Source organism: Ixodes scapularis, unplaced genomic scaffold (assembly GCF_016920785.2).
Source record: "Ixodes scapularis isolate PalLabHiFi unplaced genomic scaffold, ASM1692078v2 PGA_scaffold5__190_contigs__length_132052651, whole genome shotgun sequence".
Taxonomy (NCBI): Eukaryota; Metazoa; Arthropoda; class Arachnida; order Ixodida; family Ixodidae; genus Ixodes; species Ixodes scapularis.
This window is the reverse complement of record NW_024609880.1, coordinates 87341498-87413586: the sequence shown is the minus strand read 5'-3', so window position 1 is coordinate 87413586 and position 72089 is coordinate 87341498. Positions and strand designations below refer to the sequence as shown.

The 72089-nt window shown below is 47.4% G+C and overlaps 1 protein-coding gene across 1 annotated transcript; it reads left to right on the top strand.

Annotated features, from left to right (window-relative positions):
* Positions 1 to 16045: 16045 nt before the first annotated feature.
* Positions 16046 to 63328, top strand: LOC8029533 (mucin-5AC). The gene is made up of 2 exons (XM_029969025.4): positions 16046 to 16640; positions 59280 to 63328. Exons 1-2 carry the CDS (start codon positions 16630 to 16632, stop codon positions 61489 to 61491), a joined length of 2223 nt encoding a protein of 740 aa, XP_029824885.3. The 5' UTR covers positions 16046 to 16629; the 3' UTR covers positions 61492 to 63328.
* Positions 63329 to 72089: the final 8761 nt, after the last annotated feature.

The following is a 72089-nucleotide window of genomic DNA, read 5'->3' as shown; positions in this document are numbered from 1 at the left end:
GACTCGGGGCTAGAAGTGGTGCTGTACCGGATAAATTTCTCATCCATACAGCGTAAGCCAGCGCCGGCACCTCAAAGACGGACCGACCTATACGCTGTCTGAATCTTTATTGAATCCGTTTCTTGTTGTCGGACAAGATTAGAGCTGAGTCGAGTAGTACATTTACTTTTCTGGCAGAGTAACGGTTTCCGGTCGGTCCACGTCGTTGCCAAGCAGAGGCGCGATGCCTCTGGCCCGGAGTGGCAAACTTCGAGGAAGCAGCCGAGAAGACGCAACTCTGCGTGGGGCGCGACGTTGTCTTCCCGCCGCAGTTGCCGTCCCACGTGCACGCTGTCGCCCTTGGACGGAATCGTCCGTTGGGTCTCTTTATGGGACGACGCCAGGGTGTACCGTTAGGACGAACGACGCGTAGCGGGCGTCGGGCCGTAACCTTGCCTTCTCGAAGGCGTCCACTTGCATATGCATGTCGCGTGGGAGTCAGGAAGGTCTCACGATCGACTGCCTGCTTAACCTTTCCGGCTATGCGGGCTGTAACACTAGAGAAGAGCGTAAGATGATACAAATAGCGGGGCGTAGGAGGTGCCAACGTCGACGTCGGAGATGCGCAAAGGCGGGCAGATGGCCTCTCCTTGAACGATTTGAGGGGAGCTAATTGGTGTGCCTGGATATTCAGGATGATTGCTTTCTGTCGTTCTCTAGAACACCGCCCACGAACATATAGCAGTCTCAAATGTGTCCCGACTTTTATTACCCTAGGGGCATCGCAAAAGACATTTATACTGAAGGGTGAATGGCGAGTGAGCTCACGACTCCAAATCTGTGCGCGCTTCTCAACATTTGTTGAAGACTGTCCAGACCACTTGTTGTTGAACACTTGTTGAAGACTGTCCAGACCACTTGTTGTTGAACACTTGTTGAACGGATGTCCGCCGGTCGGCAAGCGGGGAATGCCACCCTCGGCGCTGTTGACGTCAAGGGGTTCAAAAGGTCCTAGACTGGCGGGGAATGTGGGCTTTGGCACCGGAGACACTGGAGCAGTCAACGAGCGTTCACGTCGGTGGGGAATGTGGGCTTCGGCACCGGGCACGTGGAGGCAAAGCCAAAGGTTCTCCACAATTGTATGCCCACAACATGTCTGCGACCTTTTCATACGACCAATCTGTCAGGACCGTCATATGTAAGGAAGAAACACGCAGGCAGTGTCTGGAGACTATATTTTCTATAATGTATTAGCAGTCTGACCGCGGTCAAAGGCTTTCGGTTCGAAGGCCTTTTGCATTTGCGTTAGACACGTCATTAAACGGGTGTCTGGTGTCGAGGTCATTTTGCCAGTGTAGTACGGCTGATACCATGGGCGCGCGTCTAACGTGCGTCAAGCAAGACTGATTACACGACCGTACTCTGGTACAAAGTTGGCTTCTGTGTATAGGTAGATTTGAACTAATTGTCGCTGATTAGAAACTTGGCAGGCGGTATGCGTTTTTTTTTTCTTACTTCACAAAGAAACAATTGTAAGGAATGCAAACACTACCCGTACACTTTCTCTTTCCAAGTCTCGATGGTAATTAGAAAACGAGGTCTGATTAGGCTGCGGGTGATCTAACTAGATAATACTGGTTTTCGATTCGTTACGCCACAGACTACTTTCCATAAGCTCACGAAGGCCGCCAACTTGCAGTGTTAGACACCCTGCCTCAAGACATAGCGCAAGGGTTGTTTAGCGCAGGTTTTCTACGGGAAATTGGTTCGCAATGATCGTTCGACAACCCTCGCTGATGTCACAGGGACATTCTTCTTGATGCCGAGATAAAAATGAGTAAAATGATAGTATTTCGTTTTCGCTGCAAATTCTGTGCCGTTCAAATTGCACACGCACACAAAAAAGAAAAATAACTTCAAACAGAATATTTGAGAATTTTCTATATTATTTTGAGTCTTAGAATCAACGGTTAATCTAGTGCCATTAAATATAAGCTACGCTTCAGAGCGACGACACTGAGCCATTTTGGCGCTTTAGGTCCTTGTTGCCAGTTATCTGATATTGCACAAAACACTATTCCGTCCTCCAGAAATGTTAAAACAGTTCGGGACAAAGCAAAACAATATCACCTGAGCTTTCTAGCAACGCATCTAAACCTGAGAAAGTATCATTTTTAAATTGTGACGATTGACAGTTGCGTCTGCTCTGCACTAATCACCAAGATGGCGGCGCCCATTGCAGATCGAGGAACGACGTGCCGGCCCGATACTTTAAGCGTAGCTCATTTGATGGCTCCAAATCAACCCAATAATCAAACGCGTTAATGAAATAATACTGCATAAAAAGAGCGTCAGAGGCGGCGCCCCCCCCAATCCCCCCGGAGAAATTTGGGTCACCCCGCCAGCCGGTACGAACGCACCATTTTTAAGACGTCACGCAAAGGGAGAAGCATCAGTCGACACCCTTTCATTCAAACTGGTCTACACACGAACAAAACTCCGTCTATGCCAAATGCGCTTCGCCGCATTAGGCATTGAGAGGAGCGATGTGTTTTACAAAGTGGAGCCTCTTGTCCAGTTCCTATCTCGAATGTCGTCACTTCCAGTATGGGCGAAAACAAAATCGTTTTGCTGTCGCCCTGAATAGAAGGCCTTCACGATATAAGCGCAATCTTAACCCAGCGAAAAAGGTGTGTTGGAGCCGTGAGCACCTAAAAGGCGTCGCCGTGGTCGGCCGTCCACGTCCGGTCAAACGCACTCTGTGAGGTCTTTAGTGAGATTAATTCCGCTTAAATCGGCGGAAATAAGAGTGACGTCAGACTGTCAATGGTGGTCTAAGAAGAAGGATTAAGTTTTTATTTCTCACGAACGATGTACTACTGCGGACAGTAGGAGTCGCAACACCCGATTAGACCCTTTTCTGCGTTTGCGTCTCGGTAAGCTGCATTATCTTTCGACTGGTCTAAAAAAAAAAAATGGTATCTAATTTTTGCAACGTTACCTTTCTGGACCAAAGATTTTTTTTTTTTTTTTTTTTTTCAGAAATCGTTATGCACGCCAAAGAAGAACAAAGGGCAATTGCAGCTCATATTGTGTGCACTGCGGACATGGCTCAATCATGTTCCAAGCATGTTTGCTTTACACACATGTTCATGTTTCGAACTTGCCGGCAGAGTGTATTTCGTACGGTGTATTTGCGGCGCGATTGCCGATAGAAGTCCTTCCGGCACCATTCCTGTCACGTGACACCCGTCCGCCAACCCTCAATTTAAACCCGCCTAGTAATTAGGAAACCTCGCGTCTAAGCCAAAGTACACGGGCGGGAGGACAATTTCGATCTCCGAACTTTTAATTAGCTCCTCTCGAGCGGCAGGCGCGCATAGAAGTTGGCGACATATCGAATTTTCTCTCGGTCCAAACTCCCTTCCCACCCCGCACGCGACGCGGTGGAAATTTGATCGGCCTCTTTCCTTCACGCCACATTCGCGGTCAGGGCCCTACTTTCGCTATAGAAAAGCCACATTGTTTGTTACCCAACATTTCAGCTCGTAAAGAAACGAAAAAAAAAAAAACCGCGATAAGAAACAAAATTTTCCCAGCAACTTTGTATAGGGCGAAAAGTCTATATTCTTTGTGCCGAATCGGAGCAATAGCCTCCCTCGCCGTCTAAAAGGCTCGGTTCTGCTTCGAAGCTCCCATTTAGAATGATAACGTATATGTTCCGCTTCAGCAAAAATGGAGTGCCGTCGCAAAAAAAGATAAAAAATACAAATAAAGAAGTAAAAAAAAAAAAGACTCGAGGAACGTCGTTTTGGGTGGCGTTGTGGGGCCACGGACTGTGGCGTGCAAACATGGACGCATTAGCGCTACAGTCGGAGAGCAAGTCGTCTGCTTCTTGCTCAGGAGTGGCGGTGACGTCAAAACAACGCCGAACTCTTATTGGCTGGTTGAAAAGAAAAAAGATATAGTGGGTAGACCTCAATGTTAGATCCCTTGAGGTCTACCCACTATTTTTTTTTCAATCAGCCAATAAGAGCTCGGCGTCGTTCTGACGTTACCGCCACTCCTGAGCAAGAAGCAGACGACTTGCTCTCCCCATTGGTCGGGAGATGCTACCGCCACGCGTGCTGCGGCGAAAAGCCGCGGTCCCACTGTTCACGCATCGTACAAAAACGACGCGGAGTTTTCTCTGCAGACACGATGGTAGAATTGTCTGCGCACACCCTTCGAGCGACTAGACGAAGCATATTTCCTTCTTACCTATACGTATGGTTGGAACACCTGACTGCAGACGGTGTTTGTACGATTAGCGTGACAGCTGGCCGCCTTCATGCGAGCAAGGAACACGCCTTGTCCGAAGCAGACGAACTTGTCCGCAAGTTGGTCTGCTTCTTCTGCAGGGGTTGTGGTGACGTCAGAAAGACGCCGAGCTCTGATAGGATAGTGGGTAGACCTCAAAGCTAGGCGTTCTGACGTCACCACAACCCCTGCGAAAGAAGCAGACGAACTTGCGCTTGGTATTAGCGCCGTGAACGCGGCTCAAATGTAAACACTTCTGCTCGGCGTGCTATTTTTTTATTTTTATTTTATTTTAGCTTTTTTGCTTTTTTTTTTTTTTGTTCTGGACGATCTGTACAGACCTGTAGGCTGTGCGGCACCCGTTACAAGTAATCAAATTACTTGAATTGAATACTTTCTGGAGTCATTTCGCAATGATTTGAATACATTTATTTAAAAAAAAAAGAAAAGTAATCACAATAGTATTTTGGTTTCCTGCGGAAATCCTAAAATTACTCGTTACCGTTGCTATTTTCTCTTCCCCCTTCTAATGACGCCCTCTATCTCTACCGAGATATTCCAGAACCCGAGTCTCTGACAGGAGAAGGCTTCACGAAAATTGGCGAGTGAAGAACTAAGTGGCTTACGCAGTTAGGCGATCCTGTAGTCCAATATTGAACCGCACAAAAACAACAACAAAAAAAAAAAAGAAAAAAAAAAACCACCAATTTTCAAACCGCTAAAAAAAAAAAAAAATCACGTCGTCTTGAAAATTTTAAGTAATCGGAAAAGAAAAGCGGTTGCTTTCTCAAATAGCGGCCAAATTACTTTTATTCTTCGCAAGTAATCGAGTAATCGAGTAATCTGATTTAATACTTTTTAACCGAGAGGAATTGTAATTGTAGTCGATAGCTTTTTTCGTGTAACACGTATCACCATACCTGTGGATGTTGGTGTTATTTCTATTGTGGCACGCCCTTTGAAATTACGGCGAGGCTGCTAATACGTCGTACAATGTGCGGACAATGTCCGAGACCTGTTTCGGTCTTGTATCCTGCCGCATTAGTCATCATTAAAAAATTGCCTGCAGAAACGTTTGGAGCATACATATGTATGAAGTGCTTCGAACATCCGTGTACTTTAGCAGTGTGAGAGCGGCTTCAAAGAATCGCAGGTTAGCAGTCGTACTGCGCCGGTTACGTTTTTCGTCTACAGCCGTGGACATACATGCGTATGCATACAAGAGCAGTACAGCAGTCACAACGTTGCCTGAGTAGCCAACGTTTCGTTTGCTTTGTTTTGGCTCGTTTTCTCCGTTGCTGTTGCAATCTCTTTCGTTAAAAAAATCGATACTGCAATGTTACACTCATGTTTCTTCGTTTGTCTTCTGGCGATCCCTGTTTACTTTGTAGAAGAGTATACCATTATACCCGCGCTAGAATCGGAGGAGAAACAAAGCGAACGCTTTGTTGCTTACAGGGTTTAAAAAAAAAAATGTATTTTGTGTTTCGTTTTTTTTTCTTTTCGCCTGTTCGCCAGCAAGGTTGCACGCACGCAGGGGCGCGTTGCCGAAGATAAAAATGACAGATGCTAAAAGTAGTGGTGTGAAAGTGTGGAGAGGACGACGACTGTTTTTCATTTGCTGTCGCGAGCTTGCGTATCCGATTCAGATTCGTATTTGCGTTCACAAGTCTGACGCACGGATATAAAATACCGGTGACAGAAGCCCCCAGAGAGTTTAGAAAAAAATATTTGAGACAATGAGTGATACATTTTGAGAAACGTTAAGCCGTAATTAAAATGCTAACACATCATTAAAAACAACAGTCTTCAGATACCGTATAAGGTGTGTCTTTCCCTTTTACGACAGTACTGTTTACATGTTTCGTACAAAGACTGCCCGTAGAAATGTTCAAAGTATACACATGCACAAAGCAAACATGATCGGAACATGAGGCGTGTTCCGCTGATAATTATGTCATCACGCTTGCAGTGGATGCCGTGTCTTTTATATGATGGACGAGAAGCACAACAGCGGCTTAAGTGTAAGATAGAGCACAAGGTGTTCTCGTTCAAATGTATCTTCGAGATCCCCAAATATAGAAACAAGTGTCTCAAACACACCGCATATTAAGAGGGGTATGGATTGACGATCCTTTATTGCCATTAAAATCCCTTAAAAACGAAAGAAATCGCCTCATTCATCGTCCACCGGAAATTCGAAACAGAAAAAAAGAAAACAAACATGAATATACATTGTAAAGCAACGCAACTAATGACAGCGGGGCGTCGATAATGACATATCATTAATTAGGTAGACAAGCTTCCGGAGAAACGTTTTTCTTTTTTATGCGTACACGGTTTTTTCTTAAGTTTTTTTTTTTTAGTTGTGTTTTTGGGGAGTACTAATCAAAATGCTCCGAAACAACAACGGCGAATTATCCCCGCTCGTTATTTTGCATCGGTTCTTTTTCTGACGTGGCGTCCTCGTCAACGGCTGGCCTCGCGCGCCTGTTCTGGCTGCGAGCGTTATACCTCGGTCTTACCGGAGGCCATGTCAAAGAGCGTATGATAGGAACGACACAAAACCAGGCGCCATATCTACAATACTCAACGAGGTAGGGGGCCTTAGAGCGATAAACTGGCGGCTGAAAGTATAACCCCTAATTGGCCGCCGCCATGTTGGAAATTTTTTAACCACTAGACACTTGAACTTATAATTTTACGTCTAGACTTCAACCAATACCACGCACAAATAATTGCTCATTGATCTTTAATAACAGTACCGACGAGATAAGTTATGTTTCGTTTGTTCTAAGGCCAAATTGTGCTTTTACGACAAAAACTCGGGCAGCTTCGCAATACCTCCGCTAGATGCTGTCAGCAGCGGTGCTGTATTTCGGGGTTTTATCGGAGCTAGACATTGATCTGTAAGGCTAACAGTATTGAAAAAAAAAAAAAATAGTTTATCGTGTTTTTTACAGCGATCGCAATACAAATTTTGGCTCAGTTTTCCGTAATAGCCTCAGGATTTGGTACGGTCACGTGTGTCCAGTGGTCAAAATTGCACATGGCGGCAGCCAAGAGGGGGTCACTTTTGTCTGGTGAACGGGATACCAGTGGATCGCTCTAAGCCACTCTACCTCGTCGATAATGCTATACAGAGCAAGCACGGCTTCCATTGCGCTTGAGCTATTATACATATATGTTCCGTTTTAGCGCAGCCGACCCTAAGATCCAATGGAGCTAATGAAGTAGCGCCAAAAGTGCGTCGTCATGGCGCTGGTCGTCTTTGTCCGTTCGGTATCACCGGCTACGCCGAACCCGCAAATAAATACGTCGTAATCCTGCTTTTTTTTCTTTTGTTTTGTAACATGAAATGTTTTTTTTTTAACGCACCTTGCAATCCCAAAGTTTTGTTCGTCCGCCCGTCTGTCCGTCCGTGTATTTCACGCTAAATTTAGAGGGGAAATCGATATCACGTGGGACCTATAGACAAATTCAGTTCCTCAACTAAATATAGCAACAAAAGAAATTTGATGTCACGTGGCATATACAGCACTTCAGTTTCCCCGCTAAATTTGGCGGGAAAGTGGCGTCATGTGACCTATACACCTCGTTGGGGAATTTCACGGCACGTCAACTCAGTTTCCCCGCTGAATTTAAAGGAAAAATTCGTGTCCTTTTGGTTCCCCTCCCCCCCTTAAAAAAAAAAAAAATCAATTCAGTTTTCTCGGCAAATTCAGTAGGAGAAAGCGACGTCACGTGACTTATACACCAATTCAGAATTTTTAACGGGTTAAAACTGTAGCGGGCAAAAATTGACGTCTTGTGACCCAGATATCGATCCCGTTTCCCCCTCTAAATTTCGCGGCCCGGGGGTGGTTGGGGAGGGGAACCAACTCATGTTTGCAAACAAACCGGAGCGCCCCTCGCGGACGCCACCGGCGCCGCGCATGCGCGATGGGGGTGTGGGCAAGAAGCTCACCGTCGCCCATAAACAAACCATTGAAACGCGATGTTGTCGGCGTCGGTGTGAGTCCCCCTGCCCTTTTTCGTGTTCGAATTGTTGATTCTACGTCTTCGTGGCAATGTCTGACTACTTGAGCGGCCTCAGCGAAATTACCGAGGCTCGTTACACCGCAAAACTTTGCGTGAATAATGCGACATATGCGGCGATTCATTCCGCGTGGACGCCGCAGAATGTACGCTAAAGCCTGATTCGCATTATGAGATTTCGCTCGCAATTTTCAGTCGCGACGTCACTCGGGCTGCAAAAGCATGAACCGTAGCTGAGATGATCGACGTCGATACTAAAAATCGCAAGCAGATTCGGGCCAAGTGATTTAGGCATAACAAGTCGGTGATGGTCGCTGGTTACAATGATCCACATCTCCTTGTATCTAATGTTTACGTCGAGCCTGCTTACCAACTTTCAAACTTTAGTCTTTTGAGGCCTGCACTTCCTTCTTGTCGGAAGTACCGGGCCAACATTTGGTCTACGGGCCTGTATCGTCTAAAAGAGCAGACGACAAGCGGAAACGTTTGAAAGAGCAGATGACAGTTCGAATGATCAGGTGGCGTTCGAACTTGAAGACGGACTGAACGTAGTCAACAGGTGGTCCGTACAACTTGACGGTTCTCCGGCGTTCATGATGGAACAAAACAAATAAATCTGATGACCACAAGTATCTTTGAATTCAACCCAAAGTGCTTCCCGCCCAAGCAATCGTGGTTCGACGGCGTCTGGTTTTCCCTTTTCACGGCACATATCGACGTTCTCGGACGAACCGAGCACGTGAATACTGACCTTCAAACCTTTCTCGAATCTTTTGGTGCAACCCCAGTCGCGGCGTTTCGACGAGAAGGCAGGTTTTTGTCTGGTTCCTTTCAAAACAACGCAGGAATACACGTCTCGCATGGCGGCTTCCGCCCACAGCCCCAGACCGGAAGTGCGCCCGACAGGCCACCACCGCGCCGTGACGTCACAGAGTTGAGTTCGTGTATACGTGTCCCGACGTCACGTGACCTATACGAGTATTCAGTTTCCCCGCTAAGCTTACCCGTCACGTCGGCGAGGGAATCGTGACCTCCACCGTCACGATTCCCTCACCGATTCCCTAATGTGCGCTTTATAGAGCAACTCAACTCACTGACATCACGCCACTGCGGTGGCGCTGCTGTCAATACTGCGCATGCGCAGACGCTTCAATACTTCTCGAATTCGGTTTCTACGCACGCGCACTGCCCACACCTGGCGTGGGCAATGCAGGTTTGTTTGTAAACACTGTGTTGGTGTATAGAACTTTAAAGGCAAAGGTCGCTGTCGATTCTTTATTTCTTTTCTTTTTTGTGCGCAATTGGTTAAGCCGGCGGCGGCAAAGCCACGAAGACGACGACTGCAGTGACGATGCGGTTTCGGCTTTGCTTGATTGGCTTCGTGGGATCGCAACGTGGGCTGCAGTCGGACTGAGTGAAATGGAGTATGATGCACCGCGCCAGTACGAAAAGGACCACCGAAGGAATTGTGTTATGTGTCTGTGTAGACGGCGAGGAACTGAGCCGGTCCCAATAGGCGTTTGATGTCTCAGACTGTAGATGAAAAACCTAGCCAGTCCCGTACCACTGCTGCTCTGGGGGGTCTTTAACGCGCGTCACGTAGTGTAGAGCAGTGCTGTACATGTTCCCCCAAAAAAGGAACGAAAGATCATTCTTCGTTCCTTCTGATTTTCGGAACGCATTCCCGTTACACGTTCCGTATGTGAAAAGGGAGCTCGTTCCCGTTAGAGTTTAAAAAAAGAATGCATCGTTACATATACGTTACATTTATATTTTGCTGATTACCAAAATTAACTAAATCGAGCAAAGTTTTTTTTTTCTATCCTATCAAATGGCAACATACGAATCTGAATGCCGTGATGGAAGGGCACCAGGAGTAGAAAACAAGCGGAAGTAGGGTTTCATTTGTTAAAATATTCTAGTTTTAAAACCTCAGCTTTTAACCACATTCACGTTTGTAGTGGACGATTCAGATGAGCCAAATTCACCGTTACCCAACATTGCACGAGCGTTGAACAACAACCTTCTACGTTTCAGTCTAACGAAGTCCCATGTTCGAACTTAACAAGAGTTGCTTCTCGATGTTGCTGTCCGCAAGACGAGCAAGTGAAGGAGAGGATCGGGCTTTTGGAAGGTCAGTCTTGAAAACAAGTGCTTCTTCGTGAAGGCTGGATTCGTTGTTCAGTTTGAAGGTGAGGGACAAGCAGAGAATGAATAAAGGCTAATTTTTGTGTATCGTTTAAGTGTCCAATGTTCAAGATACAAGGGTGAGTTCGATGTCTGGTAACCTGTTCTTTTGTTGTATCTGTAGGTATCTTTGTGTAAGTTCAGTGATGACTGTAGTCGGCCTTAGAATTCTGGGTGTATAAAAACTCGTGGAAGCAAAAAAAAAAAAAAAAAAAAAAAGTAGCCGAGTTTGAAACGTCTTTCTTTCCGTGTTTTTTCCTTCGACTAAAAGTTTTGCTTTTTGTAGTGCATTCTCGGGCATTGTAAAAAAGAATCGATGTCCACTAGCTCTCCTGCACCCGACTGTTATGAAACGAATACCAGACAAAATAAACCCCAAGATGAGTAACCAAAAAGTTAACGAGATCCAACTCTTCGTAAAGATATTGTTTTTATACATTTACAATTTCCCTCTTAGAAAGAAAATAAAAATTACCCCACTGAACGAGAAAAAGGAACGCCGTTCCTTTTTCCGTTCCCGTAAAAATGTAACGAGCTCCCGTTCCCGTTCCACAGATGCAAAAGGGAACGGCGGCGTTCCTTTGTTCCTCCTAAAAGGAGCGCGTTCAAGGAACGCCGTTCCGTACAACACTGGTATAGAGTGATACACACGAGCACACGCCGGTATACAGGGTGCTTTTTTTATATTTTTTTAAGCTTTACAGGTTTGTTAAAAAAAAGGCGTGAAAGCTACACTTATGCGGTTTGTGCAGGTGAGTTATACAGCCAAGAGGACATTATGAGGGTGGCTAATCTTTGTGATAAGTCGGCTAATTAATTATAATTCGTTAATTGACTTTTTATGAGTGAAAATAGAGATGGTTTCAATTATAAACTTACTGAGCGTCATCGAAAACCACTAACTCTTTTTAAAACTAATTTTTTTTAAAAGAAACGAAAAAAAAAACAGATATATATATATTTTTTAATTTGTAAAGATTACAAAAAAGAAAAGAAAAAAGAACTGCATACAGGAACTTAATTAGAGTGTTACGTCACGCCGCGATGGTGGCGTTCCGTGTGCACTTCCGGTCTGGGCTGTGGGCGGAAGTCACCGTGCGAGACATGCATTCTTGCGTTGTTTTGAAAGGAACCAGACAAAAACCTGCCTTCTCGTCAAAACGCCGCGACTGGGGCCGTAACAAAAAAGTCGAGAAAGGTTTGAAGGTCAGTTTTCACGTGCTCGGTTCGTCCGAAAACGTGGATATGCGCCGTGAAAAGGAAAAAGCAGACGCCGCCGCGACAACGACTGCTTGGGCGGGAAGCACTTTGGGTTGAATTCACAGATGCTTGTGGTCATCAGATTTATTTGGTTTGTTCCAACATGAACATGGGAAAACCGTCAAGTTGTACGTTTCTGCTTGTCTGCTCTTTCAGGTAGCACCGGCCCGTAGACCAAACGTTGGCGCGGTAATTGCGATAAGAAGTAAGTGCAGGCTTCAAAAGACTTCCAAGTTTGAAGGTTGGTTAATGTAAGCAGGCTCTGTGTAAACAGTAGATAGAAGGAGGTGTTGATTATCGTTGCCAGTGGCCATCACCGACTTGTAATGCCTGAATAACTTAGTCCAATTCTGCTGGCGATTTTCAGTGTCGACGTCGACAATCTCAGCTGCGGTTCACACTTTTGCAACCCAAGCGACGTTGCGACTGAAAATTCCGGGCGGAATCTCATCATGCGAATTAGGTTCTAGCGTCCATTCTGCGGCGTCTACGTGGAATGAATCGCCGCATGTCACATTATTCACGCGAAGTTTTGCGGTGTGACGAGCCTCGGTAATTTCGCTGAGGCCGCTTGGGTAGTCAGACATTGCCAGGAAAACATAGAATCATCAATTCAAACCCGAAAAAGAGCACGGGGACTCACACCGACGCCGACTACATCCCATTCCAATGGTAAGTTCACGGGCGACGGCGAGCTTTCTGCCCACACTCCACCACGCATGTGCGGCGCCGTTGCGCCCGCTAGGGGCGCTCCGGTTTGTTTGTAAACATGAGTTGGTCTATATACGATGCTCGTCACCATAAAAACGGGCAGCAGGGTAACGACACTGAACACGATTCCTATTGATTCTGCGGCGCGAGCTTTAAACTCCAGGGCCCTCCTCCGATCTGAGGCGCGTCAACATACTCGATCATCGATCCTGCAATCAGATCGCTAAGTATCAAAAACCAAAAGCATCTGTCAACAACTATACGTCCGGGAGCTTTCATTTCAGTGAGCTGGTGTTAAGAAGAACTGCACACTTCCGCGACAAATTGGAAGCGTAAGCGGCGACGAGGTTCTGGAACGGCAGTTGGGAAAGACACCGGCGTTTATGAAACAATGGGGTCCACCGACGACTATAGCTGGTTCGATACACTGTGAAATGAACGGAAGGGAAAATCCTAATTAGATAGTACAAAAAGTACCATAGATAAAGAAAGAAAAAGAGAAATATAGAGAAACCCCCCCCCCTTCCAAAAAAAAAATAAATATATATATATAAAACGGCTGTTGCTAAACAACCTGAGTAGTGGAAATGACAAAGAGAACAATTAAAACTTTAAAATTGCGCAGAAAATGTATGTATCTATTTATTTCAGAGGCTCGTGGTCAGCGGCACTACTGAGATATAATCTGACAAACAATCCAAATGAATATTTTTCTCTAGAGAATCGCGTCTGTGTTGGGATAAACCAATGTCCAAGCAGAACAACAGCGCCATTGTAGTTCGGAGAAACGTGAAGGTAAGTATGCAGGAATTGAGTTGATTTAGTAACTCTGCGTTAAAAACTAAAAAAAAAAAAAAAAGAAAAAGACGCCAGCGTATTGTTGGCATTTCGGTGGTTATAAAAATACGTTTAAAAGATTATATATCATTTTTTAGCAGTGAGTATACGTGCCTCGCGTGGCTCATTACTTCTAAAACAATCATTCTGTGTTGTGGAAGCAACGAGTGACCACACAGTTTGAGTAGCAGATATGTTTGCCTAATTGTAGAGTTTGTGTTTGTTTTTTCTTTAAATATTGAGTTACGCAGAAATGTCTTATAAGAGGCCATTTACAAGAACGATAAAACAGTTTCTTAACTTGGCCTAATTAGTGTTCAGAACAAGCTTTTAAAGTTCAGAACAAGATGTTTTCTTGTTTACACGGACTATCCTTGAGCACGAAATGGCACTAATGAGGTCCAACATTTTTTCTTTATTTCCTCTTAAATTATTGTTCCCTACCTCGAACGAGTTGGTACACGTACGAAACGCATTAATTACTCTTGAGAACGGTTTTTTTTTTTTTTAATATTAGCAACAGCATTATTTCTTTAAAGGGCTTAATCCAACCAATAAAACTCACTAATTGTAAAAAAAAAAAAAAAGCTAAAAGGTGTTTAGAAAGTATTTGGGTAAATCGTGCAGGGCAACAGACCTATAGGGAGTATTCGCTAGTGGCCATATGCGTGTGCGCGGTTGCTGAGCGCGTGCTGACGGCGAGCTTCCGCAGTCCTTTTGGAGCGTGCATTTAGCACCATCCAGGTTGCCGGTCTTAGGAGGCTATTAATGGGAGCTCATTCTGAGCATGCGCTCTAAACAGCACCCACAAATATGGCGTCCAGTGAATACCACATTGCCCAAGCATCAAGAAGCTTGCAGGGAACGTAGTTAGACGCCCTGCGCGTGCTGGCGTTGGCAGTGGCATTTTTTAAAGCAAAACTCTAAAACAAGTGGCACTTCGCTCGTGCGTCTGCAAACGCCTTTTTGTTCTGATCTTTAATACTAACAAGGCAAGCGAGCGCAGCGCGTGTGGCTACGTTCCCTGCATACTTCTTGTTACTTGAGTAATTTAGATATAGGCCTATTGACACACACACATACACAAGCGGGTGGCTCTTGTGCATGGGACAGAATAACCCCACCTAAAACCGCAAACGCTATGCTTAAAAAAAAAAAAAACCCTAAAAACCCGCGTGGTTCACGAAAAAAAAGAAATACTACAATCACTACCAGCGCACGAGAAACCCCGACGGTCAAACGGGTTTGTCACGCCAAAGTACGACAAACTCGTCTGAACCGTCATTCCGAATTCATTGCGTATTCGAGCCGTAACAAACCCCCTCCTGGACCAGTGAAGGCACCTCTTCATAAGCAGGAGATCTTAAAGAAAAGAAAAAATAAATAAATAAAGAAAAAAAGACCAGTGCAACCTGTTTTGCATGCAACTGACTCTTCTACACTCTCCCCCTATCCCCCTCTCTCCTCATCCCCGTCTATAAATTTTGCGTTTATTAATCATTTTCAGTTTTTCTAAAGAACAGGTATAACGACGCCTTATACCTCGTTTCACGTAACGCTGGACCGCAGCAGACGCTACGACCGATCCCAGCCAATCCAACGCTCTGGATGTATCACGTCACTGAGCGCCCCGCGCCCCCTCTCAAGGGTCACGTGACACTCACGCGGCATTGGATTGGCTCAGACGATTTGTAGCGTCCTCCGCGATCCGTTGTACACTCGAAAAAGCCCGACGGGTCTAGTTTCCCGCAAGGCAATGAGACCCTTTTCAAACTCCGTGCCAACTCCTGTCCGCCATAGCTCGCTCACATACCCTGAGCTCGAATTGGACACGAGGGCTGACGTCAGCGTTCGGCGCCGACTCGGATCCAATCAGGCGCTTCGCGTCCGAGCAATGGCGACTCTGCCAATGTTGCTCGACCGACTTTTAGAAAGGGTCTACTGGAAGAGCCAATCGCTGAAATCTAGCTCAGCGAATATGACTAGGCTGAAAATATGGTTAGTAGACACAGACAGAAGAAAATAACTGGCTGCACCGTGACTTCGACCATGATCTGTCGCCATGCTCAGTTGCGCGGTGCGTACTGATATATATATATATATATATATATATATATATATATATATATATATATATATATATATATTTTTTTTTTTTTTAAAGGTTTAAACATGATTTTAGTTTCTTCACTACCTCCCTCCGCAAATTTCAGCGATTGGATCTTCTTCGTGTTTTGTGAGAAAGTAGGCACTCATTATGTTCAAGCTTCAATCTTCGTGGTTTTTTCTTCGCTGTTCCTATCGGCTAAGGCCGTTGTCACATTGCCAATACATCATAAAAACAAAGATTTGCGATCACCGTTTTAGTTGTGTTTCTACTTGTATGACGGTCCCCATAATGATATGCTATTTTAACAAGCTTTTATCATAATAAGATGTTATCATAATGATGCTACCATAATCATACCATAACGAGACCCCTCACGCCCTGTAGAAACCCTTTGGCTTCGAAAATAGTAGTAAATATATATATTATTAAAAAACATTATTGAGAGAGAAAAAAGGGGAACCTGAAGAGGTAAAGAGAGAGAGACTGGGAGAGAGAGAGAGATAGAGCATCTCGATTAAGGAAAAAAAAAACTAAAAGCGAGAGGGACTTGACAGGAGAGCCGGCAGCCAAGTGGCAGCAGTCGCGAGAAGGCAAGTCGTCGCTTTCCTCGGCTACTTCCAAAACGAGGTCAGCGCGGCGAGAAGAAGAAAAACGCCACTGCTGCAAATCCCGAAAGACCAGTTCCCTTTCCCGGTGCCGTATAAAACGCAAGCCGGTTTCTACGGGCGTCTCTCTCATTTGCAGGGGTTGCCTCGCAGAACGAGAGCGGTGCTGTCCGCCAAAGGGACAGCGGACTTCGAAGCGAACACTCGCTCCTCGCTCCACGAGCGCGTCGTCGTCCAAACCGGCCGGACTGTCGGACAACATCTTCGTCGCCTCACGCGCAACAGCGGGCACCTCCGTTTCAAAGACAAAACAGTGGGCTGGAGCAATGTTTGCAGACGACCGCTTGTTGTGACTGCCGAATTTTTTTTCTTTTTTCCCCTTTTTCTTTGTGTGGAGTGATTCGTGATCGAGTGAGTGACAAGCCTCGGTGAAGTGAAACTTTCATTTGAAGGAGTCGTCGTCGTGAAACGGCCTCAAACGCAACAGCCGGGAAGAGAAACTCGCTCAATCTGCAGCAGCCAAATCGCAGTCGACATCATCCTAACGGATTGGTTCAGTTTCGGTTTGTGAACGTCCCCTCCCTGGCGGCCCCCTGCTGGATAATGTCGTTCAGGTAGGTCTGATGACGCAATGACGCAATTTTCTTTTTTCTTTCTCGCCGTCAGACAACGTCTCCCGTGATTACGTGGCCTTGCGACGTAAGATTTCATTGTACGATTGTACGCCGGCGGTCCAACGGCCTCCATCTGTTCGCACGTGACTCGTTGTCGGAGCGGGAACACGTGACCAATCTCCGTCCGGCCTCCCGCAGTCTTGTCAACATTGCGCGGCAGTGTAGCTGCGTTTAGCATGATTTCGTAAAGCTGGTTTTCCCGCATAGTGGCACTTTATGTGGGAAAGCATGACCACAACGCCTCGGGGCACCAGCGCGGAATCAGTAACCGTCTTGGCTATGGAATGGAGGGCATACCTCTCAAGCACGTCTCCGATAAAGAAAAAATAAATATTTCAAATACAAAAGAAGGCAAGAACAAAAACACGACTTGACAACAATAACATTTCTGTTTTCAGTAGAACACAAATTAACAACACAAAAAGAAAAAACAAAAAAAGTAATTTTGAGCTTCTTGCCGCACTATCACCTACACGAGTCGCGTATAATACTGGCAAAAAAAGAGCTGACAAGGCATCAACTAAAAATTTCATGAATGAGTTAGAATATAGTTTAAAATAAATCAAATAAAAGAAAACAATGGCACAGTTAAATAGAAATGCATATTACAACGATTCACGTGCGTTGAACGTGGAGCGAGTACACCGAACAAGATGTGCTTTATGGCCTGGTTTCATTAAAATGGCAAAAAAAGAAAACTATGTTTATTACCAAAACAAAATAGGCCCTTTTGTGACAGTAGCAGTGCTGTCCACTACCTATTTATCACAACCACGTCGTTTTGGTTCGAGCTGGTGACGCTGAAAGATAAGTAGTGGCATGTTGGGGAGCAGCGCTTTTTGCCTGTCCATTCGGTGAGATAAAGCCATTATCTAAACGACAGCTTCTATTCAGATCGTCTTCAGGGGATTCAGTATTTTATTTTTTTTTCCTCTTTTAAAAAACAAAAGTGTGAATGTAAAAAAAAAAAAAAACAAACATAATCTACAAATAACTAATCGCAGTAAGAAAAAAAAAAAAGCTACAAGAAAAAAGACAGTGATGTATGTTTACTAACTTGGGGTAAAAAGCACCGGTGTAACGGCCACTTCTCCTAAGCCGGGAGAGATGGGGTTGAAACTCAAAGTTCGGCAGCGTATTGTTAAAAAAATTGTCAACATTGATACGAAATAACAGTGGCAGATAGTGATGAAGAGACAACGGAATGACGACTATGACATTAAGTTTGGTTTTCAACCATTCTTCCCGCTACGCCATGTTGTAACAGCGTGAATGAGCGGGTACCAGGGCCGGCTTGCTATAAACAGCGCCTGAGCTAAGACTGGAGGAAAGAACGCACTGCCAAAGCCAGCCTTTGCAGTGCTCTCCTTCGCCCAGTCTCGGCTGAGACGCTGTTCTAGCAAGCCGGCCCAGAGTTTGCTCGATGCACATCCACAATTCGTTTGCCACTATCAACCGTACTGTGTTGTTACGAGTTCCGAGCGGGCGAACATGTTGGTAAAATATGTGTCTGATTTCCAACGAATGTCGTTCAACTGCTTGCGTGACCCGAGACTTCGACGTACTCGAATCCTAGGGCGAAAATTTTTGCGGACGTCTCACAGGCACATAGAAACTAATCGCAATGGTCATTATCTTGTCGCTCGCTATAATCATTGACCATTTAAGAAACGCTGAGCATAGCCAGTACCGATTATCTTTATAGCAATTCCCGGCCAATGGGATTTCTACGTTAACCAATAGGAACCCCGAAAAGCGACTAAAAAAAAAACGACAAAAACACGAAGGAAGGGTAATAAGCCCCGCCCTTAGTTGTTAAGTTCCGAGTGGCTATGCGGGGCGCAAGTGTCGTCTGCTTCTTTCACAGGGTTAGCAATGATGAAAGAACGACGAGCTCTTATTGGCTGATTGAAAAAAAAAAATAGTGGGTAGACCTCGAGGCAAACAGAATGAGGTCAACTCAGTATCCTTTCAATCCAAGCCAATCAGAGCTCGGCGTCCCTCTGACGTCACCGCCACTCCTGCGCAAAAAGCAGACGACTTGCTCTCTGCATACGATGCGAGTTCCGATGACTCGTCCTCCCCAAAAACAATGTGCACTGTGGAATATGTTAATGCGCGGAGAAAGTGAGAGGGAGGAGGATGGCGAGAGCGCTCGGAGACGTCACAACTCCGAACTCTCCGCAATACCAGACGAACCCCTAAGAAAAAGAAATAAAAAAAGAATTTCCCCAGAATGCATATTTTTGCCGGCCGGCCTTAGTGTCAGTAAAACGTGAGGTTGTATATCGGCAGACCCCAACAGTGACGTCTTACGGTAATACACCCGGAAAAAGCTGCGCTGCTCTGTTGCTGAGCTTATCCCGAACCGCCTTCTGCACATCACGCGATGGCGCCACGAGATTCAGTCCCAAGGCGTAGCATTCTTCAGGCGAAGGCACCAGACTTACGCGGTTCATGATACTGCTTACAATAATTTATGTGGCACTAGTTTCTTTTTCGGTCGCTGTCCAGACGCGCGTTCGCTAACAATCCAGACGATCTCGTTTTTACGGAAGATTCATCTTCGCGGACTACCGAGGCCCTATTCTATTTCCGCGGTACCGCGGAAGCGGAGCTTCTCGAAGAATTCTGTGTTGCTGTCATGTTTGTTTCTTTCCCAGAACAACTAAAAAAAGAAAAGGTGTCTGCACGTTTGGACACGCACGAGCACAGTAACAGACGAGCTCACGCCGCGTCGTATAATACGGAAGGCGACTCGGGCAAGAGCTCGTCACGCTCACTCTTCCACCGCCGCGAAACGAGCTGTGCACGAGACCTTCGCCCACTTATAGTTTCCCACGAAACATAATTTAAAAAAAAAGGCCACGAAAAACCGTCTCATCTTCTCCAACACACTCTAGACGTGACCCGTGTTTATTTCGTTCAGCCCTTTCTGTTTTTTTGCTGTTTTCTTTTTTTTTTTTTTTTTCTTTCGTGCTTTAATTTTTATTTTGACTCGCATTCCCCGCGGGATAGAGATACTTATATACGCTCGAATTTTGTTCCGTGACGATAGCGGACCCCAACAGAGCCGCGCTGTGAGCCGCCGCCGAGACACGAAAACAAGGCTACCTCTTCCTGTCTGCTTCTGGGTGTCTTCCCCCCTTCCCTCCGCAAGATTCGCTCTTCCTCGCCGTTCTCTTTCTCCGGTCGCGTCCTTCGATTAAAACGTAAATATAGAAAGAGTCGAGCGAGGTGTTTCAGCCTTCACCCGAATACGCCTCTGTAATCACTCCGCATCCCCAAAACGGCAGTAGAAGCAAGAATTGAGAGGTTCTTGCTTCCACCACCGCTCTAAATCCGGCCGACGAAACCAAACCACGCACAATGAACAAAACGCCCCACGATCCAGCGCTTTTTTTTTTTGTGTGTGTGTGCATGATTGGTTAAGCCGGTGATGGCAAAACAACGCACAAAGTTAACGAGTAGCGTGACAAAGCACTGTAGATGCTGTTTAATTGGCTTCACCGGGTCGTAAGCGTCGTTTGCGGTCGGACTCGGAGTAAAACGGAGTATGCGGAGCCGAAGTTCGTCTGCTTCTTTTGCAGGGGTTGTGGAGACGTAAGGACACCGAGCTCTGATTGGTTCTGATTGAAGGATGCTGGGTAGACCTCGAGGCAGCCTGTTTTTAGGTCTACCCACCATCTATCCTTCGATCGGGACCAATCAGAGCTCTGCGTCGTTCTGACGTCACCGCAACTCCTGCGCAAGAAGCAGACGACTTGCTCTCCGCATAAACATCTCCAAAAATCGCCTTCTGCGCGCTGCCATCTTTCTTTGCTGGGCCGTGGAACGCCTTCTGAGCATGCGCTGTTACTCTCTTTTCCAGCATACCAGACGCTGCGCATGTGTCCGCAGCACAGTGACTCGGCATTTTTAGCCCCGGGTGTTGAGCGCTGGAAAGGTCTATACAGCGTCTTCGGCTATATTTAAAATGCTCTTGCCATTTTTTTTTTTTTTCGCGTTAACTTGGGTTGGTTATGCCCGAGTCCCATTAGACCGAACAAGAGCCGACACCGAAAACGAGCCTGAAACACGTGCGTTACGCACACGGAGGTATCTTTGACAAGCTTGCAATCACTCGTCCTTACTTCCCGAGCATCGAGAGACCGAGAGCCTGCCAAATGTAGTACCATCGTGTCCATGGTGCACGTGTTTGAGGCCTGCGGGTATCGGTTGACTTGGAGGACGCCATATTTGAGAGCGCTGTTTATAGCGCATGCTCAGAACGACCTCACGTTAGCAGACAGCTAAGACCGGCAGTCTTGATGGTGCGGAATGCACGTTGCAAAAGAACTGGGGAAGCACGTTCTCAGCTGTCGCGCACATAACTATGGCCGCCAGCGAATAGTCCCTTTAGTGGGGCTTGGCCATTGAAATTGAAGCATTTTAAACAAACTTGACGCGCAAAAACTGAAGGAATAGAGTCGTATCAACCCATCCTAGATACCAAGGCTGAAGTGCTAGGTTTTCTACGTCATTTACCGAGGGCCAGCGCAACGCACAGATGAAACGTTTTGTCATCGTTCGGCTGAAACTTGGGTAAACAATCAGTAAAAACACACAAGTCTCAGCCGAAAGAACAGTTCCGTCCCGCGCTAGCAGCCCGTAGATGACGTAAAAAATACGGCATTGTGGCTTTTTTGTTTGGAAGGTGGAGGCCATATCGCACAATTTTATCGAAAATAAAAACAAAAACGAAAACGAACGGACGTGCAACGCCTATGGACGGAAGTTCATTAGAAATATCGTGAGTACAAATATGAAAGTTTCGTAGCCTTAACTCGCAAAACGCGACGTTAAAATTGTTGCTTTTTATTTGCTTATCACTGCGCGTGTATGCCCTTTATCTGTAGTTCCTTCAAAAAAATTGACAAAACCTTATATATATTTTTTTTGCACACCTACTAGAGCAACTTATTGGAAACAATTGATGTTGTCGTTCAATAAGAGATACGAAGGGCGCTCATACAGTTCGTATTGTCGGCACCAAAACGTCTGGGGAAAAAAAAAAGGGGGGGGGGGGGACAAAACGGTTTCAGTTTCAGTTTCAGAAGAGTATGAACGCCAGAGTTATAATGTCCGCTAGATGTTCAACTGGCGCTACTGTCTATGCGACTTCCGGGAGGTAAATTGAAGCAGACAGCAACCAGTCTACTTTTGCGGTACTCCTTTGTATTTTTATAGGAAAACGCGCGGGCGTTTTGTCTCTTCGCCGGAAAATAACATGGATCACTTTTGTGATTTGTGTCGTACTGAATAGTACGTAACTTTATTATAATTGAAAAGTGTAATTGCTTTAGTTACAGTATTTTTCTTTACCAATAAACGGTATTAAACTTTGCGACATTTAAGGCGCAAAATTTCTGTTCCATAGCAGGTGTGTAAAAACGAGCGACAATTCTAAGCAAAATGGCAATCGACAGGAATGTAGACTGTTTTCAAAGATTCCGGTGGCGCTTATATATTGCTAATATGGCAGCCCTGTCACTATATAAAAAGATACCTTCTCGTGCATCTTTACAAGCGATTAAAACATTCTATACGTAAAGAATGAAGCATGCGGGCTATGAAAGGTGTTTCTTTTTATTGTTTTTTTTTTACGCCAAGCAGCTTTTATCGGGCACCTGTTCTCTGACTTCTCTCTGTTTTCAAAGATTTCGATTGTGCGGGTGATGTTTTTAACGCAGAACAAGCATCTGCACGCATACGCACGAACATAAATAATTTAAGCGGTACTTATTTACGGCAAATCGAACTGTATTACTTGGCCTTGAATTTTTTTTGAGCCTCTGTATGCGCAAGGAGTTACTGATCCACTGTTACTGCGTAGCTCTTGCCGTCTCTCTTGGTTTTTCCCAGTTCCTTCGTTCGTTTGGCACGTACATCCCCCATGCTGAAAAGCGCCAACGCCATGTTCGCGCTAAGTGTCCGACAATGCACATAAATGCAAGTATGAAGCTGTTTCAGCATTGTGGTTAATGACATGAATTTCAAAGAAAAATACTGTAACTGACCAATATTTTCATTTACGTGAGTGAGAAACGTTCCGAGCTATTAACTACGTTATAGTTATTCGTACTTTTGCTCTTTAAATGAAGCCCTGATAAAAAAAAAATCACCCGCTTTTTCACGTAGAAACGCATTACAGGAAGCCAATTTTCGACTGGTTGCTGTCTGCTTCAGTTCGTAAAAGCACACTAGAGCCAGCTGAACCTCTAACGTACCTTATATACCTCTATGTATAGACATCGTGTGCTATAGTACCGCGGAACGCCGCTAGGGCGTCGAAACAAAAATGGCACCGCCCGTCGGGAAAGCCAAAGCACGTGCAGCGGTTCATTTTCTCCGTCTGAAGGGAAGCAATGATAAGGAGATTCATTCCGAGCTGGTGGTGGTGTTCGTGGGGTTTCCCGGGACTGTCCCGACTTTTCATCAAGCGTCCCGAGTCCCGCATCATCCCTGTCGGGACAGCCATATGCCCCAGATTTGGTTCAGACCGTTCAGTTAAAAATTTTGTGATCCAATGCATGCCCAACAATGCGCATCACGCTGCGAAGCACGAATCGCACGAAGCAGTGCTGCACTGGCTAGCGTTGGCTGCGATAGGCTTTACGCACTTGAGCATGCAAGTCATTGCAAGCCGGAAATCGGGGCGACATTGGTGCCGGTCTGCGCCTGTTATTGTCATCGTTTGTATAAACAGCGTGGAGCGAAAGCTCGCACTGCAGAACCCACGAATCCTGGGTTCGAGCCCCACCCCTGCCCGTTTCGATCTGGATGAGCATCGTACTGGCGTGCGGTCGTGTATCACTACTGCGTGAGCACGTTGACCCCAGGTTAGCAGTCGTAGTGCACTGGCGAAATTGCTGATATACAGTGTAAACCAGTGTCGTCCCTACTGGCAGACCGACCTTACGCTGTATAAATCGCTAAAATGTCCAATTTGACTTTGACTTGTTCGCATAAACACCTTTGTCTCCTTTATCCTTCCTCGCGCTACGCTACGCCCCACCCCACCCCGCCCCCCGCCCCGCCCCCCCCCCCCCCCCCCCCCTGCCCCGATTTCCCTCACTGCAAAGTAGGTAACCCTAGCTGTTCGGGAATACCGCCACCAGCTTTTGACAAAGTTGCTTCTTCCTCCTCACTCGCATGAAGACTCCACTGCGTAGAGAGCATTTCAAGGACAACGACCAAGTGATTTCTGAAGTGGAGTGATTTCTGAACACTCAAAACATTGCGATCTTTAACACTGGCCCCCGGCAGGTTGTCCATCGCTGGCAAAGGTGGCCGACTTTGGGTGGCGAATATTAAGAGACCGACTAAACTCCTACCCGAGTTTCATCACTGAATCTCTATTCCTTCGTGATAATAATGCGAACACCACCACAAAGAGCATTTGACAGCGATAGCTGTTATGGCCTTTTCCCACCACAGGAAATGACGTCTGATGCTGATGTTGTAGTAGTTGTTGATGTATGTCGATGTATGTTGATGTACTTCGTCTCACCTTAGCATAGAATATTGATAGCCGCGCGTAATAAAAGCGCGAGCCAGTTGCCTTTGATGAAGCCTCGGCGGCTGCACGAGCGCTCGTGCAGGGGCTCCAGTCAGGGCTGGCAGCTCGCGCTTGCACAGCCTTCGCAGCTAGTCGATGCTAAGGTGAGACGAAATGTAGTAGTTGTAACTGTTGCCGTTATTGGCGGTGTTGATGTTGTGGCTGTCGTTGTAGGGTGTCTGGCGTCAATGTTGGCCAATCCTTCAAAAGGATCGGCCGCCGCCCGCGGGAATCGAACCTGGGTCCTCTAGGTTCGAAGCGGGGGCGTTACTAATTGAGCTAATCAACAGCTGTTTTTCTCCTTCTTCTTTATTGCTGAGCTACGGCCCAGCGTCAATAGACCAGTTGCTGTATTACCCAAGCATCAAGGAGAATGCCGCAACTGGTGTTCCACGCGCCACACGCGCAGGCCTTCCCCGTATAAAAGATTCGAACTAAATAACCAAAGTAAAGCGTTGACGAACGCGCGTGCAAGATACAATTTGTTTTAGGTTTTTGCTTCAAAAAAGTTACTACCGATGAGGCCAGCACGTGCGGCGCGTGGAACACTAATCCCTGCATTCTCCTTGATGCTTGGGTGATATTACAGTAGTAATATAGCAATAGGTCTATTAACAACCCGCTAGATTGGAAGCAAGGCCGCTGGCCACCGCCGTGTCTCAGCTTGTGCGGATAAGCCGGCGCAATTTCAAGCTTGCCAAAACTATGTGCACGCGCAAGCGGCAGGTGCTTCAACTCGTGGGGCACCAGTCGAGGCACCATAAATGCAGTAGACCATTTAACAAATTCAGTGCCATATAGCTGGCGGCCAAAGCTGTGTGCGCGAATTCTGAGCGCGTGCTGATGGCGAGCTTCCATAGTTCTTTTGCAACGTGCATTCCGCACCATCGAGAACGCCCGTCTTAGCAGCCTATAGACCCTTTCCGAAATTCAGCGCCATCTGGTGGCTGAAATGGCGGTTTAACTTTTGCCATACGAATGGCGGCAATGAACCCGTAGCCTGCAGTATTTTATCGGGCACCGTCACTTTTGCATGTCAACGGCAGACGAGAATAAACTTTTCGCTATACAGGTTTTTCTGAATCATCTCATCCAGTCTCGATTCCCACAACGATGCAACCAGTCAGAACGAAGCGCCAACCCAGAGAGACGCCTTGATAAAGTTCTATAAGTCAAGGGGTTTCGAAGTCGATTTTGTGCCACAAACAGGTTCACTGGGCTCGAATTAGAGAAATGAACACTTACGCAGCGCTTGCATTCAATTCCGGTTTCGCAACGTGCTAACGTCTAGAATGTATAGGCCTCGAATCCTCAGCTTAGGAGTATCTTCAACCATGTTCCTTCATCAGTAAATAGAAAGCCGCCATTGGTATGGCACATATGCCATTTTTCCGATGATGATGATGGTGATCAAAGTGGCCAGACTGAATTTCGGGAAGGGTCTATTGATGTCAGCTCGTTCTGACCATGCGCTTTAAACAGCACCCACAAATATAGCGTCCAGTGAATATAGTGGCCGAATCATCGGTTCAAATTGTCGCATGTTCATGGCGAATAAGATCTGGTATTCATCAACGGTAGACGTATGAAAGTTGCGGTGTTTTTCTATGAACAGTTGTTTCTCCATTTGCTTCAGTCCGCCGCCCCCCCCCCCCCCCCCCCCCCCCCGACGGCGTCAAAAAACTACCACTCTGCACAAGGTGCTTATAGTTGAGTAAATCTCTCGATACAATTGACATTTTATTGTCATGAAGTGTCTGGGGCGTGCCGAAGCCGAGCATTTCAAGGACTTGAGGGACAGCCTCAAATGCGTGGCGCATCGAAACTCATAAGTCTCGTGACGGTGACATCGAACAAGAATACAACGAACTAACGTTTGGATGCCCGTTCCACGGCCACTCGATTAGGACTCCCCGTGCGTTTTCTGTCTTCATATTCTTCCTTCATGCACCAGCCATCAAAAGGCCGCCATTCCCACCTACAGATGAGACACACTTAGGTGATGACTGAATATTGAGGTGAACAGACTGAATATCGGAAATGGTTTAGGGTTTTCTGAATATTTCGTTTCAGCCTAAGTCCAGACGCAGCCGATGCTACAAGCGCGAGCATGTGGCCCTGAACAGTGCCTGCACCGCACGAGCGCGCGTGCTTGGCGGGGACGCTGAAAGTCCGGAGCTCAAGCTTGTAGCATCGGCTACGTAAACGAAGCACAGTATCCGATGCCCGCTGCACGCGCTCTTTGGGGGCATAAAAAAATAATAGCCGATAACAAACTGCCGTTGGAGCACCGTCAATAGAGAGTTTTAACAGATCGTTTTCTCGCCTCGATAACGATACCTCCTCTCCCCTCGGGCGGCCTTGGGCATGCATCGTATCGTTGTCGGGTGTCGTTATCGGGGCGAAAAAACGATCTGCTAAAACTCTCTATTGCCAAGAACTCGTGTCGGGAGACGCACTTTCACGCGCTGCAGGACAAAACAGAAACAAGAGCGTTTGTAACAAAAGTGGTCAGATGTCTATTTTGTTTCGAACACCTTTGTTTACGCACCCCACGGTGCGTGAACGCGACGCCGACGCCCCGCGACTTTGCCGTGACTCGTCGCAGCTATCGCCGTGGCTGTGCCTATACTGTGGATTAACAAAGGACTGCTCCAAGTTTGATTGCAGCTTGTTAGCTACGACAGAAAAAGGAAAGGGACAAAAACAACTCTGGATAGTTTGTCTGTGTTAATTGTGCTTCGCATTCGTTACATCTTTGAAAGAGATAGATATCTCGTACGATAATATTTTTCTTAACTTCTTGATATTATCATTATTGCACGGAATGGCACGGTCTAATACCTCTGTGGGACGACATTTCTCTCAAGCGATAGCTTAATTCGTTGGATATGGGCTAGGTCAGGTGTCACCATACCCTGTGGACGGCAGAACTCTCAGCGTTCCGTGGCTCATATCACGGACTACGAGAAACCAGAGGGGTTCACAAAAGGACAAGTCAAGCAGAAACTGTGGTTATACATCAGCTTTCATTCGATACGCTGCAGCAGAATGCATCAAACAGACTACAAAAACGGTTAACTTCATCGTTTTAATAAAGAAATATCGCCATTTCTAATACGAGGCAAACTAGACCTATGCTGAAGTATTGCGGTCTATGCACTACAAAAATTATGAGTTGAACTAAAAAGAAATAAGCAGTTAAGGCAGACAGGGCGTTTCTATCTCGCAGATTTCAACTTGTATACACAAGGGTACGACGTATAGGTTACTGAGGTCCATAGTTCATGTGTGCTAACCCTTTTATTAATAACTAATACAAGTAAAAGGTGAATAGGTCCTTCCTTAGAACAACTAATTGAGAAAAATTCATTCTTCCTACTTCCAACGCTAGGAGCAAGCTAGCTCTGGCCTAGAGCCATTAATGAGCTGCGCTTAGAGTATTGGCACTCCGTTCCCCGACATTCTTGTGGGCGCCGCCATTTTGGCTCGTATGCAGAGCAGACGAAACTGGCGATCGTCATGATTCAATTGCGCGACTTCCTCAGCATTAGATTCGGTGTTAGGAAGGTCGTGTAATATTGCCTTGCTCTGTCGCGAACTGTTTAAACATTTGTGAAGGGCGGAAAAGCGTTTTCTGTGATTTCAAATATAGCTTCAGATAACTGGCAACCATGAATTTAAGACACAATATGGCCAAGTGTCGTTACTCTGAAGCGTTGCTTATTTAGTGGCACTACTCTGGCCGAATCAGATGCATCCTTCGTTCAATATGTCATCGAAAACGCTGGTTGTTCTGAGACCTTAAGTTTGTGGTCCCTGCCAACCGTAATAAAATGCTCGTTATGTCTGCCAACGTTACTAGAACAACTTACTCTGTTGGGAAACTGCCATAGGAGCCTGCTTTGAAAATGTGGCTACGATCCGTACGAAAGAACTGAACTAAACGCGATCGCAACGCCGCAATTTTTCCCGCAGCGGCCACTCCGGTAACTGCAAGGATTCACTTACTGGTTCAGTAGAGTCGCGCAAGGGCCGGTACCGCTATCTCGCAGCGGCATTTCGCAGTGCTATAAAAAGCAACTTTTATGTTTTGACTCGCCGCTAAAAGGCGGCGCTGTAACCGTATCCCGTTTTAATCGCGTTCGGTCTCGATGGACGCGAGCGGTCCGGGATTCAAGGATGAAGTTCCCAACGGAGTGTTTTAGTGACGTTGGTAAAAGCGTATAAGTCTGGCGTTCAAGTCCTTGCCAGTCCAGCCCTGAGATATTATTCGCATCGGTGACGATACTAAATCATAGTTCTTGGTGTTGTGTTGTGTGCTCTGTATTTCATAAACAAACACACACACATGCGCACGCACACACACGCACGCACACACACACGCATGTGCACACACACATACACACACGCATGCGCGCGCACACACACACGCACGCACACACAAACACTCAGAGATGGGCACAACACATCAAACTCCAAGGAAGATTTTCTTTATTTTGCTGGCAAACATTTTTTGTTTTCGTGAGAGTTTGATGAATATATCAAATTTGATACTCTGCTTAGGATGCTCCTTTCAAGAAAAAAAAACAAGACTTTCTTTCGGTTTATAGTTACCGGCCTATGGCTACAATTATTATTGTCTAAATTATAATCTTTTTCGCGTGAACGTTGCAGAAACGGATAGAATTAATGGAAACTTACATGAAGGAGAAAATATTGATTCACACTGTCAAGCGAAAGTTCCGTCGTTTAACTTGAAAGCACAAGAAATGTGATTTTTAGTCCTTTCCGATTAAAATTCCACACTGATTCCGTGTTTCCCCCGATCGGTGTGTAAAACAAGGCTCAGTTGTATCTACTATCAAGATACATTGAAATACGAACAACGGCTTGCAGCACATGCTGCACAGCCCAGCCACGGTTGAGCACACGCAGTAAGACCAGGGGTACGAGGATTGGTGTCCTACTCTGATATGCCTTGACCATCGCTCAGTGTATCAGCGCTTTGACTCGGCGCGCTGTTGCTCTATAGACTTTTCTCGCATCCCTAGCCATCCTGGTAGGCACATCTGCTATGGGCGACAAAAAAAAAAAAATCTAATCCTGCAAATAGTACAAAAATAGGGGGGAGGCAAAACGAGAATAGGGGACGGTCATGCTTATGAACTAAATGTATTCTATTGGGGTGGCTACGGCAAAACAATGCTTTCGCTCATACCAGAAGTGACTACATTTCAAGATGGCGGCGCCCCTGTGGAAAAGGTCTATATGGCTACGTGCGTGCGTACGAGCGCCGCTCACGCACGTATGCAGCCATGAGCTGAGATAGCGGTAGCGCGAACGGGCTCCCAGCGCAACTGCGCGCCAGGTCAAAGCGCTGACACACCGAGCGTTGGTCAAGGCCACGGTGGAAGAAAAAAACACATTCAAATGATGACTCTGGCCGCTCTTCCCGCGGGGAGCGAGCGACCAGATCGTGTTCGGAGCTAACCTGGGAGAGCGCTCCACCTGTAATGGAGAGGTCCCGGGTTCGATACCCGGACCAGGCGGATTTTTTCGGTCGCGCACCAGTCACGTAGGTGTGTTTGGAGATTTATGTTTGTCCTTTGTCCCTCTTGTTCCCCTTCTCCGGGGATTATTTTCAACATTATTGTCCAGCTCGCTTGCACCTTTGCATTTAATTGCATTATAATCATAACCAGGAGTAGTTAGTTCCGCGGCGCCGCGGTGGGCGCTGAGGTATGAGGTCCCTCCTCGGCGGCCACGGTGTCGGCGGCGTAGTGTGCTCGCCTTTTTCGCGGTATGGTGGTGTGGTGGTGGTGTGGTGGTGGTGTGGGGCCTGTGGCAGGCCTCGTGTTTTGCTTTTTTGCGGTGTCGATCACAGGTGCCACCACCCGAAGAAGAAGAAAAAGAAGAAAAAGAAGAAGAAAAAGTGGAACACGACACGCAGGGTCCGAGAGCGGGTGACGAAGAAGAAGCAGCTCGCTCCCGGCGGCTTTATTTATAACCCACTTAACAAACACGTGGCGCCCTCTAGGTTACTGGCGCTACTGTACATAGAACACAGCTTTACGGACTCTGGCGACTTGGCGGCGGCGGTGAGGTACAACACGAAGCGGTGAGCGAGGGAATGCGGGACCACCGCTGGGAGAAACAACCGGAGCGGTCGGTTTGGGAGGGATCCTAGAGTTCCTGTATAGGCTCCCTACGGGAGCCAGAGTTGCGCATTTGTTTTCCCCGCGCCGCCACGCCGCTATTCGTCGAGATCCATCACGTGAGGAGCAAAGCATCCGGTGGCGTGCAAGAAAGCCACCTTTACGGTCGCTCCGCCGACGTTTTTCGCGCCCCGGCGTATGTTTCCCTGCTTTCCACCTCCTTTTCCTCCTCTCCTGTTTTCCCTGCGCGGCGGCGCGCGCGGCGCCGCTATTCGCCAAATTTAGTCACGTGAGAAGCAAAGCATCCAGCTCGTGCGGGAAAGCCGGCGCTACGGCCACGCGCCGAGGCTGAATGCGCAACTCTGCTACCGTAGGTAGCATATACAGGAACTCTAAGGGATCCCATACTTGGGCGCCATCTGTCCCCGTGCGAGGGAAGCGCTCAGTACGCCGAACATAATGTGGTCGCCGCGTCGGACAGAGTCATCACCTAAATGTTTTTTCCATCGTGGCCAAGGCATATGAAAGTAGGACAGGAGTCCTTGTACCCCTGGTCTTACTGCACATGCTCTACTTTCGCTGGCCCGTTGCCAAGCTGTACAGCGTGTACCGAAGGCTACGCGCTTCATTTTCATGGTTCAATAGGGAGTTTTCGTAGACCCCGCTGCCCCCTCCGCTAAGCGTTCTGGAACGAAGAAGTATACTGCGCCTGCGCGACGATAGCCTTGACTGTGGAGTTCCCGCTAACGTAGCGGGTTGCGGAGGGCCTTGCGGGATGGCGAAAACGATCTACGAAAACTCCTTAATGTATCTTGATGGTATACGTATAAAGTACCGGGCATGCAGCAGACGTAAGTGCCGAGCAATCGATGAAATATCCGCGCTTAATTTTGCTACCTGCTTAGCAAGATGACAATTCGGGCATACATTTACTGGTGTACTTCTGTAAAACCGGTAGTCACATAGTTGCGGGTAGTACGCAGAGATTTACAATATCCATATGCTTACTTCTCGGAGTGCCTGCTCATAAGAAAAATATATAGAAATAGCCAACTCAACTCGTCACCTATCAATTCTACTACGTAATACTAAAGGCATACGAGATCTTGACGTCGTGTAAACTGGAAAAAAAAAAGTTATGTCGGAGCCTTTTTTTAGTGCGGGAACCCACGGCTCGCTTCCACACCCTCATCAGACTGCGGTAAGAAAAAAGCGCACCAGACTGGTGCGCCTTTTCCTTACCTCAGTCTGGTGAGGGCTGAGTTCCGTTTCCGCATCCCCTTCACAAATTCAGTGGCACCTAGTGGCTTAAATATCAGTCTATATTTTAGTATGCTAATGGCGGTTAAAATATAGTATCCATTCGGTCAGCGACAGACGCGTGGAAGGTATGGGTTTCTTCGCTGTACAGTTATTTTTCTGTCTGTTGCGGTTTTGATTGTATCATAGAAACTAACACTCTGTACGAACCGCTTAGTTGAGTAAAGTTCTCGATAAAATTCACCATATTTTATTGTCATGGGCTGTCTCGGGCCCGCCATACTCGAGCATTCCAAGGGTTCGCGTGACACCCTCAAAGTGCGTAATGCACAGAAGCTTCTAGGTCTCGGCACGGTTGAAGTTTTAGTCATGGTGACGTCGAAAAACAATCCAGATTACTAACGCCAGGAATGTTCAGGCTACGCATTGGTGCCTGCCTTCAAAGTCTTCCTTCCCTATTGGCATGTACCGATTACGTATAGTCATTGAAGTGGCCAGACTGAATTTCGGAAAAGGTCTATTTGGCAAAATACGACTGCTACGAAACAGCCAGACAATCAGAGCGATTGAGCCAGGCGCACAACATATTGTCAGAGTGCGCCCGTCCTCCGGAAAGCTGTCAAATGCATCGCTCCCTCGCTCTGATTAGTTCACGGGTTAGCGTCAGATCATTATGGGTCGTCAGAGTATTATGCTGAACCGGAGTATCTACTCCTGGCTTTACTTCAGCTCCAATCCAAACCATAAAAGTTCTCTTCGGCATGTTCTCCGGGGCATTACGGGTGGCACGCCTCTTTATTCACTTTAAAAACCGTAGTAAATAATTAAAAAAAGTCCTGCATTTTACGGAGAGTTATTGTGTAATTCCTTTATATTGTGGATTAAGATATAGGGGGTAATTTTTTTATTATTAGCTCGCCGTTATTTTATCAAGACGTACACGTTTCAAACGCCAAAGGCATGGTTGCTTCTTCCAACAACCAAGTCTTGTAAGAACTACTTTTTGCAGCGCGTAAATTATACGCAAAACATTCTTTTTTGTCTTGATGCGAAAACGAATTACGCATAGCCGAAAGCTAAGTTAGCGCCCGAGTCGTAGCGCTAACGTTTCGCGGCAACACGCCAAAGATTAAAGTTTTAGTGAAGCGTCGGTTATACCACTCTGTAGCTCATCATGTCACCGCTCATTCTTGTCGGCTAATGCCTTAATCTGATTGGTTGCGGAGCGCTAAAGGAGATTTTCGGGAACTCGCCACGCCACGCCCATTCTTAAGCTGTCGGCGGCATACGCGGTGTGCAAGTTCACCTTCCTCCTGCGCACCTCGCGCACTCGTTTATCCGCCAAATCCGCCCATGTTCCCCCTCAGCTTCAAACCTATGCCGGCGCGAACGCTTAGCTGCCGCCCTCGACTTCGCGCGTCCCTTGCGCGTTCTCTCTGTTGCCCTGTGATCGACGTGCACCTCCCTGGGAATAGAGCCCTTTCAAGAGTCCGCCTGCCCGCCATTGCTTGCTCACATACTCTGAGCATGTATTGGACACGAGGGTTGCGAGAGAGTTCGGCGTGAACTCGACTCAGGTAGGATTGGACATGAGTGCTGAAGTCAGCGTTCGACGAGGACTCGAATCCAATCACGCGCTTTGTGAGCAAGCAACGGTGGCAGCCAATGTTGCTCGGTGGACTTTTGAAAAGGATCTATTATGATGCGCCAAAAAGACGCGTTTTCGGAGCATTTGCTCGCCGTATAAGGGGTGTTCACTGGACGCCACATTTGAGGGGGCGGTGTTTAGAGCGCAATGCTCAGAACGAGCTCACGCTAATAAGCTGCTAAGACCGGAAATCTTGACGATGCGAAAGGCACGTTGCAGAAGAACTGGGGAAAGGGCGCTCCGTCAGCACGCGCTCAGCAGTCGCGCACGCAGCGATGGCCGCCAGTAGGCGACGTGAGCGATCGAAAACGTTGCTGTGGTTGGCCTGCCAGGATTGGCCGAATGCTGACTATGACGTCAGCGAAAGATGTCTCATCGACGGAAGTAAGAGTAATGTAAGAGCTTCAGTTTTGACGGTGTTGGCAGCATTGCTTCCAGCGCGCAGTGATTTCAAGCTTCCACCGTGCTCTTCACAGACACCATCAAACTTGTTGTTTGCAAGGTAATGACGTCATGATATGAAACCATAGGAGGACGCCACCAAGACATTTCGCCGCCATATACCGCTTTAAAGTAATTCCGTGTCTTCTCCCTACCAGACTACGGTCCAAATTAAACTTAACAACAACAAAAAAAAAAAAACGATATTTGCGTTGGTGGGTTATAGACGGTTTACACACGCGCCAAATTACAGCCGCCATTGCTGACCTTCTCTTGTCTTACCGAGATGCCGAGCAACTGAAACGGCATTTGGCGATCCTCTACAAAGGCCGATGCTTCAGAAAAGGACACAGTTGAATCTAATATGGCAATAACCTAGCCTGCTATGGTAATGATGAAGCGAAATAAACGAAATAGAAGGAAACAAAAACTGAAGGTTATGGCGGCGTCCATGCACAGCTGCTGCAAAGCGTCTATAACAGCAAGTGCGCAAAGTCTCGTGACTATCTCTCGGCTTTGGATAGGCTCGTATGAATCCTAGCGTCTGCTGCGGTCCGCGTGAAGGTGAAGCGAAGTGTAGAGCCGTCTGCGAAAGCGGGAGAAAAACAGCGAGACCTCGCGAGGTCGCGCGCAGCCCGATTTGGATCGCCATTTTTTTGCGGCCTGTTCCCCCCGTGGCTCGGGGAATGCAGGAAGCGGACGTGCTCAAAGGCAGATGGAGAGCGAGAGCAAGATGAGAACTGAAAAAAGAAAAAGAAGAAAGCTAGAGACGAGTGCAATTGCGGAGAACGAGGACAGCCTTGGAGGCGGCATCGGTTCGACGGATCCAGGCTTGCAACACAGCCCGGACGAGCTTAGCCAGCCGAGTCGCCGCTCTTTTTCGACCAGCAACGTCTGCCTCCCCCCCTTTAAACATTTCTTCTTTTTTTAAAGACGATTTTTTTTTTGTTGTCGTTGTTTTTGTTACCTGCGCACGTTCGCGCGCCGCTACGCTGTTTGCTCGAAGGCTCGCCGGTTGTTTGCGCAGACAAAATATCAAATTTATTTATTTACTTAAAACATTATTTGTATTAGGATACATTGATCTTAGAGGTGGGATTTTCAATTTAATTGGGGGGGGGGGGGGGGCAGTCTGAGTTGAGACATTAGGCCATGCAACCGTGACGTTTAGCAATGCTTAATGTCGCAACTCACACTGCGTTTTTGGTCTAAACAGACGTTTGGGCATCGTCATTCGCTGAGCTGCCTTCGTAAGGTGCGGTGATTGGCTCTCCGAGTGTTGTGCGGGGAAAGTAGGCGTAGAAACTTTTTTTTTAGAGTGCAGAAAAAAAAAAAAAAAAAACACGGTGGCGTTTTTTGATGCGGACGAGAGGGGAGAATAGGACAACGCAATAGGATAGCTCTACCGTTTATTAAGCAGAAAAAAACGTGGGTATATAGACTCTGCGCCATCGTTGCGTCACTCAACCAATATTTTTACCCACGTTGTTATTGTTCTTTTTTCTGGATAATAAACAGTTGAAGTTGGCGCCATGTGTTGTCCCGTTCTCCCGTCTCGTACATGTAAAAAAAAAAAAAAAAAAAAAGAAAAAGAAGCGCTATTATGCTTTCAAAGTTTCAGCACCAACTCGCTCAACTAGCGGCATTAATCGAGTCTTGTTAGACTCTCCAACCGCATGTATACCTCCTCTCCATACCCCCCTCGCCCTCTTCTATAAACCGCTCCAATAAAGAGCTTCCGGCCGGTGCCGTTTTCGGCGTTCATGCGTGTGGCACGTGCTTTCCTCGACCTACCGAGCGACGAACAGACGTGTGCTTGGCTGTTGATTTGAAAGTCACTTCTTAGTGCACAACATACTCCCTTTATGCTCCGTCGGACTTACGCCGTTCACATGTGAGTACCGAACGCGGCTCTTCCAGCGGCACATCTTATACATATATATGTTTGAGTTCCTGCGCGAGTCGTTTCACCACACCGTTTTGTCCTTGACCAGGAAGCGGGATTCTCCTTTTCCCCTTTTCGGTACATCTTGAAAAATTGAACCAAGCGTTGCGCTAAAATTGTGCATGAAGCGAATTTCGCGTCGGTGATCGTCGGGTTTGAAGCCGCAATCCCACACAGAAAAAAAAAAAAAAAAAAAAAAGGTGTTGTTATGTTTTTTTAGTAACTCCTTTAATGTTGGTCACACGTGAATACTTCATTCAAAACTAATTTACAAACTGAAGCTTTGGTTAGAGCGCGAAGGCATCCCTTGGCGTCGCGAAATCGAATCGCTCGTTCTTCTTGCCGGCGTTGGAGGTCCGGATCTAACCATCGTTGTCTCACTCACCCCTCGCACCGTCTGTGCTAGGCGCGACCAGCTCGGGTGTCGGAACGTGAAACGTCGCAAGAATACAATATATGACACCCGCTGTTCGCCGCACACATGGTGACAAAATTATCGCCCAGTGTGACCGCGGTTTTACTGTTCGGATCGATGAATGCCTGCGCTGGTGTACCGCCTGCACTAACACCGCCCCCTCGCGAGTACCAGGCGCCTTCTACTCCATTCTGCGCGTACGATGTCGGACTCTAGCCACAAACATATGTACACGGAAGATGACTTCTTCCCGCCATGACACAGTGACAAAAGCATTTCTGGTTTGGGGAATGGTCGCGTGCTTTCAAGGTCAATATATGCGAGAAGTTTCGAATGTTCTGTTTTTTTTTTTTTTTTTTTTTTTTGCATTCTTTTGTAATTTTGAGTAACCATCGGCTCCGAAGGTGTCTCAGTGTTGTGAAGCTGCATCTGCGCAACTTCGTTTCTGCAGATTTTTGCGAAATGAGGGATGACACATGAGCACGTTTATGTCTCTGAGAGGCGCGTCGGTTCTACGCCCAAACAGAACTGCGAAGATCTGCAACATACAGTTCACGGTATAGTTTTCGGAGCATATCACGCCTTATTTCGTAATGCTGGAAGTGTCCCCCGCCAGAGTTTGAACCAGAGATGCAAGACCTCTGGTTTTAGAAGGGACTTTATACCAACCCGCGGCTGTCATCGAACGAAGACTCCGATGTTCGTAGCAGAATGAGGTATTCGCCACTTTGGGAGACGCTAAAAAAAAAAAGAAAGGCTAAACTATTTGAACTCTGAGTCTGACAATACCACTGGCCGGCTCCATTTCCAAAGATGCTGATCTCCAGTGTACAGACGAGATTTCTATGTACCAAGGTTCAAGTGAAAACTAAAAATTACTTCCCTACTCCTACAGCTTGTATGGAGCATCAAAGAAATGGTTTTGGCTCATGCTCGTTTTTGATGGCGCTTCAACTTGCGAGCAGTTCAGGCGGCTTATGCGACAACGTTGACCAAAAGCCAACCGTTGAAACACACGAACGAAGAAAAACCTACACGCGATTAAACTTTTTTGTTTTGTTTTTCACGAGGCACGTCTAAAGCAAGGCATTATTACCTCATGGGTGTCCTCTCGCCTTTATCGCTTACCCAAATCTCAACAGGCAACCTATCATTTGCCCCTCAAACTTAAGCCATGCTTGTATGTGCCGACCAAACGACATAGTAGGAAAGGATTTCGGAAAGGGTCTATTAGACCCTTTCCGAAATTCAGTCTGGTCACTTTGATCGCTATCATCATCTGTGGAACGGCATCTGTGCCATACCAATGGCGGCCTTCTAGTGATGATAAAAGAAGACGTTGAAGATGCTCCTAAGCGGATCTTGCGAGGCCCGTACATTCAGGGGGTCAGTATGACGCGACGTAGGAATGGAACACAAGAGCTACGTAAGCGTTCATTTTTAATAACTCAGATTCAGTCAATCTGTGGGCGGCACACAGTCGGCTTTAAAGCACTTAGGTGTATAGAATTTTCTCGAGGCATCTAAGTGGGTTGGTGCTTTGTTCTGAATGCAGATTCTTGGTCACCATCGAACTGAAAGTGATCAAGAAAGAACTCGCACTGAACAATTCCTCGCGTGCCGTTGACTTTCGAAAGTGACGGTGCCGATACAAGCTCATTTCCGCCATTGATATGGCAAAACCTAAACTGCTTTACAAACCACCAGATGGCACTAAATCTCGGAAAGGGTCTATTACCCAGGATAAACTTTTCGTTTTCCTCTTCTGTTGTTACTTCCTTCCAAGAATATTAGTTATGAATAGTATATATCAGGAATGTCGCGGGGTCGCCCTGCCTAGAGGTCCTAGAGGTCAAGACAACAGCGCTTCCATTGCGTTATGTGACAGAAAAACCTTGGCCTCACATGCCCTCAAATGTTCCAGTGGATCGAGTAGCCTTTTCACTGTCAGTCTAAAAATAAGGTACATAAAATTGTTTCCACGCCGAACTTTTGCGTCTGTCGCTGGTCAATATTAACGTTCAGAAGGGACCAGCACTGCCGTAATCTGGATGTCTCTATAGTTTGACTTTGAACAACAACTTTAACTTAAAAAATACCGTTTTATCTTTAAAAACTTTTTATGGCTGTGTGACAAACAGGCAGCCTTGGTCAACTCTACAGTCTAGCAGTTGCAGTGATGAGTTTTTCTTTTGGCCAGCTTTAACATTCACGACGATGGTACGAGTAGTTGAAGCGACATGGGCTGGTGTACATATATGATATAAGCATGTGTTGGAAGTTGGAACTAATTCGGACGCGTGAGCCGTGAGTACGCAAACGGGGGACAAAATAAAGGGAAAAAACAACTGCGTATTTTTTTTTTAAGCTTAGAGGAATGCAGGCAGAAACTGAGGGAGAGGAGGATACGAGAACGCGCAACGACTTCTCAGAACATCGAGCTCCGGTTGGAATGATTAGTGGGTAGACCTAAAGCTATGCTGAGAGCAAGTCGCCTGCTCCTTGTGTAGGAGTTGCGGTGACGTCAGAAAGACGCCGAGCCCACTGCCCTTCATTCAGAACCAATGAGAGCTCGGCGTTCCGATGTCCCCGCGCACATTCTCGTCTCCCCCTCTCCCTCACTTTATGGCCGCATAGCCTCGCGGCCGCGCATGGTTGGCAGCGTGTTGGATTCAGGGACCAGACGGTGACCGGACGAAAGTTCTGCGGAAAAAGAAGGGAAGAAAGAATCACCGGACCGGTGGGAAGTTAATAACGAAGGAAAGGCAGTGACCGAGATTGATCGTGTAGAGACGGGCTTTCAACTTCGATAATAATATTCGTAATGAAAAAGAAAAAAAAAAAGTTCTCCTTGTTGCGTGAAACGAACCGGCTTCTCAAGATCAAGATAAAACCGCTACAACAATACTACGTTCGCTACTTTTTTTCATTTACGAGTGTCACGTATCCCCTTGTACATCGGGTAGGCGTTTCAGTTGGGAAGTTTAACAGACAAGGTCACCTATAGCCTTCGACGAGGGGGTTGAGTGAAGTGAGAACAGGGGCTTATTGTTGACATCGTGTGGGCTAGGGGGATCCATCTAATCACGGTACGTCGGATTTTCACACAGGGGTATACTTTTCCTGATACGCCGCTGAAAAACTCTACTGAGGGTGGGGTTTAACCGATGCTAGTTTGGCAAACCCGAAGTGCGGTAACGTTTTTTTTGTGTTTGACGTGAAATTCCACGCATAAAACTCACTAATCCACAACAATGCATGGACTATAACTATAATTTAGGGGATATCCTACGACCCCAATTTCCTTCATCTACCGGCGATACCCACAGTTAAAGCGAGCTGAATAGGAGGAATTTGTTTACAACCCCTTACGCTTGATGAGGACTCGCCACACGCATGAGCTGCAGCATACATGACTTTTCCTTCAATTCGACAACAAAAATTGGTGGGCTCCTTTCACATCTTTTACGATAAAAAAAAAACCCATCCTCTAAAAATTTATTTACCTTCCTTCTGTAACCAATTGTCTGTATAGTCCGCGTTCACAGGTGGTTACTTGCGCGAGCTGTTTATATAATGTTACTTATCGTCCTTCGAGAACAAGTGTGATAGTGTGAAATAAGCGTGGAAGGCGATTGCGGCCAGAGCGCGCTTAATGACAACAGGTGGAGTTATTGCTGCCGGTAAGTGCAAACCATGAAAAAGTGTTTTAATATTTATTTTACTATTTTTTGTATTAGCCCGTTGTTTATGAAACAACAGGGAGCCTTTTACGAGGAGAAGGCAAGACCTCGGACGATGCTTGGCGCAATGCAGATATCATGCACGATTAAGGAAACGAAGACGAAATGTCGGCAATTTATGCTCGATGATGACTTCCAACCGTGTGCAACCTTGAGTTATCTCAACGAGCTCGGACGCCCTTCCAAGTCAGCCTGCCATAACCGACCCGTACCGGTTCGTTGCTATGCACAACGCCTAGCAGTCTTGAACTTCGCCACACACACGCGCCCGATCCAAGGGAGATAGGGGCCTTCGCTTCGAGAGAGAAAGAGCAGTCCCGCGAAGGCTGCGCCAAGCAAAGCACGCAGCTATCATCGAAGTCCTTTCAAAACAAGGACGTTCATCCGCGCGCGGAGGAAATCCAGTTGGAGCACGCACCGCAAGCGCTTAGCCTTTATACTTCCCCCAAGCTGACAGTGCGGCGGAAGCTGCGTGCCCGAACGGACCAATCGTACGTCTATCTTTCGTCACGTGATCACGCTCTCGTCCCGTACCACGGTGCCTGGAGCGCGTCTCCGACTGGTGTGTTTACTTTGTCCCCAAGGCGGTCCCTCGAATTCCGCCTGATGACGTCATAGAAGTGTCACGCTGGTGCCGGCCGCGATCCTGGCGGCGTCCGAACAGCGGAAATGGAAGTGGCAGACGCCTGTTCTGGTGCAGGATTGCTCCCCAGCTTGACAGCCCGCGCAAACTTCGGCAGTTAGGAGTTGGGACGCCGCGACGGCAGCGACACCCGCGTTCGCCAGCACTTCTTTTATTTATTTTTTTTTTTTGTTACCGGAGCTTCTACCGACAACTGCCAGGATCGCCACATACGACAGGACGACACTCTGACTTTTGTGACGTCATTCGTTGCCACTTCGGGATTACTTTTTTGGGGTATGGGAGGGACGGGACGCTAAGTACACATAAGTCGTAGATGCGCTTCAGGCTCCGTATTCACGCGGAGAGAGAGAGAGGTGATGCTTGAGAAGCTTTTGATTGGTCCCGTGAAAGCGTAGCTCCCACAGCACTGTCAGCTTGGGGATTGAACAGAGCGTACCGTCACGTACTCCGGGCCCGGTTCAGGGGCCGGTTAACCTTGGAAGCAAGGGCCACAACCTGTCTGCTCGCTTCCCGCTAGAAAAAAAAGAATTCCTTTTTTTCTTTTGCTTGTTCCAATTTGATGCTGATCTGATCTTGCTATATTCAGAGCACGATGCTACCCTGGAAGCATTTAAAGCAAACTGGCGCCCTTAAAAAAAAAAAAAAAAAGGGGGGGGGGGTTGAAAGGGGGGGAGAAGATTCTGGGTTGCGAAAGCGGCCATGTTTGAACATCCCGTCGGACGCGCGAAGTCGTGTCGGAGGCCATCGAAAGACAGCGTTCCGCGGACTGTCCAGAGTGCTTTTTCAGTCAGTGAGAATGGATCATTTTCGAGAAACGAGCGCCTTTCCGGGGGTTGTCTGCAAACTAGAGACGAAGGGTAACCCGACACGTCTCTGCACATCACAACCCATTGGCGTCGTGCTGTTGTATAGAAGGGTTTAATTGCTTTTTTGCTCCGTACTACCGATACTCAAGAAACAGAGTCGTCATAAAAGACGAATTACGCGCAAAGATATATAGGTGCGACAATTGTTGGCCGTGCCGGACGGTGACCTCCGAAAATGGCGACAGCGGGAAGCAAGGATCAGGGGAAAGGGTGTACATATGCACGGGAGCTTAGAGGAAAAAAAAAAAAAGCTTAATTCTCTATTGCACAGAAAATTCCCCGAATGTAACGCAGGGGCAGGGCTGCCACCTGCCCAATGTATTCGCAACCCGCGACCCCCCCCCCCCCATGGTGTGTCGAGTCCGTTTTCGCCGGCAGGTTGAGTCCGTTTTCGCTGGACGTCCCCCTACGTCTTTCGCGTAGGGGGGCGTCGCCTTTTCTGGAGTTGCGAATACTCCAATCGGTAGTCTGTAAAATGGTTTTCTAAATACTAACGGTCGAAGACTCACCCTTTAGTCCAAAATGAAAGTGCTTTCCACACCAGCTGCAGGTTCTTTAACAAACAAAAATACAGTCTGAAACATTCATTTTGAACAAAGAGGTGGTACTTCTGAAGGAGTGACTTAATTGCTACAATGACACCCTCCTTAGGGATAAGAACCGTTCCTGTATGTCGACATTGTCCAAATATTCACTCGTCATAAAGGTCGGATGAAATGGTCTTGTTTAGAAGTTGCGTGAGTTTTTCCGTCACCACACACTCGTGTCACCACTTTTTGTGTGCGTGTGTGTGTTTATTCTGTATTGTCCCGTCCAGCATGGCTCCGAAGGAGGTCGCTTCACTAAAATCAGCTGAAACCCAATCAGACGTGGAACGGTAACCTAGTTTTGTGGGATTCGTTGGAACTACGTGTAAGGCTAGCTCACGGAGGCTGGGCAGGCCCGGGAGTCGGAATTCACCTGGAAACTGTTACCAGCTCAGGGCCGGCTTGCTGGAAACAGCGTCTCAGCTGAGGCTGGATGAAAGCAGGCACTGCCAAAGTCAGCGAACAGGCTGAGGGAAACTCGAAGCGAGTCTCGAGACTCTCGCCCGCCCCAGCTTTTGCAGTGCTTTCTTTCACCCAGTCTCGGCTGAAACGCCGTTCTAGCAAGCAGGCCCGGGTTCTTGGCATGCCCAAATGGTTTCAGTTTTAATATGCTGGATCGCGCTGAAGCTGATGCCTCGAAACATTTTAAAGGGAAACAGAAGCGGTTCTGTATTTGAGGGAAAAACACTTAAACCGTCTTCATTTGGCCTCCAGGATCACGAATATCGAGATTACTTTTCAATTTGGTTTACGAAAACGGAAAAAAAATATATTTTCAAAGTACCGCTGAAGCCCCTGCTTCCCCGAGCGTGACGTCATATCCACAGTTTTCGGAATCTCCGCTCTCGCGCATTTTCAGCGTCTATCAAAGCCATGCACGCGCACTCTTGCTATTTTCGAAAACGTCAGAAAGATACGTCACGACTGGTGTGTCAGTGCGGGGGAATATACTTACCTGGGAAGCTTGCAATTGCACGCGCTGCCCACACGAGCGACACGCGCTTGGCGGCCGAAATATCGAAATATAATAAAAAAAAATAAAACCTTTTTCTTTTACGTTTAGTTACGCTTTTTGGAAAAAAACGCACGTGATATTCAGAATCACGGGATCAAAAATACTCTAAAATCCAGCTCTAAGTGTTTTCTTTTTTTCTGAAGAACCTCTTTACCTGCTTCTTACTAATCGCTACTTCATAAAAAATATTTAAAAAGATAGCCAGAGAGCATAGCTGCGCCAAAGTAGTTCCTACAAAGTTATATCCCCTCAAAAATAAAAAAAATAAATATTTTTTTTTTTTTTTTAATTTTGAGACGTGTACATTTTGTAAAATAACGAAGAACTTATCTTAGATGCCGATCTAAGTAACTTAGTTCAGTAGAAGTAATTAATAACGCTCCGCAAGGAACCGACCTTTTTCCTTTTTTATTAATACGGTTTTCGAGCTGGAAACGAGCTCGTCGTGACGCTTGCCCGAACGTCATGCCAATTTCCATGTCGGAGGCTAGTTGCCGGAGAATTATGTACGATTCAAGACGAGAGCTGCATCGATGAGCAGCCCTGAACGTGCGCCGCTCCATCTCAGCAAACCTGTTGAAGGACTCGGAGCTTTCGAGGCGGCGCCATTGGACAGCCTGTCTTCGCAAATTAGAAGCAGGAAGTAATTCAGCATCTCTTGACACGATGCCATTATTCAAAAACCAAAGCTACTAAACAGACCATAAAAAAAGACGCTCGCTAAGCGGACGTTTTTTTTTTAATGTAATAAGGTCGCCCAATTCCCACATCGTGCAATTTGAAGCTTGTACTATACACTTATATTTCAGACGCGTGAGTACAGACACGAAAAAAATTAAAATAAAAAAAAAATCAAATTAAAAAAAAAATAAAAAAGCATTGACAGGGATCTTAACTTCCAAAGTTTTATAATGCATTAAATGCAGTAGTTCAGAAGCGAACCTGTAAATTTATTTAGCAGACATCAAACCGTCCTTTCGGGGGGTGAAAAAAGTACCTACATTTTACTGAATTTCCCCGCTAAATTTAGCAGGAAAACCAACTTGGCACAACGATCAGGTGACGTCAATTTTCCCGCGAAAATTGGTGCAGGCGTGACATCAACTTCTCCGCTAAATTTAGCGGAGAAACTAAATCGGTGTGTACGTCCCGTGACGTCATGTCATGTGACACCGATTTCTGCTAAACTTAGCGGGGAAACGGAAGTAGCGCTTAGATCATGTGACGTCAATTTCCACGCTAAATCTACCGGAAAATGCACGGACGGACAAAACCTTGGCATCGGGAAGGGGGGGAGGGGGGGGGGAGGGAGGGGAGGGGAGGGAAGCGTTCAAAAGCATTTTATGATTTTAAGAAAGAGTGTAATCGCAGTGGAGCGACATTTAGCAGATACGAACATCCGGCGTAGAACGATGGGAACACACTGCAGTCACTGACAGAATAAGAAACGCAGGTCGATGTGGCCAATCCAGAGCATCTTTTATCGCTCCATAAACGAATGAGATTGCATCTTCCGAAGATAAAGGTCTGTTCACACATGCAGCGCAGCGCTTCAAGCATAGCGCTAACCTCGCGCTAAGAGCGTGCTGACGGCAGCGTTCACCAGCTTTGTATCGCACCGTCAAAACTGTTGCTCACGGCAGACGATAAGTAGCTGACGGCACGTGAGGAGCGCTACGTCAGCGCTTCGCTGCATGTGAGAACCTGCCTTAAGACGGCCGAGGAACCAATCTCCAAGCAAGCGGCGAGAACACGAGTCACACCATCCGTTCCTTATGCTGTCTAAAAAGTACAAAATGCCTCTCTCCATTTTTTTTTTATTGCAAAATTAAATTACACATCGCTAAATGCTCATTTTCCGCCTAAATGTAGCGCCAGTGGTTCGAACCAGACGCGAAAGTTTAAGAAATGAACCGCTATCTTGTTTCAAAAGTTATAAGCGATTTTCTGAAATTTTCAAGGGAACAATATGGCGGCCGACGGAACTACTCGAGTACCTGAGCTGAGTGGCGCCAGTTACCATAAACGGGCGAAAACGGGCCCTAATTCTCCCATTGAAATTTTCAGAAAATCACTCGTAACGTTTGAATGGGATGACAGTCGGTTCTTAAATTTTGGCGTCTGGTTCGAACCACTAGCGCTACGTTTGGGCGGAGAATGAGCGTTCAGAAATGCATAGCTCAATCTTTTCGTAGAAACAAACAAACAAATCGCAACATTGCATGTTGTATATTTTTTGAAGAGAAGGGGGAGGGAGCGCGTCTATGTAATTGACGTGAGGCGTATTGGCGGAACGTGCGTCTTGAATATCCTTTGAAGCGTCACGCCTTCAAAAAGTTATCGAGGACGCAGCCACCTTTTCAGTTCGTGGGTACAGTTTGCATTGGATTTTCTCTCACCCAAACGGACTTAAGATTGTTCCATGTTTGTGACCGCCGTGACGCTTCACCCACTAGTATGCCGGTGCAGTCATATCCGTTCACATGAGTTAAGCATTCTAGAGCATTCTAGAATGCTATAGAATGAGCAAAGACTTCTTACTTAGTCTTATTTATGAACGTACTCATTTTTCAACTAAATACGCTGAGGTTTTATAAGTTCGAAACACGTTGCTCCGTAAGCACTTTTTTTTTAATTTTTTATTTCATTCGGGCATAATTGCGGAGCTTTACGACGAATTATGACATGGAAACGAATGCGTCCGAAAGAATACCGATTTGAATGTGACTATTTATTGGTTACGAGCGCAATGCTTCATTTTGAAGCATAGGTCTCGCGTTCACAAGCGCTTGTGCACTGGAATGAATCCTCCGCAGATTTTGAATGTGCACGGTCTGCATGGTGCAACGAGGTGGTACGTTCATGTTTGTTTCCATTCGAGCAGCCATGACAACGCAATGCTGCCAAGGTACACAAACGGACCGACGTGACGAAATCACTAAAGCGAGACAAGTACGTGCACTCACGCACCAAGGAGAATACAATGCAGGCTAACGAAGGGGGCGGTAAATGAGCGTTGCACACGAGACACTGTTTGCGGGGCGAAATGAGATATCCATCGTTCTTCCCGAATAAATTCGGAAAAACAAACATGACGAAAAAAAAAAAGAAGACTGACTGTTGAGGCGTGACATGACTGCGCTAGCATATATCGATTTCACATTGTAACGGGGAATGAAACAATATCGAATATACGGGTACAAATTGCGCGCCAAAAACAGGCGAATAGATACACACGCTTCCGTATCTGTGTTTACGCCACGGTATGATAGGCAACAAACAATTTTGTGTGTTGACAGAAATAAAAAAAAGGTCAATTATCGCGGTGTCCATCCCCGTTTAAATGGAGCCGCTCGCATGGCGTGCACCTTCTAATTGTCCGCACTTCCCGTTCCACCCCGAGATATACACCCAGACGGAAACACGTATACACTGAAATGCATCCGTGTGGGTTCGAGTCACGATATACTCCCCTCGAAAAAAAGCGGACGGTTCGAGCCGCTAACACATCGTGCACGAAAGAAAGTATTTGCATACAAGCGTCCGAGGAGTGTTTCTACATTGTACATTGATACAGTATACGTTCCGGTTGCACGACCACTGGGACGGTCGGGATTTCGAAGTTACACTCGCAAATACTATACATACAGGTATTGTCTCTTGCGAGATAATAGAAAAGGCGTCACCCACCCTTAAAACAAAAACAAAGGAAAAATCCCGCGAGTTCGCTTTTTTGCCGAACACGAGACAGGGATTCACGGCGTGGAATGGAAGGATACCAGTGAGTGAAACTTCACGTTCGTTGTCCCTGCGTAGACAGCATCTTTCGGTCGAATCGTATTCTGCGGCTTCGCCCATCACCGGTGTTTTTCCTCTTCTACGCCACAATCCGATGTCTCGTGTTCTGCAGAAAAACAAACCAAAAGACATGTTGTGTTCTGTCAGACTCATACGCCACTTATTGCGAACTCGCCATTATTTCGACGTCTCGGAAAAGGAGAGAGCGTCAGTTAGGACACCCGTCGGCGTAAAGCCCCTCGATGTGTTTGCGTTTGTCTTGCAAGTAGCGTCAAATGCGCGAGTGCACGAGGCCCATGTCTCGAGCGGCCCTTGGAAGCAAATGGCGGCGCAGCACTTAAATGAGCGGGCCTTGGAAGCGAATGGCGGCGGAGCACCCGCTCATGGCACTTGTCTCGCGCGCTTCCACAACAATGGTTGGCGGTACTTGTAAAAAACGCTTTTATCAAGGGGCTTTACGTCGGCGCCCATTAACGCCCCCTCTCATGGCCAAAATCGCCAAGGAGCGTTCGACACTGAGCAGAGGGCTGTTTTTGCGGGTGTTAATAATCCCGCCGTAACCACGGCTCGCGCTGTAATTGCGATACCCAGAAATGTCACTATACGTGAGCAGAGGGCTGTTTTTGCGGGTGTTGATAATCCCGCCGTAACCACGGCTCGCGCTGTAATTGCGATACCCAGAAATGTCACTATACGTTTCGATTTCAGAGCCGTTTATGCTGAAAAAGTTTAATCGGCCAATGGACGGAGCCTGTGACACGTTAACGCAAGCCGACCTCGTGATAACACATCAAGGCGCGTTATCTTATCGAGCGATGGCAATGGTTTGTGATGAGTTTAACAAGATGGCGGAGGAAATGTACCATACCCTGGTTGCTAGACTTTCAGCATCTTCAAAAGGCTGACGAGCTCTCTCAGTATAAACGGTTGTGACGATAATAGGACGAGCGTGGGAGATCAAGGATAGGCATACGGTGTCACGAGGCTCCCGCCTCTACGGCAAGCAAACAAACGAAGTGACACCGACGGCGTCAGAAATCGCTTTCTTCTCTTCCGAATGCAATCGGGTTGCACTGTCAATCATCTAGCAAGGAACGGCCGGGAAAGGGGGGAGCTAATTTGCATACATAATTCGCACAGGGTTAAAGGTCTCTGATGGCATTCAGGGGTTGACATCAGCGTTGCACGCTCTGAATGCACGCGTTGGTCCCGTGCGAGCCAACTCCCATCACAGGTGCCAAAAGGAAGCCGAGGCGATGCCGCCGCTGCCGCCGTCGTTTCCAGTCGTGCCCCACTTTGCAGCCCCACTTTTAAAACTGTCACGCCAAGGTCAGCTGTCCATCAGTCGCAGCAACGGGCGCACAGACGTCGCGGTACGGTGAACGCCTGCTCCGTGCTCAAAGGCTAGACTGTCTCCCTTTCTCGCTTTGCAATGAAAGGTAGTTCTTCCAAAGACGTTAATAGAGGGAATACATTCCACTAAGCGCATTTGCATTAGACAGCACGCAAAAACGAAATCCTCCCCTAGAGTGATGGTGCCCCGCGCCCGAACACGCATGCGCATCGCGCTGTCGCGTGGCGCCCAAGGAGGGGCTACAGCCGGTGCACCGAGACACCGGGTTCGCCGTGACAGCCGAGACGGCTGTGTCGATTGGCACTCGCCCGCGACGATAAATGATGGGAGCCACCCCTCCTAATTAAAACAGAAAAAAATAAAAACCGAGCCTGCGACGCATTTTGCTGTTCCAACCACGCAAATCCTGTCCGCGCAAAGGCCATTGGATTTTCGCGTTTTGAGATGTATTCCCCTACAATATTTGATTCTTCTAAAGCATTGTTACCGACGCCGCGTTATGCACATTTCCAGCGCTTTACAATCATGGAACAAATTCGAGTCACTGAGCTGTGAACGCTTGCGCGTTGTTTGATAATCCGCTGAAGAGAGCCACAGCGCATGCCGAGAACGCCTTACACAGTCCAGCAAACAAAGATGGCGTCGTGCAGGGCGCGAGTAGTAAAACGGTCCATGGGGACACATCGGCGTTTTCACGAGTGTACAACACTGAATGACAAGGTTGAGAATGCCTAGCTCTTTGTGTTATGTCTACGTTCTCACTCAGAGATTGGTTAATGATTATTATGTGCTATGCGATATCTCATAGACTGCATGGTGAGAACGAAACGGGGTATTACTTTAAACTCCTGTTTAAAGTAATACTTGGGGAAATCAGCTGACATCATTACCGCTGTGCAGCCTGTACAATAACGTCTCCAGATAAAAACAACAGCGACATAAAAATGAATTTGTGGCAATTAGTTCCGAGATTGACCTTATGCTACGAAGCAATGAGGCCGCCTGATCCCTGCGAAACAGTGGCATACCAACTTGTTCTTGAGTGAGAAAGACAACCAGAACCCCCCCCCCCCCCCCCCCCCAGGACCGGGCGGCGGCGCCCTTGGTATCCCTTGGGAGCGGCCCGCCAGTGTTTGCCCTGCCCAGTGGCGGCTGTTTTAAGGGGGGTGGGGGACAAAACACATGCCTTGCCCCCCCCCCACCCTCTGAGAACGAGGGGGGGGGGGGGCAAGCGCCCCCCTTTGCCCCCCCCCCCCCCCCCGGCTGGTACGCCCATGCTGCAAGATGATTGTCAGTGCCTACACTGCCACTCATTTAACGATGGAGCCGTCACGTGCATCCCTCCGTCGCTCTGATTGGCTCGAGACAGCCGCATACCGTTTGTTCTTTGCCAAGTTACGGTGAAACGAGGTAGATAATGCCACCCGAAGAAATAGTGCCCCGATGTGATTCACGCAACAGCGATAACCGAAATGAAGGATTTACCTTAAAATAACGTTGCAGCTCAGTTGGCAGACTAAGGCCGAGGTCACACCGCTATGTTACATCATACAAAAAGCAGTCTACAGACCACTGTCTGACTCGTGTTCCTTCCTTCTACATGACGTCACATTGATCGTACAAAAACTGCCTGCAGGCACGTTCGAAGCTCACATTAAGTGTAGGAAGCACACGTGCTTCGAAGATGATATATGGGCAGTGCGACTCCGGCTTAAAAAAGGCTTCGATGGAGTTCTGAACAACACGCCCGTCGCGACAAAGAACAAATTCCTTTTGCTGTCGTTCAGATTATTTTCATTTTCTGGAAATCAGTCGACCACGGCTCCCTCCAACCTCTCCCTTCCCCTTCGGTTCGACGCAAAGCAAACACGAAAAAGCCGAACGACAACAGAGACGCGGGAGGTTGTATTCTTGGAAACCGCGACCGTATCGCCTCGTTCCGAAAAAGAAAGGGTGCCGTTATATACTCATATACATAAAAGCGACTCTTTTCTCGTTCTTTATCTTCGGCATCCCCACTTCCTCCAACGATGATTTTTCTTTATGTTTCCTCTCACTATCAATGCTCGTACAAGATCTCTCTCTCTCTCTCTTTATATATATATATATATATATATATATATATATATATATATATATATATATATATATATATATATATATATATACGGGCACCGGGAAAGCCGCAGCAATTCTAAGCCAGCGGCTCTCGCGAAACTTTTCCCGTTTATTTGTGACGTTTCTCTGGGCAGAGTGAGCAGCGAGCTTTAGCAAACATCTCGCAGAGAGCAAGGCCGCGGTGCTGAAGTTTCTACGTCACCTAGGGTAGGCCACCGCGGGGCAGATTAAACACCAGCCCTAGCCGAACGTCGACGCAGCGTTCACGTTCCATCTCTGCCCTGCGTTGGACTCCTCTGGGTGACGTAGTGACGTAGAAAATGTTGCACTCCGGCATTTTTCTCTGGGAGGTGTTGCTTCGGCACGCCTCTTTTCCTCAAAGGGGTGATGCAACAATTTTTGGACTTTGCGAAAATACCTTTAAGATCAGATCACTGACGTTAATGACCTATAAAACACGCGTTCGTTTTTCCCCCACGCAATAGAAGTCCCCGAAAAAAAATTAAAGAAAAACGAGCAGTGTTCAACCCCTCAACTCGCAGCCAGAACAAGCGGCACGTCCTCCTGGGAGACTGCCCTACTCGGCTCGGGTTCTGAGCAACAGCGAGAGCTGATCGCTCGGGCCAGAAAAATAGCGGTAGCCTGCGGGGCCCTGGACATGGGGACCTGAACCTAGGGGAGGAAACCCCTCAAATCAGAAACAATTAAAAGTTTTTACCACCACCACCAACAAGCGGCCACGTGATCTGGAGCCGATTCTATGCCGCCAATGTTGATCATATATCCACGCGCTGGGGTTGGCAAGGCACAGGACACGCGCTGAGTTCTAGACATTGTTATGGCTCGGCTGTTGCTACCCGAATGCTTCTCGAGCTAGTAATTATCACGAGCCAAAATCGAGTGGCCACGTAATGCTCTGGTCCAATCTATTAACCGCATTCAAATATCGTCATTGGGGTGTACTGCGATCCCCACGTTACGTCATCACCATTCGCAAAGGAGAGATTGATTGAAAATGATTGCTTTTGTTCTTGAAATTACACCGCAACAAAGAAGTTTCTTGGTCAGTGGCGTTGCGTGCGAGTATCCTTGAGTCCCACTTGTGCCAGTAAGATCGTGTAAAGTGAAAAACATTCCAATTGAATATCGTTGCACCACCCCTTTAAAGGCCGACATCCAGACGGAAAGAGAAGCTTGATCTCTTTCGAGGTAGTTGCAAACAATTAAACCAAATTGAACGGTTCACCATTTAATTCCTCCGAATGTTACCCTTCCATCCATTGTTTCTTATCTAGTCCCATAAGGTTGGTACACTAAAATAAGTTCCCTTTGTCTCAAGACGCTAAGAAAGAAAAACAAACTATTTTAACACCTATCGTGTAACTTTTTTGCGGGACAGCATGGAGAATTAAATGGCGATCTCGACTTCACGTTTGGCACTCGGCTTACATTGTTTTGCTGACTCTTATAAAAAAGTTAACGGTCTGAAGCCCCTTTAAAGATTCGGCGAGGCGTCGCAAACCGAGGGGCGTGCGCTAGGTGGGGATCGTAAGCTGACTGGCCGATGGTTTTCTGCCTGAAGGCTTTCGTTCTGAAGGCCTTCGAAATGCCTGTGAAACAGGGACATTACTCGTGGATCATACTGTCCTTGAGGTGTGTCTGAAGGCTTCACAAGGTTCTTACGCGTTGCAGCATAGCCTCCTCTATACGGGTTGCAGCCCAGCAGCATACCGAGCTGGATCTCCTTTCCAAAAAAAAAAAAAAATAATAAAAACGCAGGTTATTGCGTAAGGCGCAGTTAAAATGTAGATAACAAGACAAAGAACTAATATTGCAAAAAGAAAAAAGAAAACTTTCAGTCTTTCCACTTTGGTGAAGAAGGAAGACCAGCGGAGCTGTACAATGGAAAGTAATGGCCAGCCGCATGTCGGCAAGCCAGAGCGGAAAGGCTGCCGCCATCGATGAGCGACGGCGGCCACCAGACACGTAGCTTGCCGCCGTCGCTCATAGACGGCGGTAGGTGTCCAGAGTTCGGTGTCTTCATTTCTTTGCGGGGGACACGATGCTGGGGAAACTTGCCGTTAAGTACTCCACTGTAAAAATAAAACTACTACGCAAAGTAGCTTTCTATGGGGGAACTACTGGAGAGCAATATTGAGAAGAGAAAGGTCCGGACAAAGAGATTCAGATGCCGAGAAGAGCGCGAGATGGTCGACGCCCACTAACGATCGCAGCGGAATGTTGATGGGCTCATCTGGCCAAGCGACAAGAACACCTCGCGACATTCGAAACGGTTCTATGTCCCCACCGAGTCCGATAATGTTTCCGAAAACGAGTTTCCTCCGCGTTCTCCAGCCTCGACGTCTAATAAAACAATAAACAAATACATGAAATCCAAAACAAAGAAAAAAAGTCCATCTACTATTCGAGGAAGGAAAAACCACCGTTACCCAAACGGCATTAGCAGGAATTTCATTGGCACACGCGCGCAAACTATAAAGGAGAGAAGATATGAAGAAGAAAAAAAAATATGTGACTAAGGATCATAATTGTGTCAAGACACGGAACGAAAAAATTATCTTCCCTCCCGGTACACGTTGCGGCCCAGAGGAATGTCTTTTACTCTCCCTTCCTTCTACCGCAGGTGTTATTCGCGGTGTAAATAACCCAGCTGCGATGCGACTCAATGTACAGAAGACCTTCGGGCAAGGTACTTACGACAGGGGCCTGTACGAAGGGACGCCGGCAAAGACAGAAATACACCGAGTCAAAAACAATAAATAAAAAAAAAGAATATCCTATTTGAGATGCCAGAGGAAAAAAAAACGTCTGCTACCAAGAAACCGAAGCGAGCAATTCAAGAGAGCCGATAACAGCGTCGTAAAAAAAAAAAAAAAAAATTACACACACAAATAAATGGTGACTTGAAATCGTTAGCCTTGAAGCCTTCTCGAGATACCTAACGGTTTCAGAGAAGAAATGCCCGACGGAAGAGTTCTGCCGTATAACGCTCTTTAAAGGGCTCTGCAGTCGCGAAAACGGGGTAGTTTGCCAAGCTGTAATTACCGTATCGTCTCTCGCGGTCGACAGGAATGCAAATGAAGCTGTTTTCACTCGACGGCTCGGGGGCAACAGGTGTCCGAAGCGATTAGGTCGCGGGTACAGCGTACGCACCATCCATCGTTCATCGACGACCGTTGATGCTCGGAGCGAAGATGGCGACTTGCCGCGTTGCCAACTATTCTCGGAACGTCCTTGCACCTGCGCGTCTGTCCGACTAATTGCCACCGCGTTTGCGAGGAGCACTCGAATCTTCTTATTTGCAAGGCAGTTCTCTGTCCTGGACACGGAACAAGCTCAGATGGTTTGCAGACGAAACATAAGCATGGCGCGAATAGCCTTCCGGTTTGGCTCCAGCCAAATCTGCAACGTCCGACCTGGACACGTGACAAGTTCAGACTGTTCGAAGACGAAACGTCAACAAGATGGGAACGGACTTCCGGTCAGGCTCGAGCCAAGTCTGTAACAGCGTGCCAAACAGGATGACAGACCTCGGAATAAGATACCACGGAAGATTGGTATATGGCAGCTCCAGGAGCACGGGGCGTGGAAAAACGCTCCCACCTTCGATGTTTTTTCTTTAATTACACAGACAGATGAGATATAACATTACTTTTCTCTGGAAAGTAAGAGTTCTGAGTGAGGCTTCTGAGTCATCTCAATGTGGACACCCATGGTGAAGTGAGTAGACTGAGTGCAACAGAGGGCCAAAGCTAGCGTCCCGATATCTCTTGCACGATCGTCCATGACTGAATTAGGATTCACGTCCTTGCATAATATTAGCAAAGGGTTGCAATCGATTCGCAGGGAAACGTTCACTAATCGGTTATTGACTTTGTGTAACGGTACCTTTCGGGCAAGACGCAGATAGTGAGAAACTTGTATCCCAAGGTTTGGAACAACGATCGTTACTGGGCACGTTCGCCCGCTTGCTTTTGTTATACCTACAACTGTACACGCGTGATGGGCTTCGCACACGCTGCAATTACGAGCGGTGTTCAGCTTATCTCGCGGTTGTACACATCAGTAGACTCAAGCGCATCGAGCGGCCAAGTATACACATTAGGAAGCGGGACAGAATCGTCGTTAGTGTCACCGATGCGCGCAGCAAATCGTTGGAGGCGGTGACATCGGTTCGAAAATTATCCCCATAAACAATACAATAAAAATACGGAGGACCAACTTTGCTCATAACGCATGCGTCTACAAACAAACAACCAGTAGAACGAACCGGGATCCCGAAGTTCTCTTCAACGGGGACAATGGATTCGGGTAGCGCTAAAGACAATGGACGGAAACTGGTCTTCGAGCCGCGGAACAAGGTCTCTGGGTTAGACTCGTATAAGAGCCAAAGGGCAGAGGGCAAAGTGCGTTCGACTCTGCAACAATGGATTGCGGAGTTTCGAAATTGTCTTCCTCTCCCAAGAGTCGAAGTAGATCTAGCATATGGGAGCGGAACGTCGTCCTAATATTCGCCGACGGGTCGCTGCTGAAGAAGCGCGCACTCCTGGACCACCTTGACCGGTTTCTGCGTCGCTTGCACAACTGGAGCTCGCATCTTGGACGCTGTGGTGCGACCGGACAGCGCGTGACGTGCATGCGACGGCCATCGGGAGTACGCCTGATGGAAAATTAATCGGCCTCGGTCACGCCGATTGGCCCCTGCGGTACAATGCGCGGTCCGAAGGAAATTTCCGCGTTCGCCTGGTGCTCAAGGGATACAGGTATCGTTTCTTGGTTTATATAGCCGGATCTAGTCACACGGACAGCCTTAACCGTAGTTAAGGGGGACTCTAACTACCGTGTTATACAGTCTCATACGTGAATTCGGTATGAATTAATAGTTATGTTCTAGATCAGAAACTTTTTAGGGTACCCTGCAAACCGTATATATATATATATATATATATATATATATATATATTATTTTTTTTTAGCAAGGAATGCTTTATAACGAAGGCCCCTACTCCCAGAAGTTTGTCCGCCAGTGCGACCGTGTATCCAAGCGTCCTCGCATGGTCGTACAAGTCAGCACAACCGGTTTGGTTACCATGGCAACATAAGCAAAACAATGCACACCAGCACTTGCTGCGAAGTACGGAGCACGATGCTTTTACCCCTGCGCCGGCTAAGTTGTATGCTTACGTGTCTTACCTCAGTTGCTACATGTCGACACTGTCTGTAGTGCATGGTGATGACAAAGAGGAAGGCGCTGTCTGTTAATAAACAATATGTACTCCTTCACTCCCCGGAACGAATCCTTGACGTATATTAAACAAATTTAAACGATCGCTCTTCAATACGTTCCATGCGTTATAAAACTTGGACATAAAAGGTAGCTGCCAATTCTTTTACTATAATAATTTCATTAGTCGTCTCACATTCTCGATATTTGCATATAATTTAAGTTCAATAGTACATACGCGTCTAGAAGAACCTCTGCCGTGTATGGTCCAGTCGATATCCTGGGTTAAAACGTTAAAGCATTGGCTTACCAGCAAGTCAATGCTTTAGCGATTACCAAATTTTAACAGAACAGGAACTACCGTATTTTCCGGACTATAGTCCGCACCCGGTGTATGGTCCGCAGGGGGAAATTCGGGGTCAAAAATAAAAGATTTTGCTTAGATGGCCCGCACCCGGTGCATAGCCCGCACCGGGTGCATAGTCCGCACCTGGTGCTTAGTCGACACGTAAATCTTCTCATGGACGGCACACGTTTACAAATGTCTGCTTTTTAGCTCACAATAAAGCCTATAATGTGCATAAATCGTCATTAACATACACTTTCGTGCACAAAATTCGTCACGTCTCGTTATAATAAACGATCTTGAAAAACGTAATTCTTGTATAGTCCGCACGCGTAGATAGACCGCACAGCCACAAATTTCAACTTTTAAACATGTATAGTCCGCGGACTACAGCCCGGAAAATACGGTATATATCTTAGCTTTGAAATAAATAAACTGTTTATTCGCTCCGGCGTGCTGTACCAGCTTTTGTTTGGCCGTATGGCTTATGTGTCTCTAATTCCTTCGATCAATGGGTAATTTGTTTTGTTTTTCTGCTATTTATATCTCATGTTGTACTGGCTGTACAGAACGGGAAATGGGGCCTCGTCAGCAACTCCAGACATCTTGAACCTGAGTCTTTAAATGTGTGTATATATAGCTGGGCAAAATATACAACAATAGACGTGTTTTTTTTTTTTTTTTTTTTTTTTAAAGTGCGCGTTGTTTGGTAGTTACGGCCTCAATTATTCGAGTCCGCCATTGCGCGGGCACGCAATCTGGGCGTGCATTGGATACGAGGACTGCATCAAAGTTCGGTGTGCGTTCGGCTCACACTCGGGTCCAATCATAATCTTCGTGCCGAAAACATTTGCGACCGCCAATGTTGCTTGGTGAGATTTTGAAAGGGGTCCCTGGTGGACTATTGATGTGTTTGAAACTCAGTTGACGCGGCACAGTATCGGAAAAAAAAATGCATGACAAATTACAAGACAATAGTGTTGCATACGTGAAAAGTTCCACCACCACAAACGTTTATATCATCGTTTGGCAGCACGCCTAGCCGGTTCAGCTAGACACCTACGTTCACGGCGCTCTTCATCGAATAATCTAACGCGTGGCATGTGTACACTTGAAACGATAAACATAATAATCTTCCAGAACCTTCTAGTCCACTCTTCCTCTTCCGCCTCGCCTATCTCTCCTCTTCACCCCTGGTCACACGACCTCCCCCTCTAACCAATCAGCGTCGAGCACTTCACTCCTCCTCTCCCACCCGTCCACCAATCAGTGTCGAGCCTCGCGGTCACGCGTAGGCTTCACAAAATGCTGAACACGTAGCCAAAGAACGTTTCACGTTAATAATTGGATCATGCCAAATTGGGTGATGATGCTATGTCTACAAGGGTATTATGGTCAAAAGATTTTGAATCAAAACAGTGTAAGAACAGAATCAATTTTCAAGAAGTGCAGACTAAAAGGTGCTGAAATAAGGTCCCTCCCCTACACAACCCTTCAAAATCTTGCAAATAAGTAAAATAAAGTACATTGTATTCAGAAATTATCTGTTTCGCGACAATCTGCGCAAAATGGTAGGCGGATATATGCACGAACTAATAGTGTTACCATATTTCGATTGGTGACTAAATAAAATTATGATTAGATGAAGTTGATAAATGTTAGAATCCTAGGGGAGATGTTGTAGTGGTTTTCACTATTTTGTTTTTGTAACTTTACTAATTTTGGCAAAACTGAGCGAGTTCGCTGGAGTTCGAGTCCGAGAATACCGATTAATCACAAAAGAGACTATGTTTGCTGATGGCTCGTTAACGAGTGACAGTGATTCAATCAGCCGGTGCGCCGCAAGTATTATATTTAAGAGGGCCTAACACAAGAGTAGGGTAAGAGGGATTCTTTGGTGCCGTAATGACGATAGGAAGATGCCTACTCCGTCGAGTGTTTCCAGTGCGAAATTTGGAGCGGGGTTTCCCAGTTTCTACACTTCTAATTCATCTCATTTTAGGAGAGTATCAAGAGTATCAAAGTATACAAAGTTATTAAAAATATCAGTAAACAGTGAAGAATCCTTCCCAATTACACGTAAAAAATACGAATACAGAGCCATGCGAAATACAGATTATAGCTGCATATAGAGCAAAGAGAGAGAGGAAAAAAAGTTATTCGTGACGCGAACAAGTTCTACTGATAATACATTTCAGTCTAATGTTTTAAGCAAAAATCGACAGATAAGTATTCCGTTATTTCGCACTGAATTAGCTTCTGGGATTTTTGATAATGAATGAAGGGGCACACTGCGCGACACTGTTAGCGGGAACACGACATCGGCGCTTTACGGCGCTTTTTTTTTTATTTTTCTTCCGACAGGTATTTCATGGGCATCAAAGTTTACCGGTTAGCTTAGTGCACCGAATAAGCAGAAAAAAAAAAAAACAACGCTGGAGACGAGGCGAGAGGGAGCGAGGAGGCGCTCGCTTCCTCTTCAGTGCTCCCTCTGCAAAAGTGGAAAGGGTAGAGAGCTTTTTAAGAAAAGCTTGTCCTTCTTTACTTAGCAGTTCTTTGATATAAGAGAAAAACAGAGAAAATCGACCATGTTTTAATTAGAAAAATTGGTTGTGGGTATGTTTATACACCCTTGAAGTGAGTCTAGTCTGCCTTCAACGAGCGACTTGTTTCTCAGCTGTAGATGAACAATTGAGTCAGTGCAGTACAACCGCTAGCCTGGGGTCTTTATCGTGCACTACGCAGCAGGGATACACGACCGCACGCCGGTACGATGCTCATCCAGGTCGAAAAAGGCAGGGGTGGGGACGAAACCCAGGATCCTGGGTTCTGCAGCGCGAGCTTTCGCTCCACGTGCTCCAAGCTGGTGTGCGTTGGACCACTCGGCCGCCGATTTCCTAACCGACTTAACAGTGTCCCGCAGTGTACTAGTTGGTACAGGTTCAAAAGTGAAACAGCGCTAAAAAGACGAAGAACCGAAAAACAGAGAGAAATAGACCGATTTCACCCGCCTGTTTTAGTACGCCACCGCTGCCGCAAAGAATCCAGGGAACTTCAGTCTTCCTGCACGTGCCACAACCTCGCCGGAGCTCTGCACGAGCAGAACACGAACAGTCTCGTGCACTGCCAATTGCCTCTTGCTAACGAAAATTATGGCGGCTTCACGCATGCGCCGACCGCATGGTGGGATCGGTCTATTCTCACAGCAACGGGGAAATAAAATATTCAAATTTTATTTTCTCGCTGCTATGGCAACTAAAAGTTCAGTTCTTAGTCAGCGCACGTGTATACTTTTCTTTTACTTCGTCTTGTGGCGCTGTTTCACTCTCATCCTGTGGTTTTGGATTGTTTGCCCGCAGATCATAAAGTGGTTTCTGCCGTTTGCACTATGCAGGTGGACGATCATTGCGGCCCTCCTGGCGGCAGCAACGGCCCAGACAACGTCCTTTGATGGCCGCCAAGTCCGTCAGACGCAAGCCCCGGCCAATGATCCGAACAACTTCAGCGTGTTCGTTAGGGCACTGCCTCCGCACGCCAACGTACCGGGTGGCTCGCAGCAGCAACAACAGCAGCAACCACCCAACAGCCCCATCCGCTTCGCTGCCGACTTTGGTCAGGCTGCTCAGCCTCAGTACACTGTAAGAACGCAACAGCAGTTCCAGCAACCCCAGCAGCAACAGCAGCAGCCACAGTTTCAGCAGTTCAACCAGCAGCAACTACAGGCTCAACTACAGCCACAGCGTCAACAGCAGCAGCAACAACAACTGCAACAGCAACAATTGCAACAGCAACAGTTGCAGCAGCAACTGCGTCACTTCCCACAGCACCCTCCACAGCAACAGCAACAGCAACAACAGCAGCCGCAGCAGCAGCAAGTATTCAACGGTCAGCAACAGCAGTTCAGCTTCGCGGACACCGGAAGGCAGGGCAACGTTGGCTTTACGTTTCCGCAGCAGGCGCCGACTTCAGCCACAACGCCCCAACCGCTCGCTCAGTCGTTCCCGAGGCCACAACAGTCCTTCTCAGTGTCTTCGTCCTCGTCGTCTGAAGACGCCCTGAGGCAGGGCAAGATCGTCGGTTCCATCCAGCCTCCGGCGCAGGTCATCCAGAAGTCGCCTGCATCTGAGATTCAGCAGAGCAAGCAGCCAGAGGCGAAGGACAAGGCCGCCAAGGATAAGGCAAAGGACGAGTACGTCGTCTACTACTATTATTATTACGATGACGACAACAAAAAGAACCTGTCGTCGCTCAACTTTGACGACGTCCCTAACCTGGAGGGCTTCGACAAGGGCGAGGGAGGGAAGCTGAAAGGGAAGGTGGTTGCGTCTCCCAACCCACAGCATAGGTTCGAGCCCAAAACGGTGACAGCGATTCCACCAGCAGGCCAACAGCAAGCACCCCCCGCGTTCCCTCTGGAGCAGGCCGTTACGTCCGCACCGCAGACAGTAACCCAGGTGTCTGTGTCTGTCTCGGTGTCCGAGGGCACACATCCTTTGCTGCCGAGCCAACCGTTTGAAGCCAAGCGTCCGCCCGTCGTGGGTCCTCCTAACCTGGACTTCACGGGAGCCGTACTCGTTCCTGAAGGTGGCGTCGGTGTTCCTTCAGAAAGCCGAAGTGGTTCCACTCTTCAGACACCAGGCGTGTCAACGGTAGCAAGCGCTGAAACTCAAGGAGCCAACGAAATTATCGGCAAGAAGGCGCCAGACACGTCGGTAGTCGAGACGACGACAACAACGACGACCACGACCACAGAACCGCCGACGACTCTGCCGCCGACCACAACCACCACAGAAGAGCCCACAACTACCGAGAAGTCTCGGAGACACTTCGGAAACAGGAGGCGCTTCGGTGGACCTCACGGCAGGGCTCACCCACCAGGCAGAAAAGCGCACACGACTTCGACGACTACAACAACGGCGACGCCGTCAACCCGACGCACGATCGGTGGCCTCAGGAGGAACAGACCGTCACCGCGACCCGCAGCCGGAGGTCGTCTGCAGTTCGGACGCCGTCCTTCCCCCATTCATTCCCGGAACCACAAGGAGGAAGAACCAGAAGAGGAAGAGTCCGCCGCGGAGCACGAGCCGACGACGATCGCTCCGGCGACCACGACCGCTGGCGGAAAGAAGCGCTTCGGAGGACCAAGCCGTTTTGGAGGAGCAAAGGCCAACGGCAGGACCAGGGGTTCCGGAAGCACGCCAAGTCCCGCTTCTTCTACGACGGCCGGTCATCGACGACCGGGTGGTCCACGTCCAGGCGGAGGTCTTTTTAACAGGAGCAACCGGGGCCCACGGCCACGCACGCCTTTCAGCCGTCACCGACCAGGAGCCAAGAAGGTCGAAGAGGAGCACAAGGCGGAAGAGACCGAGGAGTCACCGGTGACCACGCCAGAGACCAAGGAAGAAGCATCGGCATCCGCGTCCACCGAAGCCGCGTCCAAGCACGAAGAGACCGCGGCGTCGGAGTCCGAGCCAGCGTCCGAGGAGGTCCACGCCACGGAGGCTCCGGCCGTGACTCCGGAGAGCAAGCCTGGCCGAAGACCCTTCGGTTCGAGACCTCGCCCAGCGCTGTTCGGGGGCCGGCCCCGGCCCCACCTGGGACGATGAGTGACTTCCGGCAAGCCAGGACTCATGTGTGGGACGTTTCTCTGCGCGCGCAGCCATGCAGGTCAAATGTCGGGACTGGCGACCGCTTCCCCCGCCGCGCGGGCCGCCGTCTCGGATGCGACTCCCTCTTCCAACGTTACGTTTATTTTTGTTTTATTGTTGTTGTAATTAATGTTATCTCGACGAGGCTGCGTTAGCGGTACCGTGCCCAAAGCTCCGTTGACGGTGAGCACCCGCGTCGTTTTTACATCTTCTCACCGACCGATGGAATTAAAGGAAAAAGGGAAGCAAGCTGACGCTGATCATGTCGAAATGGTTGCTGGTTTCTCTCCCTGCACACCGGGGATCTTGTAAATTTGTTCGCAGTGATGTCGGGAATCAGTCAGTACCAAGAGGAACTGACTGCTGGTGGTGGACGCGTGTGAACTCTAACACCGCTCTGTTCCCAGCTAGAGTCCTGGTTCCTAAAAATGAAACTAGCTGCGATACGTCGCTGATTTCTGGGTATGGGCAGTGGCCGAGGGCTTCGTCCTGTCGAGCTAACGGTCGATCAATTCCGCTTGCAGACGTCAGAAAAAGATGACTCCGGCGATTTGGTCACAACTCAGAGTAGTCGCCTATTCCCATAAGCTCTGGCATTAGTTGACGAACAAAAGCGTGGCTTCAGGGTTGCGGAATCAGCCATGTTTTGACAACATCCGAGGGTGAAGCTTTGGGAATGTTTGTAGAGTGAGGCCTCGGCCACAAATACGCAGACGAAAACGTTGCAGACACGCACATTGGCTTATTAACTATAACAGATGCATTTGTTTTAAAACGACATACATGGAATTCATAAGCTGTTGCAAAAAGGCGTCAAAATGTATTGATTGGTATTTAGAACATTACCGAAACCCGAGTGCTCCAATGCAGAACTTGTTCATAGCTTTTGAGCATAACGCAAGATTCTGATGCATAGTAAGATTGTTAATTAAGAAACATTTGAAAAGGATGGGCTACAGAAAATCATGTAAATATTTTACTTCTATAAGGGCAAGGTGCACTGATAAATGTTCTTGAATGTGCCTTCTTTTGCCCCTATTAACTCCAGGTGGGCCAAACACCACACGTCACATCATGGCATGCAGTGATAACAGAACTCCTTTCAAAGCTTCGTGAGACATTAAAAAGTCATTTCCTAGGATTACAACTTTCTGACAAAGAAAGCGGAAATCGATATTGCTTGTCGCCAACACGTGAACTTGCCGCAAAGCTGATAGTAGATTCAAATAGGTGTAAACCATTCGCCGAAGAGAGCTTGTAACACTCAAGCAGCACAGTAAGTGGTGCATTACACCTTTCCTGGCTCAGCCGTTTTCAGAAGATACTAGATTCTAGACGTCGCATGTACATGTACAAATGACTTTTCAATTCTACAACCTGATAGCGGCTCTAAGATGGCGAGCTACTGAGTCGTGTACATGACCAGTGAATATTTACTTAGATCCTGAAAAGGACAGAGCGCGTAGCTCTGAGGAGATGTACTGTTTTGTACAAAACAGTGTTTCTCCGACAGAGAAACACGCTAATGCTTCGTTGTTTCTAGGGACAGTGTTTCGGTTCAGCAGTCAGCAAAACGCAAACTGCTGAACGACAGAGAACTCGATTCTGGGCATATGATGAAAGGAGCATGTTCCATCGAAGAAAGAATTCCGGAACTAATTAAACGTGGTGAACCCGGGCACCTTCTACTATAGTTATGACTAGAGTGCGCCTGCCGAGATTTTGTGTGTCTGTACGAATGCCCTTGTTGATTTTTGCTCTTTCGGAGAAACCCTATAAAGTGTGCAATTTCGGATTTTCTTGTGTCGAATCGATCTTGACTCTTCTTTAGTATACCTGTTTGACACTGTGACGTGCAAAAGGAACAAGAACGGTGCGGAAGTTGAAGCTAATTTTAACGCCCGAACTTCGGTTGCAATCACCTCAAGCCAGCCATTAAATAAAATTATAGGGAATGGAGCTAATTTGCCTTCATATTGAAGTTCGACGAACATCATGTGTCCTCTTGTTGAGCAAGTGTTCCAACAAAATCCGTCATGTCGCATCGAAATGCAAGGGGAGAACGCTGATCAAAGGATAACATAGAGAACGGCGCAGTGACGAGGCAGCTAGGCGCACGCCTTACAGGTCGAGGACGGCGGGGGGGGGGGGGGGGGGGGGGGGGGGGACAAAGTCACGTGGCGCATTTGGCCGGTAAACACAGGCACGATGTGCGCAAGGAGCAGACGAACTTGCATACCGTATAGTCCGCGACGGTTTAAGGAACGCAGGGCTTGAAGGGTCCCGGGCGTCTTATCGTTGTTCCGCGGCCAATGAAATTGCGGCATTATCCGATAAGAATGCCGAAGGACCAATCACCAAACAAGAAGCCTGATCACAATAAGCCAATCCCTGTGTTTCTGACCATAGGAAACTCAATCACGGTTATCGACGGAGAGAGCTCGGCGAATGACGAAACCGAAGACATGGTTAGTAAGTGAAACTTGGAGGGCACTTAAGCTTCGCCTTTAAGATAGCGTTATTCGTCCCCGTTCGCATCGCCTTCTCATTCGACTTCAAGCTCGGAGCGTGTCTGGGCCGCAACGGAATGGTCGTGGGCTCGAATCCCGCCTAACATTCTTCAATTGTTTTTTTCTTTAAAGCAAATGAATTACTTTATAAAGTGATACGATTTGAGACATGCGACGACCTTTAACTCGCATTACATGTCACGTTTTAATCACTTTCATTCCACCCGTTACGTCACGTTGCACGTGAGCGTTGTTTGAAATTCTCGCGCGAGGCTATGTGGCTGTGACGTCATGACCCTATCGACCAATCAGGATTTTCCCGTCACGCCACCGATACCGGCTTTTCTGTGACACGAGCTCTCTAACGCTATGGCGTTAGAAAATGTGAATTAAAAGGTTAAGCTTGGGAGAAGAGCGTGTTGGTTTAAGTCATGGATGAAGAAAGGATAAAACAATTAAAACAGGGACAACACAACCACATCTTTCAACTAGCAACAGACGAGTAAACTTTCAACAGCGAGCAGCCCACTATACCCAGTAGGAGTAGGGGAGAGAAGGGGGAGAGAAGGAAAGATAAGACACGCGAAGTGCAAGTCAGGGTGGTAGGGTTATCTCGGATTTTAAAAATTCAACCTCAGTTTTCGTCAGCAGGAGGGAAGGGTTTGACACGTTGTTTTTTTTTGCTGTGGTCATGGCGAATGACTCTGTGGTCATGGCGAATGAATCATTCGCCATGACCACAGCAAAAAAAAAACAAAAAAAAACGTGTCAAACCCTTCCCTCCTGCTGACGAAAACTGAGGTTGAATTTTTAAAATCCGAGATAACCTTACCACCCTGACTTGCACTTCGCGTGTCTTATCTTTCCTTCTCTCCCCCTTCTCTCCCCTACTCCTACTGGGTATAGTCGGCTGCTCGCTGTTGAAAGTTTACTCGTCTGTTGCTAGTCGAAAGATGTGGTTGTGTTGTCCCTGTTTTAATTGTTTTATTCTTTCTTCATCCATAAAAGGTTAAAAGGCGCGAACAAACAGGACGAAAAAAGACACGTACGACGCAGACATTCTGTGATGTGCCACCGAGCATGATCTGGCATGTGAGACGTTGTGCTCAATGTCACATCCCATGACTTAATTTGTTTAAGTCAAACCTCATCGTTCGCCGAGCTGCCTCTGGCGATCACTCTCACTGGGTCTTTGTGTGCGCTGAAGGTAAGTTCAACGCTCGGGCATTTTTTTTAGAGTGTAAACGGCTCGTGTTTGGGCCCTGGCGGTTCGTACACCATTAAAAAAAAAGTATGTTCTTCTTTTTTTTTTTTTTCTGAGCATACAGAAACATAGAATCACGCGGGCAATAGAAAGTCCCCAGCGAATGACTAAGGTCAGAACACGATTAGACCAAAGGACCGCGATGTGCACAGAGACAACTGACATGACGTTCCACTTGATTGTTTATGCCGGAAGTGAGCAGAGATTGTAGTGGCTGTAAGAACAGATTTTGATGGGAGATGGGAGGGGTGGGGGAGAATCCGTTTGCGTGCCAAAAGTAAGGACGGGTCGGCACGCGCGGTCATCATCACTTCCCAACCAAGTCGCCACGTCGTGAACCGGCGAACCTGTGAACCAGGGGGTGGGGAAGTGAGGTCAGCCGCAACAACCGGCAGCGGACCGGTTCCCGATCCAAGACACCAATGACACCCGAAGTAAAGGCAATGTGTTTTCTTGTTTTTCCTCCTGGTCCACACTCAGTTTTCAGTTTCCTCGTTGTGGCAAATCGTCGATCGGTCGGGCAGGAATTGAACCCGGCACGGAGGGGAGAAAAAACCCGTTCGCCCGCCGGTTCGCCTTTCCGCGGCTCAGAATGAAAACTGGCGCACGCGCGCGCGCCCAGGAGAAGCCTTTCAATCATCCAACAAAGTGCAAATAGCACAAAAAAAGCACATATATATAAAAAAAGTTAAAAAATAAAGGTTGGCAATTTGGGTTTTACGTACAATTTTTTTTTTTTTTTTTTTCTGTTTTGCGTTGTTAAGCAGAAAGGGAAAGAGAGAACGAGATAGAGAAACACGCTCTAAATCTCTTGTGAGAACCGTTCAAACGACTGCACAGCTCCAGACTTGTCGACTGGCAAGTCGGCCAAAAAACTAACGCAATAAAGAAAAAAAAAAAGAAACACACCGAAGATGCAGACAATCATAATAAGACCGACAACAACGAAAAGAACACACAAGGAACGATTGGACAGACAGGAGGGGGGTTAAACCACCGCCTGCAACACTTCCGTTTCAGTATACCGCGCGCGAGAAAAGAAACGACCGCAAACGAAAAATACGAAGCACATAAAAGCACGATCAAAGTCAGTAACAAGATGAGAAACTGCCGGGCAGCACACACGAAGCGAACAAGCCGTGCCCGTAAGAGCAAACCAGTTTCGCCGCCGGCTCGCGCATTACGTTCTTAAAACGCCGAGCGACTAAAAAATAAATAAAAATGAAATAAAAAAAGGCGCAAAAGCCCAACTGGAAGTGTGTCTTCGTTCGCAATGAAGTAATTGGATCAAGCGCTCGCCCCTTCTCATCGAACCTAAATCGAAATGAGCGATGGAAGGGTACACCGGCCACCGACGACGGCCCCCGTGTGCTCTTTTGTTCGAGCGATCAGCCGCAATCTCGATGTCTCGCGGCAGTTTATTGTACTTCTTCGCTATTTTTATTGGTTGCGTACGTCCATTCGGTACTTAATTCGTAAAGAAATGCTCAAGGAGAGCAGAAAGGAGATATTGTGGGAGGCAAAATGACGCCATTGTGTTTAGAAGCTTAAACAGAGTCGTCAAGGCCTCTGTGGGGAAGGAACGCTTTATACGGGAAACCTACAGGAGGGATGCGGATGCGCCTTTGCTTGTTTGTGTTCCACAAAGGCGTATGAGATCTTCTCTGTTTCACTCGCAGAACGTTGACGTCGCGTCCCCGACGGCACGTTTACAACTACCTGAAAACCGCGAAAAGAGTGATTTAGAATTGTTTTCTCTCCTCGTAACATTTTAAAGAGGCTTGTTGGCAGCTTGTGATATGTCTTTGGTGTGTCCTATTTTGGCTTTCTTTCTTCTTTCCTTTTCTTTTTATATTGTCTCAATCGCTCTTTTTCTTTTTTTGCTTTTAGTTTTGTATTATGTACGGTGCGCCCCAAGCTTAACGCCACCACGAGATGGTCCGGTTTCTTAATTTTTTTTAGCTCTTTCTGAACCTAGCGGTCGAACTAGCTGGTGAAGATTTCCGTCCCCGATGAAAACCCAACCAGGGAAGGTATTCCAGCAGCTGCAGCGACTAATTTAACTCTAGGTACCATGCAATAGATCAATATTTGCGTAACCGAGTGGTGGCGTTAAGTTTGAGGGGCGCTGTACATACTGTGAAGGCAGAAACAACTACATATAGTTGTTCCTGCATCAACATGTGCTTCAGACTGCGTTTGAGTATACGGGAGTGCTACATGTTTACTACGCTCTAAGAAATGCCTGCGCGTACACTTACGCGCAAAACACTATATGAGCCAAACTCTGTGTTCTACAAAATCAGTTCAGCGAATTATGAGGCGGAACATTTGTTTAGACCTCGAAATTAAGTCTGCGTTGTGGCATGACGTAATGCAAGCATGATGTTTTGCATTGCACAATGCCACAGCGCAGATTTCATTTTTAGGTCTAAACGGATGTTCCGCCTCATCACTCGATGAGCTGATTTTCTAGATCTCAGAGAGTGGCTTTTTGAGTGTTTTGCGGGTAAGTAGACGCGCAGGCATTTCGAAGAGTGTGGGCATGTGTCACGATTGAGCGTTGTTAGTGCGCATGTGCGCGCGTGTGTCTCCCGAGAATACGTCAAGCGTATACAAACGGTCCCACGTTGTGCACGCGGGAGCGTCATTGTTATATGCGTCATCAGTATGTACGCATCCTCTCGCTGTGAATGTTTGTGGGTACCGGTATTATTATCGTGCGAGTATTTGATCTGCATCTGGCAATATAATCATAAATTCCAGCGCGGACACTGATGCCCGCCACGCACGCCCATGTAAACTATCTGCCATTGTTCTTGCCTTGCATTGTCAGCCCGCAGGGTCGGATGCAGGTATTTCCTTAGGGGGTTGGGGGTCAGGTGTTGGTCAGCATACCACATGTTTAGGAACCCCCTCCCCATCTCCCTCGTCCCCCCCCCCCTAAATTTTACACATGCAGAAATCAAGTACAAAACTTGAAGGTATAAAACAGAGAGGACGAGGACAAGAACAGGGGTGTCATGTTGCGCTTTTTGGACTCCCAGGAGACTAGGGAGAAGGAAGTGACGTCAGCGACACAGCAAACGCAGATTGGGTGTTGATTTCGGTGTCTTCTGTCAACATCCAATCTGCGTTTTCTGTGTCGTTGACGTCACTTCCTTCTCTCTAGTCTCCTGGGAGCCCCAAAACCGCAACATAGCACCCCAGGACATCTTTCATTAAGCAACAACTTAGAATGGCACAACGATAAAACCGCCCCCCCCCCCCCCCCCCCCCAAGGGTCTCAACGTTCTCAAAGAGGGAAAGGAGATACTATTTACAAAGGAAAGGGAATACACTAAATAGAAAAGTTTGAAAAGCACATCAGTAATCTAGTTATCTCCGATTACTTAGAATTCAACCTTTGTCATTGTCAGTGATAATGCAGAATTATTCTTGTTTGCAGTCCAAAAAGGGAAATGTACTATAAATATAAGAGTTTAAAAAGCTGTAGCGTCACGACGAGGTGTCAATATTCTAGTCATCTCTGGTGTTAAGAATTCGACCTCTGTCTTTGTCAATGATAATGAAGGTGCAGAAATATTGTTGTTAACAGTCCCCATGGCAAATGATTCGATGATTTCTCTCCCAAATCTGTTGTTGTGCCCGCCCAGTATTTTAGTATCAGTAAAATGAGGAGTACAGTCATCGCGTTTGCGGCTGTGAACGACAATGGGGTGATAAGACTCAGTTGAAGTCTTTGATGCTTCCAAGTTATGGTCTCTGAGTGGGTGGTTGACGCATCTCCCAGTCTGCCCAATGTATTGACTGCCACAGCTTAGTGGAATCGAATAAACCTTCCTTTCTTCGCATTCTACGAACTTTTTGGCATTTCTTACATTGCACCCTCGGGGACTGTCGCTCCCATTAACCTTTTTGCACATCTGTTTGAGGCGCATACGACAAGAAAAAAACACACTCGTGTCGAACTTGGACGCGATAGACCTTAAACGGTGCGCGGAATTGTGCATGTAGGGAATCACAGCGAAACGACCTTTCTTTTTTGAAACAACTTGCGGAAGTTTTGGTTTGATAATGAACCTCTCGAAGGTGGAGCGAAGTAGGTCAGCAGGAAAGCCTGCTTTTTCTAACCTCTGCTGCTGCAACTTGAGGCTACTTTCGGAGAAATGCGTGCACGACTTGGAGAATGAGGATTTGAGAAGTGAAAAGTGACCTTACTACTTCCTATGCCATGCTTAACGGACTTGGAGTGAGCACTGGTGAAAGGAAGGACTGGCTTTTCCGACCTCTGCTGGAAGGCCCAACAAACACCTGAGGAATTGTAAATCGTAAATTCAGAAATTGTAATCCTTCCACTGAAGGATTTTCCCGGGTAAAAGTTAGCCCTGCCGCACAGTCTTTGAAAACTTCAAAGATGCTGTCAGCGGAAGTGGGTAGGCCTCAAAGCAGCTAACATCGAGGGCTACCCACTATCCTACCCATGAGAGACAAGCAAAGCTCGGCTTTCTGACGTCACCCTGGGCAAGAAGCAGACGAACTTGCGCTCCGCATTTTTACGGTATACCCCGCCCCCTTACCAAGACACGTTGCATTATTACAAGGAACGGCGGCAACGGGGATAGTTTTTAGTGCTATAGGTGTAAGCCGAACTGGCAGCCAATAGCGCAAGCCATAGGCGCGCTCCCGTCGTTGGCTTGTCGTGCTCTTCATCTTTGTCTGTGTATCAATATCCAGGGTATGGGCTACCGTTCGAGGAAGCTTATCCGCTACTTATCTTTCGAATGGGACAATCGAAAACAATCTGGTATGCAGATCAAGAAACGGAGCAGGAGTGCTCTATCCCTTTCGCGGCGTCGGACACGAAGAGGCCCGAATATTAATGAGACCTATAGCTTCGATATTAAAATTGGCGCGGGAGGTCTCCTCCTACAAGCAACACGCGGATGGTGCACCGGTGCCGACAGACACGTCTAGCGATAAGAAACAAACAGAGGGAGAGAGAAAGAGCGAGACGGTCACGACTGTACACCGAACGGACCGGAAGGAAGACCGGAACACTTCCGCGAGAATGTACACCATCTGTCACGCTCCAGGAGCCAGACACGATCCGACGTGGTCCGCCAATCGTCACGACGCTTTCGAAATGAACACTTTGAAGTCAGGACGCTGCCTCATCATCCGTGCCGGAGAGCTCTTTCCAAGAACGTGTTTCCGGCTTATTGAAATCGCTGCCTCTTTTCGAGTCCCGCGCGGCGTTGCCGGTGCACGACGGCTGCAGTGTAGACTGCCAAGAAGAAAAGGAGCAAACATCAAAAGCTACCGTATTTTGTTTTCTCTGCTTTCGGACTCGGTTGAGTCACCGACAGCTTGAGAAAGGCAGGGTGTGGCGAGACCCTATACAACATCGAATTGTCGCTCAGGAGCCAATCAGATTGCTGCATTCGCCGATAAGAAGGGCGGATAACCAATCACAAAGCGAGAAACCAACTAAGTCCCACCCTGCGCTTCTTAAGCTGTCCGTAACCATAAAGATAGCAGTCAGCGGTGTATTATTATGTGCATGGTTACTAAGAGGATTTCTACGCGCGTGCTCACATGTAATTTACTTCTATAGTCTGTTTAAGACTATGCGGCGCGCAAGTTCGTCTGCTTCTTGCTCAGGGATTGGAGTGGCGCGTTTCGCTGTAGGACTTTTCGGTGCACGGACTTTTCGGTGCACGGACTTTTCGGTGTACGGACTTTTCGGTGTACGGACGTTTTGGTGCACGGGCATTTCGGTGCACGGTCAATCAAAATCACGATTTTTTTATAGTTTTCCCTAAATGTAATACGCACTATTTTAGTCAGAAATTTATTTTTTCCCACTTTACAGTTTTTTTAGGCTTGATCATCCATTTACGCCACTTACTAATATACGACCCATGTGACTTTGTTAGGCGCAGTGCCATCCTGCTTGAGGATTGGAGACGTTGGACGTTATGGTTTGTTTGTCGGTGTCTCTCTTCCAACGTATGCACTGTCGCATCACATGTCGCCAGTAATTTTCGACATGCTCAAGCTTCTTGCTGCTGGAGCCTTTCCTACGCAGATTACCAATAATAAAGCCCACAGTTTTACAGAAGACGCCGAGAACGCTTGTATCGACCCGACGCGTAAACACGATGTGATGCGTTTAGTGTGTACGTCGGAAAACAGACACCGGCAAACGAAACACAACGTCCAACGTACCCAGTTCTCCCGCAGAATGGTGCTGCGCAAACCAAAATCACTTCGGTCGCATATGAGTAAGTGACCGTAAATGAATGACCAAATCTACAGATTCATAAAGTGCGAAAAAATCATTTCTGGTTAAAATAATGGTTATTACTTAAAATTAAAAAAATAAACAACTTGCGATTTTGATTGACCGTGCACCGAAACGTCCGTGCACCGAAAGGTCCGTGCACCGAAACGTCCGTGCATCGAAAAGTCCGTGCACCGCAAAGTCCGTGCACCGAAAAGACCGCACCGAAACGCTCCACACCGAAACGCCCTACACCGAAATGTCCGGATCCCGGGTTTTCCATGCTAGAACGTTCTCCGTCTTCTTCGGGGTCCTCACGGCGGCTCCGCCGGGGTCGGATCTCCGCTCTGTGTAGCTCTTTTCCTTCTGCTGTTGACCGGTGACTCGCACTCTCTCCCTTTCTCCCGGGGGTGACGAATGTTGGCCCATCGCGTAGGGAATCGGGATTCTCGCAGAATTTTCCAGGACTTTCCCGCCGGCGAGCGCGCGCCGGGGC